The sequence below is a fragment of the Phoenix dactylifera genome, unplaced genomic scaffold (genome assembly GCF_009389715.1).
Source record: "Phoenix dactylifera cultivar Barhee BC4 unplaced genomic scaffold, palm_55x_up_171113_PBpolish2nd_filt_p 000265F, whole genome shotgun sequence".
Lineage (NCBI taxonomy): Eukaryota > Viridiplantae > Streptophyta > Magnoliopsida > Arecales > Arecaceae > Phoenix > Phoenix dactylifera.
The window spans coordinates 144761-216849 of NW_024067754.1; the positions used below are offsets into that span (position 1 = coordinate 144761).

General features: G+C 40.6%; 3 protein-coding genes, 2 long non-coding RNA genes and 6 other non-coding genes across 12 annotated transcripts; 3 read left to right on the forward strand and 8 right to left on the reverse strand.

The window, feature by feature from the left end:
* Positions 1 to 14534: 14534 nt before the first annotated feature.
* LOC120105343 (putative disease resistance protein At1g58400) lies at positions 14535 to 18271 on the forward strand. Its single transcript, XM_039117710.1, is given in 6 exon segments — positions 14535 to 15328; positions 15330 to 15558; positions 15591 to 16683; positions 17009 to 17132; positions 17135 to 17256; positions 18233 to 18271. Coding segments are annotated over 6 exon segments (2178 nt in total). The 5' UTR covers positions 14535 to 14757.
* Positions 18105 to 20454, forward strand: LOC120105344 (zinc finger BED domain-containing protein RICESLEEPER 2-like). Its single transcript, XM_039117711.1, has 2 exons — positions 18105 to 20312; positions 20450 to 20454. Exons 1-2 carry the CDS (start codon positions 18740 to 18742, stop codon positions 20452 to 20454), a joined length of 1578 nt encoding a protein of 525 aa, XP_038973639.1. The 5' UTR covers positions 18105 to 18739.
* Positions 20455 to 20571: 117 nt separating this feature from the next.
* On the forward strand, positions 20572 to 22094 carry LOC120105352. The gene is made up of 3 exons (XR_005507731.1): positions 20572 to 20678; positions 20768 to 21322; positions 21685 to 22094. It is a non-coding gene; the product is annotated as an uncharacterized LOC120105352 (long non-coding RNA).
* Positions 22095 to 23353: 1259 nt separating this feature from the next.
* LOC103696876 lies at positions 23354 to 26952 on the reverse strand. Of its 2 annotated transcripts, none has more exons than XR_003383405.2 (2): positions 26798 to 26952; positions 23354 to 26702 (listed from the first exon to the last, which is right to left on the reverse strand). It is a non-coding gene; the product is annotated as an uncharacterized LOC103696876 (long non-coding RNA). The 2 variants fall into 2 exon arrangements; XR_602472.4 differs by having other exon boundaries at positions 23354 to 26668; positions 26798 to 26946.
* On the reverse strand, positions 23611 to 23705 carry LOC113461258. The gene has a single exon (XR_003383409.1). It is a non-coding gene; the product is annotated as a small nucleolar RNA snoR109 (small nucleolar RNA).
* On the reverse strand, positions 24700 to 24804 carry LOC113461259. The gene has a single exon (XR_003383410.1). It is a non-coding gene; the product is annotated as a small nucleolar RNA snoR97 (small nucleolar RNA).
* On the reverse strand, positions 25177 to 25291 carry LOC113461256. The gene has a single exon (XR_003383407.1). It is a non-coding gene; the product is annotated as a small nucleolar RNA Z278 (small nucleolar RNA).
* Positions 25580 to 25694, reverse strand: LOC113461266. The gene has a single exon (XR_003383417.1). It is a non-coding gene; the product is annotated as a small nucleolar RNA Z278 (small nucleolar RNA).
* Positions 26004 to 26088, reverse strand: LOC113461260. Its single transcript, XR_003383411.1, has one exon. It is a non-coding gene; the product is annotated as a small nucleolar RNA U36a (small nucleolar RNA).
* LOC113461262 lies at positions 26520 to 26663 on the reverse strand. The gene has a single exon (XR_003383413.1). It is a non-coding gene; the product is annotated as a small nucleolar RNA snoR134 (small nucleolar RNA).
* A 30507-nt stretch (positions 26953 to 57459) lies between the features above and the next one.
* Positions 57460 to 63347, reverse strand: LOC103698553 (protein ENDOSPERM DEFECTIVE 1). The gene is made up of 6 exons (XM_008780587.4): positions 61794 to 63347; positions 60973 to 61092; positions 58829 to 58945; positions 58640 to 58729; positions 58131 to 58238; positions 57460 to 57889 (listed from the first exon to the last, which is right to left on the reverse strand). The coding sequence occupies exons 1-6, from the start codon at positions 63018 to 63020 to the stop codon at positions 57830 to 57832; spliced, it is 1722 nt and encodes a 573-aa protein (XP_008778809.4). The 5' UTR covers positions 63021 to 63347; the 3' UTR covers positions 57460 to 57829.
* Positions 63348 to 72089: the final 8742 nt, after the last annotated feature.

Genomic DNA, 72089 nt, shown 5'->3' on the forward strand with positions numbered 1-72089 from the left:
CGATCCTTCCCATTATAGCAGTATTGTCGGCGCCCTTCAATACTTGACTCTCACCAGGCCAGACTTACATTTCAGTGTCAACTTCGTATCTCAATTTATGCACACTCCTATTGAAGCCCACTACCAAATGGTTAAGCGTACTCTTTGTTATGTGCAAGGCACAACCACCATGGGCATTCGTCTTCACTCCAACTCCTCTCTCGAGTTATATGCCTTTGCTGATGCTAATTGGGCAGGGTGTCCGGTGATATGTCATTCTACCACTAGTTTTTGCATCTTTTTTGGTAATAACTGCATCTCTTGGTGTGCAAAAAAACAAAACACTATCTCTCGCTCCAGCATAGAAGCCGAGTACTGCTCCATAGCACACACTGCCGTAGAATTAACATGGTTGGCGTCTCTCCTTCGCAACCTTGGTGTTCTATTGCCCACAACTTCCACACTATTCTGTGACAACTTTAGTGCTCTCTATCTAACTTGTAACCTCGTGCTCCATACCCGAAGTAAGCACATTGAGATCGACTACCACTATATTAGAGAACGAGTTGCTCTTGGTCTACTTCACACTTAGCATGTGTTCTCTTCCTCTCAAGTAGCTGATATTTTCACTAAGCCCCTCTCCCACTTTGACCTTTATCGTCGAAGCACCAAACTGAAGAACCTCACAGATCGGCTCAGTTTGCAGGAGAGTATTAGCGATGAATCATCCTGCCACACCAATGACTTCAACGGCTAGTTTTCCAAACCAGCAAATGCCAATGCAGACTTTCTAGGATGAGCAGCCACGCCTCCTACAACCTCTCCAACAGCTAAAATCTTAGCAATGAATCCTCCTCCCACACCAGTGACTCCAACGGCTAACTTTTCAAACCAACAAATGCCAATACAAACTTTCTAAGATAAGCAGCCACGCCTCCTACAATCTCTCCAACAGCTATGATGACCCAAAGATTGATTTAAAGATTGATTTTGATGATCACAAAACCTTGAAGTATAAATACTAATGTTTGTGTTGCAAGGAGAAAGATATTTATTTTGCAAGGAACATAGCAAGTTGGAAAAACACAAGAAGGCCTCCAAAGCTCTCAAGAAAAGTTGGAAGAAAGCTACAATTTATTGGCCCAAGTCTCAAGTTCAAAGGATTCAAATTGGAGGAGCAAATTCAAAGAAAAATTCAAAAGAATAGTCTTCGAGTCGACTCCTGAGGAATTCGAGTCGACTCCGATGCTTGTCGAGTCAGCTCCAGAGTAGAACGAGTCGACTCCAGGGAGTAACAGACAGAAAGACAGAAAAGATATTTTGGACCCTGAGAGGCGAGTCGACTCCTAAAGAACTCGAGTCGACTCCAATAGCTGGCAAGTCAACTCCTAAGGAAAACAAGGCAAAAGTCAGAGAGCGATTTTCGACCCTGAGATTCGAGTCGACTCCTGTGGAATACGAGTCGACTCCAATGGTTGGCAGGTCGACTCCAAAGAAAGCGAGAGTCGACTCTCAGTGGAACACAAGGAAAAAGTCAGAGAGCAGTTTTCGGACTCTCAGATCCAAGTCGACTCCCAGACAACTCGAGTCGACTCCAAGGCAGCGCTACACCAAAATGGCAGAAGGCTGTGTTTCGGAAACTGAGAGCCGAGTCGACTCCGGAACAGTTTGAGTCGACTCCAAGACCAGACAAGCCAAAAATGCAGAGGATCAGTTTTCGGGCTCTGAGAGCCGAGTCGACTCCAAGAGAATCCGAGTCGACTCGAGGAAGAAAATCAGAAAGTATGTCCTCTGAATTTATGGGATGAGCCGACTCCGAAGATGCCAAGTCAGCTCCAGATGTTGGCGAGTCGACTCCGGGTTAAGACGAGTCGACTCCTGCAACAGACGAGTCGACTCCTGATCGCGCGAGTCGACTCCGATCCCAACGGTAATATTGTCAGGAAGTGCAGACTGTGTCCAACGGCTCTATTTTTGTCTCTAACGGCTATATTCTTGTTTCCACGCCATCTAAAGCTATAAAAACAAGAGGAGAGCTAGGGAAGACAAAAAAAATGGAAGTGGAAGAGAACATTTAGGAAAGAGATTTCAAAGTGATTACAAGGGAAATCTCCCATAAGCACAAAAGGGCCATTCAAAGTGAAATAGAGAGAAGAAGAGCATCCAAGTGAATCCCAAAGCTTCCTCTCCATCCGTGTGTCGCCTCGGTGATCCTCTACTTCGTGCCAAATCAAAAGAGGGTCAAGTAAAGAAGAAGCCGAGCTCCTTCATCTTCAAAACTCGTTTGAGGGCTTCTCTTTACTCTATTTGTTTATATTGTTATATTTGCTTGTTTAAGAAGCTTTGATTTGTTTTAAACTTTGTTTTTAATATCTTGTAACTTGATTCAATCAAGGGATTGAATCAAGGGGTTAAGGTTTGTTGGTGAGCCAAAGGGAAAACCAACGGTGAGAGGTTTGTTGGTGAGCCTAGGTCGAAACCAACGGTGTAAGGGTTTGATTGTGATCCCGGAAAAACAATCGGGGTGGTTCTAGTCGGTGAGCCTGGAAAAACCGACCGAGTTCGTTGTGCGCTCGTAAAACAACAAGTTGGGTTGTGAGCTTGTAAAACAACCGGCTGTAATCTGTAGGATTATAGTGAAATTCCCAAGAGATCTTGGGGAGTGGATGTAGGTGCTGGGGTGCACCGAACCACTATATGTTTGTTGTGTTTGTAATGCCTCTTGTCATTGTCTAACTAACACACTTACTTACTTAGATAAATTGCTTGCTTTACTGTTATCCGCGCATCCTTTAGTTGCAAGCATATTCAATCAAGTCACATTCTATACATCAAACTGTTGCTAAGTTTGACTTTCACTGTGCATCCATACAACTTAGCATAATTAATCAAAAACTTTCAGAAGTAGGTTAAAAGTTTTAAAAGACCCAATTCACCCCCCCTCTTGGGTTGTATCTTCTGGGCAACAAGTGGTATCAGAGCGGGTGCTCTAAGTTTAATCATTGATCTCACGATCAAGAGCCAAAGATCATGACAACTCAAATAGATAGTTTTCTAGGAGAAGGACAATCAATTGATACACCTCCACTATTTAATGGCATAAACTATACACATTGGAAAATACGCATGCGCATTTTTATTCAATCACAAAACTATTATTTATGGAAAATCATAATAAATGACCTTCACACACTCTCTCAAACTATTAATGAAAAGGACTTAGCACAATTGAATGCTAATGCTATGAACATATTATATTGTGCTATTCAAGAAACGAAGTTTAATGAAATTTCTGCATGCTTATCTGCTAAGGAGATCTGGGATACTTTAGAAAATATTTATGATAAATCTCAGATTAGCTCATATGTGCTTCAATTACCTACTAACAATGAGACTGCAGAAAAAGGTGTTGAATCTCCCACCTCAGTCGAGTCGACTCCAAGTATTTCAGAGTCGACCCTCAAGTTAACCGAGTCGACTCCAATAAGGTCCGAGTCGACTCCGAGGCAAATCAGCTTCCTAAAGACAAAGAAGAAGAGGAAGCAAGAAGAAAGGAAGAAAGAGGTAAAACGCAAGAAAGCCTTGACCAAGAGAAAGTCAGACAAGGAATTGAAAGTTAGGAGCAACAATGAACTACAAGAGGTAACTAATTTATGTCTTATGGTACAAGAAGATAAAGTAGAATCTGAATCTAATCTTACACCAAATGACTTTCATGAAGAATATTCTTATGATGAACTTTTAAATGCTTTTCATGATTTGTATGGTGAATGTAGAAAATTAGCTATGAAAAATAAAAATCTTAAAAAGCTAAATTTGGAAATTTCAAAAGAAAGAAATTCTATTGCTGAAATACAAGACAAACTAAATTCTGAAAATAAAAGCTTAAGGTCATTTTCAGAAGAATTGATTCAGAAAAATCATAGTTTAATTAAAAAAAATCAAAACTTAAGTAAAGAAATTAATCAATTAAAATCTTTTATTAACAAATTCACCGTAAGTTCAGAACGACTAAAAATGATGTTTGAAAGCCAATATGTTGCTTATGATAAATCAAAACTTGGATTGACTCCTTTACTTAACAATAAATCTCTAGAGAAAAAGGTTATCAATTCACCAAGCAAACCATTAAATAAGATAACTTATTTCAAACATGAAAAGAATGGGCATAACAACTTTTCCCATCGTTCTAACACAATTAAATCAAATGGTAAAGTTATTACTATTAAACAGATTTGGGTTCCAAAAGAAACCATATGTCCTAACTCTCAAGGACCCAAGCAAGCTTGGATACCCAAAATGAAAATATGAGGATGTAGACATAAGTGTGCCAAGATACCCTTGGAACAAAAGAAACTTAAAATATACTTATGAAAAGTAATTAACAAAAATAATAATAATGAAATCAGTAATCCTTGCATCTCATCATTATTTTTGCTTTAGTATTTGATATGAATTGCAAGTATTAAACAATTTTGTGATATAGAAAATACTTTTGGAAATATAATCAAATCATTTCATTTTATAGTATACTTTACTCACTATTGGATAAGTTGCTAAATGATTAATCAATTTATTAAGAATAACTCTATGAATTCTCTATATGCTTGATTGAGAGTTTTTATCCATGGCATTATTGTTTATTGATCATAGATATGATAATGTGTACTTGGTGTGCTTTTGAATATATGCACTATGAATACCAAGATTAAAGAAACCATCTTTGGCATATAAAATCAACTCATGCTAGTATGTACTTAATCTCAAAAGACCTTGTCATTGGCTTACTTAGATTATCTTCTGAAAGGTCAAAATTTGCTATGCATGCTAACTAAGGAAACAAACAAGAATCAATTTCTAAATCTAAAGATGTTATTTCCATCACTAAGTTTTCAAAAGCTTACATTGGATTTGTTCTTGGCAAATAAAATTGAAGTATCTTTTGTATTTGCTAAATCTTGTAAAAGTGTTTCAAATGAAAAAGGTTTTCAAACTGTGAAGATAAAGAATTCAAGGCACAGTGTTGAAAACCAAAATCCTGATAAAGTTTATACAGAAAATATTAAATCCAATGATTTCAGCACCAAGGACACCATAAGTAAAATAGTGTTAATGGAACTCTTGAAGAAATGAAAAAGACAATGGTGTATGATAGTCTACTTAAATGATTTTTGTTAAAAGCTATCATCACTGCTTGTCATAATATGATTTCTATTATACCTATTTTTGATGAAAACTCCTTTTGATCTTCTGAAAAATAGAAAATAAACTATTGCATATCTTTCATATTTTTCAGTCGTACATGTTATGCTTGATATGTTCTTATGAAAATAATGCCAAATCTGATAGAGATATGTCTATCCTTGGATATCATTCATCAAGCAATGCATATAGAATATTCAATGAAAAGATTTTAGTTGCAGAAATATCAAGTCATTTTATTCTTTATGAGACTAATGATTTATTATCAAGATACTAAGATCAAATTATATATGTATATGGTTAATCTTTTACATATAACAATCTGAAAACATGTTAATAATTAGAACCAAACTGAGTTTTTCAGAAATGCACTTAATGAAGAAAAATTGATGACTACTAAAAGACTAAATCAAGAAAAGATGAAATAGATCTTGACAAAATTCTTGCATGATTAGAAGTAAAGATCACCATTATCATTTGCTTGCTTTATGAGCTTTATATTCTATCAAATGAATGTGTAGAATGGACTCCTATGTGCTTATTTTATTAAAGAAGATATATGTTAAATAACCACCATATTTGAAAACACTCATTACAAATATGATAAAGCAATATATGATTTGGAACAAGCATCAAAAGCATGATATAAAAGCTTAAGTAACCTTTTTGATAGAAAGTAATAGTGATAAATCTATGCTTCAAAAAGAAGAATTTGTGATATCTTATTTGCTCAAAGTATACATTGATGACATCATTTTTGGTTCTACTAGTGGAGATTTATATGAAGATTTTACTAAGCTCATGCAAGGTGAGTTTGAAATATGTATGATGAATGAATTAACATTTTCTCTCAAACTCCAAATTAAGCCAAACAAGAAAGGGGATCTTCATTGACCAAAGTTAGTCCACAAGAAAACTCTTATAGAAGATTGGCATGAAGAAGGTATGTCTATGACCCCATCTTGTAGAATTTGAAAAGGATGAGCAAAGTAGATCTATTGTTTTAAAGCTGTATTGAAGCATGATAGAATAATTATTTTATCATACAGCTAGTAGACCAGATTGTATGCTCATTGTGTGCCCTTGTGCAAGACTTCAATCTAACTTTAATGAATCATATTTTATTGATAACAAATAAATTATAATCTGAATTTTGATAGAAACAACTGTTTAAGATAAATTTATTAAAACTTAGCTAACATGTCTTATTGATAATTACCTTAAGCAAATAGAATCTAAACTAAATTGATTTTGGAAATAAGAAATTGATTTGATCTTGATGAATCTTTCTGCTGCCTCATATGCTTGTCCTTAATGAAACTATCTCTATTTCAAGTGATGTGTGCTTGCTTATATTTAGGCAATCTCTTGAGTAAAGTGACTCAACATGCAACTACTGTCATATCTTATATTGAGTCATCTAGTTAAAAAAAAATATGTTGGATGAATGTTTTGTATCTTGAAGAAACTAATGACTTTCTTTCAAGAAAGAAAAGGAGTTTGTTAATAATGCAGGATCCTTGAGCAAGAAAATGAGAGATTTCAACTTGAAGGATATCTCCATGTAAGATACAATAAACATTCACATGCAAACAAGAGGGAGGACCTTCTTCAGCCAAAAGTTCGTACATAAGAAATCTAGTAGGTATTTGCTGAAGAATGCAGAATGAATTGGTAATTCTAGTTACCTCTCTCATAAATTAATTGAGCAAAGTCAATAACTTAAATCTTATTATGGCATGATTATTAATTTTTGATATCATGTCTATATATATATATTGATTGACTTATACTTTTAGAAATTATTTCATGGTTTGCCCAAGCTAAAATATATCTTTGCCTATGTCATAACCATGAAATACACAAGTTTATGCTTAAAATTTTGATTTAAAATAACTTGTGAGAAATTATGAATCCTTGAGCACAATGAAAAAGTTGTTTGCATGATATACATCTATATGATACATAAGATTATTTCTTTATTCTGCTCTTTCATGTAAATTACTTGAGAATAACAAAAAGAGAGAGAGATAAAGGAAAGAAAATGGATATTATTCAAAAGATGTAAAATCTAAGCAAAGGCAAATACTCCAATCTTAAGGAAAAGCAAAACAAGCATAATATATTCAGCACATTTGGAAGGGGTAAAATCCGTAATTAATTACACTTAAACAGGAAGAGTTTGAAGTGAAATTTTTAAATTTTCTATATTGCTCATAATAGGGATGGTGCCAATGGGGAGGCTAGTGGTAGTACCCAGCACTATTTGACCCAACTATTCGGTGTAGGGCATATTAGGGACGGCACAAGAGGGAGGCTAGTGGTAGTACCTCGTGCCCCTTCCCAACTCCACCGGATAGGGAGCAAATAGAGTATAGAGCATAAGAAAGTAAAAATGAAAGACAAAGTTAATGAAAGTATATAAGAAGAATCAAGTCAAATTTTTAATCATTTGAAAACACACTTTAAGGATGAAATCATTGCAAGATAATATTTAAATAGGAGGAGTTTATTTGAAAAAGAATTGATTTTGATCCTTGACATGCTTGTTCTTAATATTTTAATGCATGACTTAGCACACAGTATACTTTGCATATGGCATGATGGTTTAAATTATGGGTTCTCAATGCTTCATGCTTGGATAATTTGATTGAATGTTTGGAATACTACATAAAATTTTTTTTGGTATTATTAAAAAGAAATTTCAGATTTGTCGTTCACAATCATCGTTAAAATCTGAAAGGTGAATAAAATTTGTAAAAAGGAGAAGAGAAGGATATCTCTATTTAGGCAAAATGAATTGAGTTTGTTTTATCCTTCAACTTGCTTAAATTTGGTATATAATGTTCTAATTCGTACCAAAACTCAACATAAATACAAATATTCTAAATATGCTCTTATATGTTTGAAATATGTGTTTTCAATCGTAATAATTTAAGATGAGCTATAATGTGGAAGATACATATCTCAAATTATGATTTTGAAAGCCTCTATTGAAAATCCTATGTAATTCAGAATCTGATTTTGTATAAAAGCTTAAACTCCATATGATTTCTAAATAAAATCTTAATGTAAGAAAAACAGAATTAATTTTGGTATTGCTCCGATACGCATCCGAAACATATCATTTCTTATCTTTAAAGTGTACTAATATTGGTCCAAATGATGAGTTTTTCAATGATCTTGATTGCAAGTAAATATTTTTAAATATATGATTTTATTTTGATATTAAAAAAAAAACTATTGGGCTTCATGTATACATTGCTGAAAAACTATGATTAAGAAATTGAGTTCTATAAATATATATATTTCAATGATCATCTATATGTTTTTCTCTCCTACATTATTAAAGACAAAATAGAGTGAATGATCTTAAAGCTAGAAATATTTCAGCTCACTCAAATGATTCTAAAAGAAAGAAAATGTAAATGCTTTTGAAAGAAACTGAGCTTCAAATGAATCATTTTCTGATTAATAATTCTATACATTTTCTCTAAGATTAGGAGAAAGCATAACTTGTTCTTAAAGGATTAGGAAGAGTGACTACTATAAATTTTGAATAATTCTAGATCACTCTACACTCTCGATATCAAAAGAAAAGAATGATTAAAGAGGAATGCATCTTTTGGGGGGGAGCTTTAGATATTTTAAAGATACTTTAATTTGGTATCAGATGATGCATACCTTGAATTTTGTGGATTGATTTTGATGAACCTCCTTATATTGCAAAACATGCTTTAATTACCTTGAGATGAGTTCTATAAAGGTTGTCTTATCTCAAACCTTGAGTCTTATGAAAATAAGCTGAAACTTATAGAAAATATATTTTTGAGATTGACAATTTTATTGAACATTATCTTCAAATTCTAAACTCTTAAATGGAATGATCAATTGAGGGGGAGAAAGAAAATTTCAGAAGGCGAGGTCTTATGGAACTTAATCGCATAAATCTATAACTAAAGGAGAGAGGAAGAATACTAAATGAAAAGTGATCTTAATGCTCTCCAATATTTATCATCTGAAATTTAAATCTGAAAATTTTTACGATACACCTTGAGGCTTGTTATTTGGTTAGTATATCCTATGCATCAATCATGAACCAAATTACAATTCAAATAGTTGATCTTAAGAGCCTCTAATTTAATGAAAAAGGGGGAGAATAACGTGTTGAATTTTCTTGAATATCTCTCAGAAAATCTATTTTGGAATTCACTAATGAGATCTAATTGGCTTGCTCTTTAGAACTTCAATTTTGTGCCAATTCATATTTTTTTTTATGTATCAAATTGTGCTTATTTTCTAAAAGAACAAAAGAAAGTCTTTAAAAGAGCTCTGAGATGAATCATAAATTGCATGAATTCATATTTTGGTATTTGTGCCCCAATGCTCTTATTATCATAAAAGAACCTTGAAGTCAGTAAGAATTAATGATCCAACATGATGATATGTCTTTCAAATATATAAGTTTTGATCTTTTACTCTGAAAATCAATTAAATTGCTCTCATGTTGATAAAATACTTAATCGATTGGGCAAAAGGTCTTAAATGAACAAGCTTTCATACTTATTAAAGAGAGGTTAGATTTTCACTCATGTGTTTCCTTGAATATCATTTGTGGTACTTCTTGTATTAACCTAAGGAAGATTCCACCTATACTTGATTAGAAAACTATCTGTGGTATCAAATTAGAAAACTTCTTGAAATCACATTCGATGTGTTCTGCTCTGAAATTATCTTAATTGGCTCTGATCTATGCTCATTAATCTGATTCTAACATTCAAATCAGAGTACAATAAGGGAAAGAAATATTTGAGTATTCTTATCTTTGTGCTTAATGTTTCACTATCTTTTTGATGTTGTCAAAAAGGGGGAGAAATATCTAAGTATATGCTCATAATGCTTTGTGTTTTGCATTGAACACCAACTCAGCTTAAATTGAAATATGTTGATTGTGTTAAGCTGATTAAATCTAAAGCATTATCATGAAGTATGTTTTTAAATATATATGTTTTCTACTTCATGCAACTTAGCTATGTATTACTTCTAGAACACAATATATTTTATATTGCATATACTCCAAGTTTTGTCATCATCAAAAAGGGGGAGACTGATGACCCAAAGATTGATTTAAAGATTGATTTTGATGATCACAAAACCTTGAAGTATAAATACTAATGTTTGTGTTGCAAGGAGAAAGATATTTATTTTGCAAGGAACATAGCAAGTTGGAAAAACACAAGAAGGCCTCCAAAGCTCTCAAGAAAAGTTGGAAGAAAGCTACAATTTATTGGCCCAAGTCTCAAGTTCAAAGGATTCAAATTGGAGGAGCAAATTCGAAGGAAAATTCAAAAGAATAGTCTTCGAGTCGACTCCTGAGGAATTCGAGTCGACTCCGATGCTTGTCGAGTCAGCTCCAGAGTAGAACGAGTCGACTCCAGGGAGTAACAGACAGAAAGACAGAAAAGATATTTTGGACCCTGAGAGGCGAGTCGACTCCTAAAGAACTCGAGTCGACTCCAATAGCTGGCAAGTCAACTCCTAAGGAAAACAAGGCAAAAGTCAGAGAGCGATTTTCGACCCTGAGATTCGAATCGACTCCTGTGGAACGCGAGTCGACTCCAATGGTTGGCAGGTCGACTCCAAAGAAAGCGAGAGTCGACTCTCAGTGGAACACAAGGAAAAAGTCAGAGAGCAGTTTTCGGACTCTCAGATCCAAGTCGACTCCCAGACAACTCGAGTCGACTCCAAGGCAGCGCTACACCAAAATGGCAGAAGGCTGTGTTTCGGAAACTGAGAGCCGAGTCGACTCCGGAACAGTTTGAGTCGACTCCAAGACCAGACAAGCCAAAAATGCAGAGGATCAGTTTTCGGGCTCTGAGAGCCGAGTCGACTCCAAGAGAATCCGAGTCGACTCGAGGAAGAAAATCAGAAAGTATGTCCTCTGAATTCATGGGATGAGCCGACTCCGAAGATGCCAAGTCAGCTCCAGATGTTGGCGAGTCGACTCCGGGTTAAGACGAGTCGACTCCTGCAACAAACGAGTCAACTCCTGATCGCGCGAGTCGACTCCGATCCCAACGGTAATATTGTCAGGAAGTGCAGACTGTGTCCAACGGCTCTATTTTTGTCTCTAACGGCTATATTCTTGTTTCCACGCCATCTAAAGCTATAAAAACAAGAGGAGAGCTAGGGAAGACAAAAAAAATGGAAGTGGGAGAGAACATTTAGGAAAGAGATTTCAAAGTGATTACAAGGGAAATCTCCCATAAGCACAAAAGGGCCATTCAAAGTGAAATAGAGAGAAGAAGAGCATCCAAGTGAATCCCAAAGCTTCCTCTCCATCCGTGTGTCGCCTCGGTGATCCTCTACTTCGTGCCAAATCAGAAGAGGGTCAAGTAAAGAAGAAGCCGAGCTCCTTCATCTTCAAAACTCGTTTGAGGGCTTCTCTTTACTCTATTTGTTTATATTGTTATATTTGCTTGTTTAAGAAGCTTTGATTGTTTTCTTCTCAAGCCAAGGGTCGGGTCAAGCTACAACCAGTAGACCCTCCCCTTGCCTCTCCTAAAATCTCTCAATGACTAGTCCTAAAATCTCTCAACGCTAGTCTTCCAATTTTTTCTTTCTAAAATCTCTCAACCATCAATCTTGTAATTATCTCTTTTCTTTCTTATCTCAAGATCTTGTAAATTGCTACGGTGCTTATAAATAAAAGTCCAACCACGACTTTAGTATGATTGAGAGAGTTCAACTTCTAACACAATCTTTGTTTTCTTTCTTTATGGCCTGCGACTCCCAAACGTACTACTCATCATCATTGTGCTTTGTAGTCACAACCACCTTCTCGGCCATGGCCCATGAGGTAAGCAGAGTAGAACCCCACTCCGAACCGCCCAATCATATTGACATCAGCCTCGGCCACAAGCGCCTCCATGAGCTCCTTGGTGCTGGACTTGGCAATGGTATCAAGATTGTTGACCAGACCGGATTTGGTCATTACGATTCCTTCCTTTATCTTGCCAAATCATCTTTTACCAGCGGGATAGTCTAATTACCTTCTTGTGCAAATAGATTGGACCAGGTCATGAGTGACCCGACCCAATCAAGTTCCTTATTTAGATTCTAATATTGGACCCAGACCAAACCTAATAGAAAATTAGATCAGGTCAAATCTACGGCTATAATTTTTGACCAAATAGGTCATTTGGATCAAGTCAGATCTATGTAAAACTCGGTCCCAACCTAAAAAATTTGGATCGGGATGGAGCGGTTCAGGTCTAATCCCAATTAGCTCTCTGTTTGGCAAAGTTGCGATTTCTTATTTCACCAATATTCACTTTCTCAAATGAAATCATGCAAATAAATGACATGCTTGTCTTAAATGTTGGTAGCTCTCCTATCTTGTTCATAATTTATTCAGTCATGACTCAATTTTCAAACTGATACTTCATAAGCAACATTTGGACCTGATTCATAGATTTTATGCTTGGACGATATCACGCGTATCCAAGTATTGGTAAATGGTAATTGATCCTTTCCACAAAAGTTGATTGTCTATAAATAGTGCTCAACAATACCTGATAGTCTGATATAACTCAAAGTCAAAAAATATATGGACAGTAAAATAAATTGGACTAGTACATATTTCAAAACCAAATGCATAGGTGTCTTCAATATGGATTTAAACCCTTTTCTGAAAACAAAAAAACATGGATCTAACATAACTGTTGAAGATGTAATTGAGGTCTGAAGGTGACCATAAAACTACCGAAACAAAACTACATGAGTTTTCCTACTCCTTTCACCTACTAGATTGGCTGACCTCCTCTTTACTAGGAGCAAAGCAGCAGTTTGAATTCAAAATTTCGTAAACTAGAAAGCAACAGGATAGTGATACCTGATCTCCATTAAAATTGCATCAAACAAAACACTAAACCAGTTCAACAAACATGTGATGCTTTTGTAAAACCTTATTTCTGGATACCCACGAACAACTACTGGAACATGTGATGCACCCTTGCAGCCTGCAAACCTAAATAGTTTATCGAATCGGGTCGGATTATAGGGTTGGAAATCCAAAATTATCTAAATTTTAAATAAATTAAATTGGGTCGGATCAAAATTTAGAAAATTTAGATCCAACCCGAAAATGGAACGAGTCGAATTTTAGAACTTGACCAAGCTCCTTAGATCCTTTAAATAGATCGGATTGGGTCTAAACGAGTCGGATTAGGTCGGATCACGGGTCAATTTGACCCATTTGCAGCCTTGATCTTTCTTATCTAAAACATAACTTTATTCATGGAGAAAGATAGCATAGATATATTCCCTTCTACCTCGTTAGCTGATTACCATGTTATTACTTCATTTTTTTTATTTTTTTAAGTGTACCAAAAAGTTATTATCTCTGTGATAAATAATAAATCATCGTGAAATTCGAAGTGCATTAAATAGCTTCTATTCCTTTCCTGTAACCTCTCCCATTTATTCCTGTGATCAAATAAAAGACACTTATCCTAGGAAACGAATCCATTCCTTCTACAGTACTTGAATAGCTTTTTTTTTTGTTTGTTTTTTTGCGGTATCCAAATGCTGCCTAAGCGAAGGTTCTTCCAGCACGGATTCCAAATGAACATGTTGATGGAAGAGTAAGCATGGAAATCTTTAAAAATAACAATATTTTTTCCAGTTAAATTAACGAAATTAATATCAAGCAATGTTTTAAAACCTATGGTGGGCCACAGCCCACCCACTGAACCCCACTAATATTTTTAGGTAGGGTCACATCAAAATTAATAACTATATTTCATACCAACTATTTTTAATCAATTTTTATTGTAACAGAAAGGTAATAAAAACCTTAATCCAATTTTTACATACCTAGAACAGCTTTAATATTTTAATAACTAAAACTTTTATATGTTTGGTATAAAAAATAAATTGATTATCAATACAATTACATACCTTTGTAACTTATAATTTTATAATCAAATGTTTCTAACAATTGGTGCTACACTTATGCATTGCAAAACTTTGTTAAACAATTTTTTGATCAAGATTATATAATTAACTGAAATAAATTAGATAAATTCAGATTAACTTTTATAATTATATAATTGTGATACAAATTGTTATCAAATAAACGTGCCAAGTTTTAAAAAAAATGAAGTAAGCACTTTTTATTATATATTGACATTGAAATTAATTATAGGGTCTGTTTTTATATTTGTTAATTTCATTTCTATTACTTTTAGATGTTTATGTACTTTATTAACGATGTTACAAGTCAATGGGTCAACCGCGGACCTAGCCACCAAATGGGTCAGTTCCGCAGCGGACTCACATCCACAGAAGATCACATGTCGCCTTGACAAATGGGTTGCAGGGGAGAGGTCAAAAAGATGGGGAAATCTTCGACTTTTGTGAACAACTTGACAAATGGATTGCAGGAGAGATGCATCTAATGCTATAGAAGTAATGATGGCTGGATGCCCTTCGAGCAAGCAGATCTTGCAAATCTAGATGTGCTTCTGAAGCTATGATCTCACTTCCACCTGGGAAGGAGAACTGAGATCAGAAATGGCTGAGGCTGTTGTTTCTGTTGTGGTGCGAAAACTCGGAGACTTCCTACTCCAAGAAGCCGAATTACTGTATCGAGTCCGTGATCAAGTTGAGCGGATAGAAGATGAATTGCGGGGAATTCAATGCTTCTTGAAGGACGCTGACAACAAACGGAAGGGGAACGATGAGAGTGTGAAGAATTGGGCGAGAGATGTCACAGATGTAGCTTACGACGCTGAGGATATCGTTGAAACATTTGTGCTCAAGATCGAGAGACGGCGGAGGCGGAGAGGCTTCGTGGGCCTTGTCATTACGTATGCCCTTATCTTCGGTGAATTAATAGCTTGCCATAGAATTGGCTTGGATATTTCAGAGATCAAGTCAAGGATCCTTGACATCTCCCATCGTAGAGATCGATATGGCATCGCCAATATAGGTGAAAGTGGGGGAGCAGGGGGGAGCCATGCAGATGAGAGTGTGCAATCCCAGCGGCGGATATTACCACATGTTGATGACTCAGATACTGCAGGTTTCGAGGATGATAGGAAAGCAATCGTAAAACAATTAAGATCCGAGAAATACACGGCGTTGCGTGATCTCGATAGTTGGAATTGGTGGTCAGGGCAAGACTACACTTGCTAAAAAGGTTTACAATACCGGCGAAATCAAGAGAAGCTTTGAGAAATATGCCTGGATATCAGTTTCTCAGGTCTATAGTGTGACAAAGATTTTGGAGAACATCATGAGGAAAATTATGGGAATTTCAGAGGAAGAACTGGATAGCATGGAAGAAGATGACTTGAAAGAGAAGCGGCATAAGTTCTTGAAAGACGAGATATCTGATCGTGATGGGTGATGGATGATATATGGAGTACAGAAGTATGGAAAAAAATTGTGCCAGATGCGAAGAACGGAAGCAGAATCATTTTCACTTCCCGTTCGATAGATGTTGCAAAATCTGCTGATCCAGATTCCCCACCCTATGAGTTAAGGGTTTTAGATGGACAGGAGAGCTGGGAACTCTTTCTTAGGAATGTTTTTCCAAATCAAGATGTTAAAACGAGCTGCCCTGAGAACTTGGAGATGTTGGGTCGAGAACTTGTGAAAAGATGTGGTGGTTTGCCTCTTGCTCTTGTTGTGCTTGGAGGCATGCTATCGAAAAAAGATAAAAATCCTATCGTATGGTCAAAAGTGAAGAAGAGTTTGAAATGGGAGGCAGACAAAGATGGCAACCAATGCTTAGATGTACTGGCTTTGAGCTATGAAGACCTACCTTACGACCTAAAATCATGCTGTCTCTATCTGGGTTATTTCCCTGAGGACTCAGAGATCAGAGCTTCTAAACTGATTAGGTTATGGACTGCAGAAGGCTTCATTCCGGCAAGAGAGAGGGAAACTTCAGAAGAAACAGCGGCAGATTACTTGGAAGAGTTAGTCCAGAGGTGCATGGTTCAAGTTGTGGAAAGGAAGTCTGATGGAGGTGTCAAGACCTTCCGAGTTCACGATCTCCTGCGTGAATTGTGCATATCGGAAGCAAAAGAGGCTCGATTTGCCGACGTTTATAGCACCGAAGATCAGACAACCTCAAGTGCTTCACGCCGTGTGGCTTTATTCCACTACAGTGCTGATCATGTACTGGCGTCTCTTAATTCTTCTTCTCAATTCCTGCGCACTCTCGTAGGCTTCAATTGGCCTGCAAGCACTGGCCCTGTAGACCTGAGGCTACACAGTCTGAAGTTACTGAGAGTGATTGATCTGGAAGGGGCGTCACTTCAGGAGATGCCCAAGGAAATCAAAAGCATAATCCATTTGCGATATTTGGGGCTGAGAAGGACCTGGGTGTCAGAGATTCCACCATCCATCGGAGATCTTTGCTATCTACAAACTCTTGATGTAACATGGACTTCCGTCAAGTCTTTGCCTGATGCATTTGGAAGATTCCTTCACTAAGGCATGTATCCTTTTACTGGGCTAATCCGATCCCGATCCCATTATAAAAGATCTGTAAAGATCTGTGCTGCAAAGAATCTGCTGACCTTGAAGGGAGCACGTGGTGGATTATGGATTGAGAAGCAACTGCCACAACTGACCAACTTTCGGAACCTCGAGATACTCAAAGTTTCAGATTTAGATGAAACGATGCTGTCCAATTCACTTAGGAACCTGAGTTCTCTAGTTTTATTCGCACTCGAAGGGAATCCGATCCCCACCGACATCATTCCAGCATTATCAGGACAAGAGCACCTTCATGTTTTGCGTCTAAATGGACGTATGTCAGAGGCCACAATTACCCAACAGCGATGAATTCCCTCATAACCTCACCAAGCTCACATTGCAGCGATCTCGTATAGAAGTGGACCCAATGGCAACGCTGGAGAAGCTGCAAAACCTTGAGTTCTTAGATTGGGGTTTCGAGCATACGCAGGGAAAGAGATGGTTTGCTCTGCAGGTGGATTCTTGCAGCTGAAACGGTTGCATCTCCACGGTCTGAGGGCACTGGAAAATTGGAGGGTGCAGGTAGGGCTGGAAGTGGGCTCGGGCCGGCCCGAAGCCCATCGGGTCGGGCCGCTCGCGGGCCGGGCTATGGGCTAGGGCCAATGCATTTCGGGCCGGGCTCGGGCTGAATAATTAAGCCCATTTCTATTTCGGGCCGGGCTCGGGTATCTCATTGGCCCGGCCCGGGCCCGACCCAAGCCCGGGCCCGAACGCGGCCCGTCCAAGCCCGAGCCCGTATCACTGATACGGTATCAGCAATTTGCCCTAAGCCCCTAAAGGAAAACCTAAAGGCTTGAAAGTTGAATCGCGACTCGCTCCGTCGGCCGTCGCTCGTCACCATTTTCGACCCGAGGGATTTGCAGAGGCGGCGCGGACGAGCGGTGGAGGCGACGAGGCGCGGCGCGTGGAGCGGTGCAGGCGACGAGGCGTGGTCCGCTCGTCCACTCTTCCATTTCTCCGGTCGTCATCGTCGTCGTCGTCGTCGTCGACCGTCCCGGCCACCCTATCGTCGGCGAAGCTAGATTTTGAGGTACGTTTTCTTCGTTTTGGCTGGGATCTTCTTCGTTTTGGTTGGGATCTTCTTCGTTTTGGTTGGGATTTGCCGAGGCGCAGAGTGGATGAGCGGCGGAGGCGTGGAGCTAGGGACCTAGGGTTTCTCCGCTTCCGGCTTCTCCTTGTCGGCTTCTCCTTCCGGTTTCTCCGCTTCCGGCTTCTCCTAATCTCCTTACACTACTGTTTGATGATTTCTCTTTATGCTTTATAATTATGCTCGGTAGCAGCCTAGCAGGGTTTTAGTTGTGACTTGTGAGCATCAAAGGAGTATGGTTTTTAACAAATTTTAAGGGACCTCAACCTGCCTCTTTCTTACAGATAAAAGTGGCCGCTGATCCCACTTGATTTTAAGTTAAATCAAGTTAAACGGCTTTTGGAGGCTTTGATTGGATAAATTTAATTTTGCTTTTTGGCAACTGGCTGAACTAATAATCTGTCTTTCCAGAGCAGCAGGGTTCTTGTTTTGGCACAGATCACAGTTTGAATTAGTTCTGGGCACTTTCCCATGCAAGACATTAATAGCATCAGTGCCAAAAATCTAGAGCATCATAAATTGATAATCTGATATATCTGTTGAGATGGTATGAACATATTGCGCGAGATATTCTGCTATGTCACCAAAAATATCAACTGAGATTGAACCGAAATATTGATGCCTATACTTTTTCATATTGGCAGATAATTTTTTAAAAAATAGTTCCTCAATTATTTTTTTAACATAAGTGCATGACAAGATAGTGATTTGTTATTATTTATTTGTTTATTTATTTATGGGTTCAATTTTCAAATGAGTTAGTAAATTTTTAGTTGAACTGGCAAGTTGATCATCTTTGTTATGTTATAGCAACTGGAAGTTTTCATGCTTTTAATTATGATGCCTGCTGAGGAGAATTGTTACAATAGTTGCAATTTGTGATATTTATTTTGTTATTTGGGCAGATTATTTTTACTAATGTCTCATTCTAAAGTGGGTGAAAATGAGACTGTTGAAGATTTAAGGAATGAGGATGATAGAAATGAAGATACTGCTGAAAATATTTGTGACAATTCTTCTAGAAAAAGATCTTGGGTATGGAATCACTTTATCGAGGAAAAAAATTCTGAAGGGTCAATAGCTAAGTGCAAATATTGTAAAAAAGTTTTAAGTGGGAGCACTAAAGGAGGAACGAGTCATCTAAAACGCCATCTTGAAAATGTTTGCAAGAAGTATCAAAAGAATTCGACTAATCAGCTGCTCTTACTACCAAGTTCAAAAGATCCGATAAAGTGTTTCAAATTTAATCAAGAAGAGAGTAGAAAAATTCTTGCAAAATTTATCATATGTGCTGAGCTTCCATTTCGTATTGTTGAGCACACTGTTTTTCTGGATTTTATGAGATCTCTTCAGCCATTATTCAAAATTATGGGTCGTAAGACTGTAAAACATGATTGTATGGCTTTGTATCAAGAAGAGAGGAAAAAATTGCATGATGTATTCAAGAACCTAAGTTCTCGAGTTAGTTTCACTACTGATATTTGGACATCAAATCAGAAAATCGGTTACATATCTGTCACAGCACATTATATTGATTCTGACTTTACTCTGCATAAGAAGATTATTAGTTTCAAGAAACTTCCATACCCTCACACCAGCTTTGCAATTGAAGATGCTGTAAAAAAATGTCTTGTTGAATGGGAATTGGATTATAAAATATGTGCTATTACTTTGGATAATTGCAGCACAAATGATGCTGTAATGAGAAGGCTCCGAGATCACTTTTGTTATTCAATGTTGTTTAGTGGGGAGTACAGTCATATTAGATGTTGTGCACATATATTAAATATTATGGTTCAGGATGGAATGAAAATCATTCATGAAGCTATTGAATGTATAAGAGAAATTGTTAGATATGTCTCTGCATCCCCATCTCGAATGCAAGCATTTAATGAAATTCTACAGCATATGAGACTTCCTGCTAGAAAAGGACTCACTTTGGATGTTCCTACAAGATGGAATTCTACTTATGAAATGTTGCATGATGCACTTGGTTATAAAGATGCTTTTATTAGATATGCAACTGAGCATTCATGTGTATGCCCCACCAATGATGAATGGAAAAAGGCTTCTATAATTCTTAAATTTTTAGAAGCCTTTCTTGATGCCACTAAAGTATTTTCTGGTTGTAAGTATCCCACATCCAATTTATACCTAAAAGAAGTTTGGGGAATTAGGGCTTTATTGATGGATGAAAGTATCGATACTGATGAAACAGTGAAGCAATTAACAAATGAGATGCTAAAGAAGTTTAACAAATATTGGTCTCAGTGCAATAATTTGTTGGTAATTGCTTCTATTTTGGATCCCAGATCAAAATTGATATTTGTAGAATTTTGTTATCAAAAGGCATTTGAGTTGGAGGAGTGCAAGAAAAAGATTGATGATATTCGTGCTTGTCTTTTTCAATTGTATCATGAGTATGTAGATGCAACAAGAATGCATCCCTCGATGAGTTCAAGTGAGCGAACATCTAATTTTGGTGGACAAGGTGATATAAGTTCAGTTTCTTCCAAAAAAAAATTTGGTATGGATTTTGCTCAATTTAGAAGTCAGAGTTCTTCAAAACGCCCTAAGAGATCCGAGTTGGATAGTTATTTGGATGATGATGTACTTCCTGATTTGGAGAATAAAGAGTTTGACATCTTGGCTTGGTGGAAGAGCAATGCAGCAGTCTATCCTATACTATCAAGAATGGCTCGAGATGTTCTAGCTATTCCAGTCTCCACTGTTTCATCTGAGTCAGCATTCAGCACTAGTGGTAGAGTTGTGGATCAGTATCGAAGCTCTTTGAGCCCTTCTACCGTAGAAGCCTTAGTGTGTACCCAAGATTGGCTTCGTGAACAATATGATGAAGGTTTATAAATCTTTTAAATTTATCTAATATTTTTATTTGCTTATTGTACTTATAATTTAAACATTTATGATTGATTTGTGTGTTAACAGTTGCAAATTGCTCGAGTTCTGTAACGTTGAATGTAGATGACGACACCCTGGACTCCTGGAGTGGGCAATTTGGGAGAACTGAATGACGATACCCTCATCAGATCTAGTTCATACCTAAAGTATCAAGTATGAAGTATGTTTGTTGATGGAGTATTTTTATGTGGATCATGGTTATTTGTTGCAAAATTTTATGAGAGTTGTATGTTTTTGAACTGCAGGCCTGAAGCTGACTTCAGGGGATTTCTCTATTACATGGATATGATGAATATATTATTGTGCAGGGAACAACGACTTCAGGCCGATGATTTTTTTTATCCTCCTGTTTTTGATGGAATCCTTTTGTTTGGTTTCAGTTGTATCGTTGCACTTGGTTGCATGGAATGAATTTTTTTGCAAGTTTTCTTCAAACCATCAGATGCTATTTTGTTAATGATCTGTCTGATTGCCTACTTGGTCCATCTTATATTTGATTTAAGTTGAATAGGTTGTTTGCTTGTCGACATTTTTGCTTGTATGTTTACAAGAGCAGCATATGCAATATTTTTGTTGAATAAGGTTCATCTTCTATGCTTTATTGTGCTTCTGTCTCTCTGTTTAAGGTGAAAGTCAATGTATACCAGAAAATCCTTGTTCATGTTCTGAGATTGTCCGGTTAGATTCAGAAACTCATACCTGTGCACATGAACTTTGTTGAGGAAATATCTCTTGGCAGAAAACATTAATGCAGAATAATGTATACAAAATAATGGCAAGGATGTTGCTGACGCTTTCCAGTCCCTAAAACTTCATTGCAAATCCTGCATGTAATTTTATGCAAAATATGCAGTGAGAGCTTGTACGGACTACCTAAGCATAAAGCATCTGATATTTTATATGCATTTGTATTTTGCCAATCACATTTTGTTTTCGTTTGGTAGGATTTAGAGCAGCTTTTAAACTACATTGGAGCTGAAAGTTTGGGACCAAGGCGTGTATTAGCTAACTTGAAGGAGCTTGTGAGGATCATCCAGTCTCAGGAATACATTGACATGTAATTAACTCCACTTGTATCAACGTGTTGAAGCAGCAGATAGATTTTGCCAAACCTTGGTGCAAATTTTAGTGAAGCACCTTTGACACAAACCAATTGAATACAATTTTCCAAAGATCTGTATACATATTACATTTTTTCGATGTAACATATTGTTGTTTCTACAACAATGAAAGCAATATTTCTAATGTCAAATTGCTACCAATAGGTTTGTCTAAATCTAACAAGTATTGGAAGTCAGATGGTTCACTTTGACTGACAGATGTTACTTCTTATCATTGCCTACATATTTGCTTATCTGGACTCTCTGGGATATCTGCTTTTAATTAAAGTATAATAATCACAAAGCCAATCAGTTGCTCACTTTTCTAATGAAACAAGAGAGGATATTTTAAGTTCTCTTTGTTCAAGAATAGCATGAACTTGTTTGCATGTCGTGCATGATTGCTGCTTCAAACAAAAAATGCTGTTAGTAATATAAGGAAGCAGGTGAGAATGAAACATCAGAAAAAGCCAGAAAACACAAAGGAGGATATGCTATGACCCAAACGGGCTGGCCGGGCTGGGGATCGGGCCGGGCTCGGAATCGGGCTGGCCCAAACGAGCTGGCCCAAACGGGCCGGCCCAGGTTAGGGCCCAACTGGGCCGGCCCAAATGGGTTCGGGCCGGGCCCGGGCCGGGCTCGGGCCGGGCTCGGGCCTTGTTCCTTAAAAATTTTTCGGGCCCCGGCCCGGCCCGACGCCCGAAAAAAAAATTCGGACCGGGCTTGGGTAGGGGTTTGGCCCGACTCGGCCCGGCCCACTTCCAGCCCTAGGTGCAGGAGGGGGCGATGCCTGGTATCAGTCACCTGTTTATTGCTGGCTGTAATGCACTGAAGATGATTCCACATGGACTAAGATATGTCACTACCCTTAAGAAGCTGGAGCTGCTGCATATGCCTGCTGCATTTAGTGACAGAGTTTGGGAAAATGATGGCGAGGATTGGGTTGCGATAAGCCATGTTCCCTCCATCATCATAAAATCATATCTGACTGCAATTGGTGGTTCCAGCCTCTTGAATTCTAGTTTTTGATTTCTTGATTTGTCATGAGATAGTATTCATGTGATTTTCTTGATAGCAGTAGATGCAATCTCATAGCAAATAAAATTGTTCCCTTTCCACTCGAAGCTTTGCGATGAAACAGTTGTCCTTTATATGCTATGAGATTGTCCTTTATGTTCAACGAGACAGTTGTCCTTTATATGCTATGAGATTGCTATGAGAAGCTTTCTGTTCAACGAACCACAAACTACCGTATGCAATGAGACAGTTGTCCTCCATGCGTGATGAAACAACCTATTAAAAAATCAAGATTTCTTCGGCGTGAAGTACATAGGGGACCAAAAAGTTTCATAGCAATACACAACCAAAAAAGTAATTAGAGAGATTAAACGATACAAACTAATAAATCAATATAAAAGTACAAATATTTCCTCAAAAAACAAATAGAGTAAAAATAAGAGCAAAAATATAATTGCCGATTATAGAGAACAGCATGGAATAATAGAGCGATAGATTAAAAGAAAATAAGACTCAGATGTAGGCATCGATGACACAATCTGCAGCAATTAAAAAGCAGCTTGCCTGGATAATGGCCGAGCTATCATCACTTTAAAAAATTGATAAAAACATTAAAAAATCAAAGAAAATGGATAGCTCTTGATGTGTGAGAAGGTCCTCTAAAAATGGCTAACACATGCACCATCTCCCTCTTCTACCCTCCTCACAAAAAATAAAAAAGAATAAAATAGGAAGCTACGTTTTACAACAGATTAATGTGGGAAGCTTGGTAAGCGGGTTGCCAACAATAAGGAGGACAAGCCGACCAGTTTTCTTCCCTCTTCCCTTGATTCATATAGCTACAGCCAGATCCGGCAACTTCAAGACCAGGGCAACCCAAAACCCCAACCTTGGTACATGTAGCGGAAATCCTAACCACCATTATAAAATCAACCACATAATATCAGGAGAATACGAAGAAAAACCCAAAAATCAAGAGGGAAAATAAGGGATAAACTCTATACTGTGAGAGAGAGAGAGAGAGAGAGAGAGAGATCATAGAGAACGAGACCAATAAAGCATACAACAAAACAATAAGGTTCACATATTCCATCAATGAGCTCCACCAAAAAAATGTAGAGAAACAAAAAAGCTGAAGTGTTGACATGTTAGTCCAATGATAACCTCAGAATGAAAAGATTTACTTAGACATGGGAACAATATAGAACCTCCAATATCAGCTATAGCCAAATAGAAGAAACATGTCCTATGATTAGTTAAACGCAAAATACAAGAAAGAATAATTGCTATATTTTTGTAACTCAAGAAGCAAAAAGATTAATTATCAAATATTATTGTTTCAAAACCTTATCAATCTTGGTAGCACCACAAATTATTGTAAATAAATTTTACATAGGAAGCAGCAAAATCCCAATTATTTGAAGATATTGAGTTTAAAATAATCTAAAAAGTTCCATATCAGTAAAAGACAGAATGCTGTGGAACATGTAGCCTAAGCTTTTACTTGGGTTCAATCATGATAAGATGCACATACACAATCCTCATATGTCTTGCAACTGTAGCTAGCTGATTGGGAAGGGATTGCACCTGTAATTTTCAACAATACTTGCATGGTTATTTCCATTGCATCTCAACCAAAATACTTAGATTGTAACATTGTAAAGAGCTGAATTATGATGCCCCATAGAGCCAATAATTGATGTCAGCATGTTACTTGCAGAACATTCTAACTTCTCAAGCCTCTTAAAGAATGGAAAAGTGTAATTCAACATACCACAGAATAAAGAAGAAGGATGACTATACAGCGGCTTATAACATGCAAGAACATATAAAAATATAAAATGTTCTGCTGCTGTTATTCAGCCCTAATCTCATATGATAAGAAAGGAAGCTGATGACCACACTCCATTTCTGAGTTCATCAGTTCCTACATGCCAATTGTGCAGTGTAGCAAGAGGATAGTTAAACTCAGATACATACACATGTAGGTACAAATAAATCAGGTAACATAATGTTGTAAAAAGGCTTAGGCCACAAAAGAGAATAGGGAAGGGAGACAACATAATTTAATTGCCATAATATTTTTTTCATTGTTTACCTAGTTGCTGTTTGAAATTACATTCATTACATGCAGACCAAGCTAAAACTTGAGTTGGGGATTTAGTTCTGGGTAAGTTGGGGATTCATTACATGTAGTGTGTTTGTATAAATAGTGTACATAAGAATTACAGACATAGCTAGCGAGTAGCATCACCAATAATTTCTTAACAGTGAAAGAAAAATCAAGAAAATTCAAAGGCTGAACATATAAATCTCTATGCCTCAGAAGTATCTGTTGATGTCATGTTAACTGCTGCCTCCCCAAGTAGGTTCTCCCTGCAAGCAGGGACTTGGTTCCACAACACATCCATTTTGCAGACAAATAATCATTGGCGGTGGCAAAAAGCTAAATGTTTTGTGTTTCACAAAAAAGGCTTACCATTCAACAACCAAATACTTATGTACAAGATATACACTTCAAAGTGAGTGTTTAAAAAGCAAAAAAGGCTAATGCTTCTACCATCACGTCCAGCTGAAATCACTCCTCAATATTTTTCATTAAAAAAAAACCGTACATTAAATACATAAAAGAAATAAGAGTTTAGAAACAGCCCGAACGTACTTTGTTAATCACTATAATTCATACATATCAAGATAACATCATGATCAAAAAAGAAACAATGCCTCAGAAAAGTCCACTGATGTCATTGAATGTAGGAGTTCCAAGTAGGTTCTCCCTGTAAAACAGGGACTTGAAGCTATTTACATCTCATAAACTTGGAGATATCATCATAGGCAGCTGGGAGAAAAACAACTATCAGAGACCGCTAAAGTTAGTTCAAATAAATGGATGTGAGAAAAACAAAAAAACAACCATCCTAGGTGAAAAACTAGAAAAAACAATGATAATCCAAAATGTACCGAAGCACAGAACAGCTTCCTCCATCGTTCTGAAGCAGAACTGGCGTTTTTGAAGCTGTCTAGATTTTCATCACAGACAATGCATCACGATGAGTCTAAAACAAATAGAAGAATAGAATACCGCATTATCCTAGCATTTAATTTTTTTCTAGAAAATTATAAGCAAATCCTGAAAAGATATGCATCAGCTCATGTCAAGGAAATCAACCATTCTTTTCATATGCTTCATGCACAATTATCAGAAGCGCTGGTAGGTTATATCCATTGCCAAGAGTAGAGCATTTTAAGTGAAAAATATAGTACCCCTCCAAAAAAAAGGAAGACTCAATCCAATTTTTTCCCTCGTATCCTGATAGCAAAAATACCATCCCCAGCCAACTTAGACACTAGAGAAAATTATAGAGGCGACAAACAATATCCACTTGAAGGGAAAAAATAAAAAAGGGTTTCGGAACTCTCTTAGCTCATCGCGTGATATTGGCGAACAAATACAAATTTCCAAGCTTTTGATCGGCATCTAGTTGTGGCGAGAGATTTTAGAGGCAAAACCATGGAAAAAAGAGTAAGCCTCCACGTTCACCCCGCCGTTCTCGCTGTATGCCTCCATGACTAGGCTCATTGGGGAACGAAACCTCAAAAAGCTAAAGGTGTGGAGAGGCAAACGATAACAAACAGATGGAAAGAAACATCATAAAAAACTAAAGTTTAGCCGTTACATTGACACAGATCGGTCGTAGGAATTCGTGAACAGAACTGCAACACGGAACGGCGAATCCATCTGGCACGAGCATTGGGGCTTCCGTCGTCACGGAGTTCTTCAGCAAAGCCCGGGGTGCTTCGTGCAAGACTTCTACAAAGAATCAAGATCTAAAATCTCTCAAGTCCTAACATTAAGAATTACTTCCATTCTTAAATCCAATGCCTCGAGCACGAAAAAAAAAAAGAAAAGAAAAAGAAAGATTAAAGATGAAAACTTTACTCAAATCAGAAGCCCCGAATCGAGAAAATGGGTTGTTTAGAAGGAGAAAACGGCGGCCCGGCGGAACCCTAAGCCGGGGCAAAACCCTAGAACAAGAAGGGGAGGAGGTATAGGAGGCGAAGAAAAGGGGTGCGCTTTCCCCTATTTATAGGAGTATGAACAAACCCTGCACCAGGGTTTAAGGTTTAGGGTATACCTTATCAAGCTTATTGCATCGAACTAAGCATGATTTTTAGCGCCATATATATTTCAGCCACCATATCAAGGAAATATGCTAGTACACCAGAGACAATTTAGGCTCTATTTGGGAAGCTTTTGGAGGGCTAAAAAGCACTTTCTGGTCCTTCAAAAGTACTTTTGAATGAAAAAAGATGTTTGGTGAAAATTTCGAAAAACTATTTTAGTTTTTTCAGAAAATTGAAAACAGTTTTTTGAGAGAAGCTCCATTTTGGAGCTTTCCAAAAAATCTGTTTTCAGCCTTGTCAAGAAGCTATTTTTTTTGATCAAAATACTCTCATTTAAAAGTTTTTTTTCCTCCCAAAATACTCCATCCCCCCGCCTCATCCTCTCCCACCCATCCCCCTCCCTCCCCCTCCTCAATGCCAAAGTAATCCATCCTCTCCCTCTCCCCCGACGCCACCCCCGATGCCCTCCGCCTCTTCTCCCTCCTTCTCTGCCGCTCCCTCGGCTGCTTGAAGTCGAAGAGGCTATGGGAGTTGAGGGAAAGGACCGGCTCGCCCGATCCCTTCCAGGATCTTGAAGGGGTCGTGGATAAGGACACGCTTCGAAGCTGTCGGCCAGGTAGAAGGAGGAGGAGGATCCGGTTGCGAGAGAGGAGAGGTGAGGGAGCCAAAGGCAGCAGTTGGCGAGGTCGGAGAAGAGAACGTCGAGGATCTGGAATCGATGGCAGGGGCAGAAGGGTCCTCGTCGATCTGTAGGCAGAGGACACCGCCCAGGTAGACGGATAGACGGAGGAGGATGAGGCAGGAGGGATCGCGGTCGGACTTAGGGTCGTCGCCAGCGGTGGCCTGGCGGAGGGGCTGGGATGGGAGGAGGCAGGCGGAGGAGCTGGGATAGGAGGAGGGGAGTGGCCACAGGCTAGGCTGCGGGCGTCCCACGACCAGTGATGGGCATCGGGCCGTGCCGGGCCGGCCCGGCCTAGTACCACCGGGCCACGGATTAAATGGGTCGGCACGGCCCGCTCAGCGAAAAACTCAAGCCCGGCCCGGCCCGGCCCCAGGCCCGTGGATTGGCGGGCCGGGCCCGGCACGGCACGAGACTGGCCGTGCCCGGCACGGCCCGTCTCGGGCGCAAACGGGCCGTGCCAGGAAGGGGGAGAAAATAGCCGTTTCCAACGGCTATTTTTAATTTTTTCCCCAAAATACCCCTCCCAATAGTCCAAAAACGGCTAATTTGGGGGGTATTTTGGGAAAAAAAAATTTGGAGCCTTATAAATACCCCTTTCCTCCCTCATTCTCACCACACCAAACCAACTATTCTCTCCTTCTCTACTACTGCTATTTCTCTCTTCTAAAATGCTCTTCTAGCAATTTAATTTTTAGTTTGCATTTAGCAAGTGTTCAAGTGCTACACAAGAGGAGGTTCCTGTTGAGAAGAGAAGGTCACTCCTATTGAGAGCACGGGAGGAAGCTCAGAATCTCGGCTCTACCTCTGCCCTCTAACCCTCTACTCAATTCTTCCTTGTGGTTAGTTTTTCTTTTTTGCATTCATCAATTTAGATATGTCATCTTTTGAGGAAAGTCATTTTGGCATTCCTCCTGTTTCTGAGAGAGAAGAAACTAATCCCCAACCCCATGTTCCTAGTTCCTCTAGAACTAGTGAACCGAGTGAAGATCAAACCTCTTCTCGTAAGAGGAGTAGTGCTGTATGGAATGAATTTGATAGAATTATGGTTGATGGAGTCTGGAAAGCAAAATGTAAAAAATGTGCCAAACTTTATAGTTGTAGTAGTAGTGGAGGAACAGGCCATTTAAAAAGACATCAAGAGAGTCATAGGATGCATGATTCTCATGCTCAAAGTACCCTTAATATACAAGGGGGATTACTTGTAGGTAATTTTGCATATAATCATGAAAATCAAAGAAAAGCACTTGTAAAATGGATAGTTAAGGATGAATTACCTTTTAGTTTATGTGAATCTTTTAATTTTGAAGAATATGTTCAATTAAACCTACAACCTGCTTACAAAAGAACTAGTAGGCGTATATTTAGAAGAGTAGCTATGACTAACTTTTTAGCAATGAGACAAAGTTTAATTGAAACACTCTCTACTTTATATGTAAAAATTTCATTAACTTCTGATATTTAGTCAGCATCTGTAGGTAGTAATTGTTTTATTGCCATTACTGCTCATTATATTGATAATGATTGGCAATTAAATAAACGTATTCTTGCTTTTCGTGCTTTTGATTTTCCACATTTTGGGCAACAAATTTCAAATGTCATTTATCAAACTGCATGTTCATATAATATTAATGATAAAATTATGTCTATTATTTTTGATAATGCATCTAATAATAATTCTGCTGTTACATTATTAAAGGACTCATTGCATCCCATGTTAAATGGAAATTTATTGCATATTAGATGTGCATGTCATATCTTAAATCTTTCTGTTCAAGCTGGCATGGGCATGATTCAAGATGTGATTTCAAAAATTAGAAATGCAGTTTCTTTTATTCATGCTTCAAGATCAAGACTTCAAGAATTTAAGGAACTTTATATAAATCATGGTAAACGTTTTAAAAAATTTAAACTTGATGTAATTACTCGTTGGAACTCAATATATAGCATGATACATAATGCATACCCATATAAAAACTTATTAAGTGCATATATTAATGATCGTGGATTAGGCTTTACATTGACTGAAACTGATTGGAATAAAGAAAAAATTTTGGAAGATTTTTTGCTTAGTTTTTATAATGCTACCAATGTTCTTTCTGGTATTTATTATCCAACTTCATGTTCATTTTTACAACAAGCATATATAATTAGTCAAAACTTTGCAGAACATAGATATGATGATGTTTTAATGCCTATTATTGAACAAATGGAATCTAAATGGAATGAGTATTGGGACAAGATATGTCCTATGCATAACTTAGCTGCTGTATTTGATCCAAGAGTTAAATTGAATGACGTGCTAATTTTACTTGATGCATACTGTGAAAATATGATTCAAGATCCTGAACCTGCTAAAATTGAGGTAAAACAACTTCTTTATGATATTTATGCTATATATGATGAAAAAATTCGTGGATCTAGATTCTCCGTACAAGGCTCTATTTCTTCTTCTAGTAGTTCTCGTTCGTCATCTATTTTTTCATTCATTGCACAGAGAAAACACACACATGCTTCAAGTTTATCTTCATCTTCTTCATCTTTAAGTAGTGAACTAGAATTTTATTTACGAAATGATCTTCAGTCTGCATATGATGAAAATCAAATAGAGAGTCTAGATGTATTATCTTGGTGGAAGAGTGTTACAAATCAATATCCTGTTATGTCTGCAATTGCACGCGATATTTTAGCTGTGCCGATGTCCACGGTAGTATCGGAATCCGCTTTTAGTGCAGGTCGGCGTGTTCTTGACGAAAAGAGAAGTAGGATGACTGGCAAAACGGTTGAGATGCTTCTCTGCTTCAAAGATTGGTTGGATGCTGAGGCAAGACTTCAAGATAAAGGTGGACATAATACAACATCCTCTGATGATGATGATACAAACACTACTGAATAGTGAATACTGATTCACTGAATCACTGATGATTAGTAAGATTTCTTAATTTTTTATAATTGTACATTTTTATTTTTTTAATTGTTAAAGTGAGTCATCTCTATTTTTTCTCCTTTCTTATTGTATTCTGGAGGTCAGACCAAGGTCCAAACCTCCCTTCATGTACCATTTTGATTTAAATTAATAAACTGGTAGGGGTCTATGCCAAACCCCCCACCATTAAGGTGGCTTTATATTAATAAATCCTTAGTTTTTAATATTTATTAATTTATTAAAAAAAATTATTTTCATTTATTTTAAGGGAGACGGTGTGGAGTGATTGATCATAACCCTATTTGATTTTGATGAGCTCAAAGCATCTGAGTATATCTCTTGTTTACTAATGAATTCAATTGAGTGTTTTAGTGAAAATCTTGTCTAAAGTGTTTCTAGACTTGGTTCATAATATTTTGGATAAGTTAAGAAGTCAGTTTGAACCAAAGTCTGAGACTCGAGTCGACTCCGGAGTATTACGAGTCGACTCCAAGCGCATCAGAATCACTGGCACGGGCTCGAGTCGACTCCGACTGAGAACAGACAGACGAGCAGAAAGCATCAACTCAAAACCTGTCAGCGAGTCGACTCCTGAAGTGCGCGAGTCGACTCCGATGTTTACCGAGTCGACTCCGGAGTAGTATGAGTCGACTCCAAGGAGTTACAGACAGAAAAGTCAGAGAGCGAATTTCGACCCTGAGATTCGAGTCGACTCCTGTGGAACGCGAGTCGACTCCGATGGTTGGTAGGTCGACTCCAAAGAAAGCGAGAGTCGACTCTCAGTGGTTCACAAGGCAAAAGTCAGAGAGCAGTTTTCGGACTCTGAGATTCGAGTCGACTCCCGCAATGCGCGAGTCGACTCCGAGACAGCGCGACCCCAAAAAGACAGAAGACCGAATTATTGTCTCTGAGAGCCGAGTCAACTCCCAGACAGCTCGAGTCGACCCCAAGGCAGCGCTACACCAAAAAGGCAGAAGGCCATGTTTCGGAAACTGAGAGCCGAGTCGACTCCAGAACAGTCCGAGTCGACTCCAAGACTGGACGAGCCAAAAGACAGAAGATCGGGAGTTCGGGCTCTGAGCGCCGAGTCGACTCCCAGGATTGTCGAGTCGACTCGAGTGGGCCAGGTTGAAAATTGGCTTCGTGGACTTTATGGGATGAGCCGACTCCGAAAATGCCAAGTCAGCTCCAGAAGTTGGCGAGTCGACTCCAGGTCAAGTCGAGTCGACTCCCAGTCGAAGAGGCCACTTTAATTCAAATCCGGAACAGTTGCCGAGTCGACTCCAGAAAAGCATGAGTCGACTCCCGCTACAGCCGAGTCGACTCCTGATCGTGCGAGTCGACTCCGACCCCCAACGGACATATTGTCAGGTTGTGCAGAGTGTGCAGAACGGGCAGAAAAAGGTGTCTAACGGCTAGTTTCTGTGGGGGATGGCTTAAATAGCCACAGAGGACTGTAGCAAGGTAAGAAAAGCACCATTCCATTCAGAGAAATCAAGCATTCATTCTCTGCATACTTGTCTTCAACGAAAAGAAGGAAGAGCGCCATTAACTCCATCCAACTTCCTCTTCCCAGCATTTTAAAGAAGCCTCCTCCTGCATTCAAGTCGACCAGACATTCCAGAGGAGACTCAAAGTTCAAGAAGCCCTACTCTACTCCAACTCAAAAGTGTTTGAGGGCTCTTAACTTCTCTCTAGTTTATATTGTAGCAAATCTGCTTTTTAAGAAGCTCAGTTTTTCTGTTTGTTTCTTATTCTTTCCATATTGTCTTTGCTTGGTTCAATCGGGGGATTGAATCAAGGGTGTAGAGGTTGGTTGGTGAGCCGAGTGTAAAACCAACGTGTAAGGGTTCGATTGTGATCCCGGGAAAACAATCGGGGTGGTTCTAGTCGGTGAGCCAGGAAAAACCGACCGAGTTCGTTGTGAGCTCGTAAAACAACAAGTTTGGTTGTGAGCTTGTAAAACAACCGGCTGTAATTCGAGGGGTTATAGTGAATTCCCAAGTGAGACTTGGGGAGTGGACGTAGGAGCAAGGGTTAGCTCCGAACCACTATAAAAGCCTTATGTTTGTGATTGTGTGTCTCTTTCTTTTACTCTCATTTCATTCACAGCACATAGCAATTAATTAATCATCTTGGTAAAGCATTAATTAGTCATCCACAACGTTTTAATTGCAAAATTATTTTAAAACCCAATTCACCCCCCCCCCCTCTTGGGTTGTCTATCTGGGCAACAAGTGGTATCAGAGCCTAAACTCTTCTACCCTAAGAGTAAAAGATCAAAATGACAACCCCATTTGGATCTTCCCACATTGAGGGTCAGTCCACCCAAAGACCCCCATTCTTTAATGGATCCGACTACTCATATTGGAAGGCTAGGATGAGAATATTCATCCAAGCCCAAGACTATGAGATGTGGACCATTGTAGTAAATGGACCATACATCCCATCCATCTATGTAGAGGGTGTCACTGTATCTAAACTAGAAAAGGATTGGGATGAACATGACATGAGAAAGGCACAACTCAATTCTAAAGCAATGAATGTGCTTTACTGTGCATTAGATAGGAATGAATTCAATAGAGTCTCTACTTGCAATTCTGCAAAAGAGATTTGGGACAGACTTGAAGTGACCCATGAGGGCACGAATCAAGTCAAAGAATCCAAAATAAATATATTAGTTCATAAGTATGAACTATTTAAGATGGATTCTAATGAGACAATCACTAGCATGTTCACTAGGTTTATTGACATTGTCAATGGCCTAAAAAGCCTTGGCAAAAACTATACTAACAGTGATCTTGTCAGGAAAATTCTTCGCTGTCTACCAAGGTCATGGGAAGCCAAGGTGACGGCAATCCAAGAAGCTAAGGACTTGAACAAGCTTCCACTTGAAGAGCTCCTTGGATCCCTAATGACTCACGAGCTAACAATGAAGCAGCACAGCGAAGAAGAGTCCTCCCATAAGAAAAAGATAATAGCTCTCAAATCTACATCATCTAACAAAGATTTGTCTTGCAGTAGCAGCAGCGAAGAAGAAGATCATGAGGGAGATGATGATGAGGCTCTTCTTGTGCGCAAGTTCAGAAAATTCATCAACCACAAGAAGTCCTATCATCAAAGGAGAGGCCCCTCAAATTCCTATCGCAAGGATAAAGGTAAGGAAAGAAAAAATGAGGGGATTGGGTGTTATGAGTGCAAGAAGCCGGGGCACATCAGAGCTGAGTGTCCCTTACTAAAGAAGGGCAGCAAGTACAAGAAGAAGAAAGTCCTTGTCACCACCTTATCGGACTCCGACGCATCATCTTCATCATCGGATGAGGAACAAGAAGAAAAGGCCAATTTCTGTTTCATGGCCAATGAAAATGAGGTAACATCCAACCCGTATCTCGATTTTACCTTTGATGAATTGTATGATGCATTTAATGAATTAATGATTGAATATAAGGCATAAATCTTAAGAATAAAGAACTAAAAATAGCTAATCAATCTTACCTACATAAATACGATAAGTTAGTTAAGGATAAGGATTGTATCACCAAAGAAAATGCAGAACTTAAAACAAGCAACCAAATCTTGATACAAAAGAATAATACCTTAACTAAAGAAAATGAAAGGCTGAACAAAGAAACATTAGAACCCAAAAACAATAAACATATAAATGAGAGTATCACAAAAGAACTGAATGATTTAAAAGCAGAAAAACAAACACTAACTAAAGAACTTAAAAAATACAAACCCTTGGTTGAAAAATTTACATATAGTTCAGAAAAACTGAATATGATACTTAATAGTCAACGAGCAGTATTCAATAGAGCAGGTTTAGGATATAAACCTAAAAATAAGCAAAAACTTCTGAGTAACTTCTTTGTTAAAGCTGGAGAAAGCAAAACTAAGAAAGTAACCTGCTTTTGTTGTGGAACTGTAGGACATAAAGCAAATGTATGTGACTATCGGAAAGGGAAAACTAAAAAAAAAATTAAAAGGGTATGGGTTCCAAAAGGAACCAATATGACTAACCATGAAGGACCCAAGAAAACTTGGGTACCTAAGATTATATGATCTGCTTGTGTAGGAGTGTCTTGCAGCCAAGGTCAACAAAAATTGCTGGTACTTGGATAGTGGCTGTTCAAGACACATGACGGGTGACAAGGATCAATTCTTCATCCTTGAAGCTAAGAAGGGAGGTGCTGTGACTTTTGGAGACAACAACCAAGGTCACATCATTGGTATAGGTAAAGTACAAATTACCCCTTCTACTTTTATTGATAATGTTAGATATGTTGACGGTCTTAAGCATAATTTATTAAGCATTAGTCAATTATGTGATAAAGGTTATGATGTTATGTTTAAACCATCACTATGCATCGTAACAAACCCAAATGACAATAGTTTAGTTTTTAAAGGAATAAGACGTGGAAATGTGTATGTTGTAGACCTTGAGGATCTTGCCAAACACAACCCATGCTTAGTTGTTAATGAAACTAAGGACAATGATGCTAGTTGGTTATGGCACCGTAAGTTAGGTCATGCAAGCATGGACACAATATCTAAACTAGTTAAAAGAGATTCGGTGATAGGTTTGCCAAAATTAAAGTTTGAAAAGAATAAAATATGTGAAGCATGTCAATTTGGCAAACAATCAAAGAACTCCTTTAAATCTATAAATTGTGTCTCAACCTCTAGACCTCTAGAACTACTACACATGGACCTATTCGGACCAACTAGAACCACAAGCCTAGGTGGAAATAAATATGGTCTAATTATTGTAGATGATTATTCTAGATACACTTGGGTCATGTTCTTAGCTCATAAGGATCAAGCTTTTTCAGTTTTCAAGAAATTTCATAAAGAAGTAACCAATGCTAGAGATACTTCAGTAATAGCTATTAGAAGTGACCATGGTACCGAATTCGAAAATCATTTATTTGATGAGTTTTGTAGTAAAAAGGGGATAACACACAATTTTTCTGCACCTAGGACACCACAACAAAATGGAGTTGTGGAGAGGAAAAACAGAACTCTAGAAGAAATGGCTAGAACTATGTTATGTGAAAGTAACCTCCCTAAGTGCTTTTGGGGAGAAGCCATTAATACTTCTTGTCATATATTAAATAGAGTTTTATTGAGACCTATTATAAAGAAAACACCTTATGAACTTTGGAAAAATAGAAAACCAAAGGTAAACTATTTTCATATCTTTGGATGTAGGTGTTTTGTTCATAATAATGGAAAAGATAATTTAGGAAAATTTGATTCTAAATCTGATGAGGGCATATTCTTGGGGTACTCTACAACTAGTAAAGCATATAGAGTCTTTAATAAAAGAACCCTAGTTATAGAAGAATCCATACATGTTGTCTTCGATGATTCTAGTGATATCTCTTCTAGTAAGAGAGTTAATTTTGATGATGATACGGAAATTCTTGAAGAAAAGATTGACGAGATGACATTACAAGATAATAATCAAAAATTAATTGGAGATGCATCATCAAGCCAAGAGATTATAGTAGATCATGGGCTAACTAAGGCGTGGAGGTTTGCTCACGGGCATCCTAAGGAATTAATTCTAGATGATCCATCTCAACCTGTTAGGACAAGAGCATCCCTTAGGAACTTAAACACTCATCTAGCTTTCGTTTCACATTTTGAGCCCAAACACATAGAAGAAGCTGAAAAAGATGTAAATTGGATAAATGCAATGCAAGAAAAATTAAACCAATTTACTAGAAACAAGGTATGGAATCTAGTCGAAAGACCTTCAGAATATCCAATTATAGGTACCAAATGGATTTATAAAAATAAACTTGATGAAAATGGAATTGTCATAAGGAATAAGGCTAGACTAGTAGCAAAGGGCTATAATCAAGAAGAAGGTATAGATTTTGATGAAACCTTTGCTCCTGTAACTAGACTTGAGGCTATTAGATTATTATTAGCATATGCATGCTCTAAGGACTTCAAACTATTTCAAATGGATGTAAAAAGTGCATTTTTAAATGGGTATATTAATGAGGAGGTATATGTAGAACAACCTCCTGGTTTTGAAAATCATCAATACCCTAATCATGTATATAAATTGAACAAAGCACTTTATGGTTTGAAACAAGCACCTAGAGCATGGTATGAGAGGCTTAGCAAATTCCTATTAGAACATGAGTTCTCTAGGGGTAATGTAGATACAACACTATTTCTGAAAAAGCAAAACAAAGATATGTTATTAGTGCAGATTTACGTTGATGATATTATTTTCGGTGCTACTAACAATCGCCTCTGCGAAGAATTTGCTGATTTGATGCAGAGTGAATTTGAGATGAGCATGATGGAAGAGCTGAACTACTTCCTCGGGCTTCAAATCAAACAGTCTGAAGGAGGCATCTTCATCAATCAAGCCAAATATATCAAGGAGATGCTTAAAAAGTTTGATATGGAGGGGAACAAGTCAATCAGCACCCCCATGAGCTCATCATGCAAATTAGACCAAGATGAATCAGGTAAATCTGTAGATCAGAAACTATATAGAGGTATGATAGGATCTTTATTGTATCTTACTGCAAGTAGACCTGATATCATGTTTAGTGTTTGCATGTGTGCTAGATATCAGTCTAATCCTAAGGAATCACATCTAATTGCAGTTAAGAGAATCTTTAAATACCTAATAGGAACTAAGAATATAGGTTTATGGTATTCTAAAGAATCTAGCCTAAAATTAATAGGATACACAGATTCAGACTTTGCTGGATGTAAACTTGATAGAAAAAGTACCAGCGGGTCTTGTCAATTTCTAGAAGAAAACTTAATCTAATGGTTTAGCAAGAAACAAAACTCGGTTGCATTATCTACTGCTGAAGCTGAATATGTTGCAGCCGGGAATTGTTGTGCTCAAATCTTATGGATCAAACAACAATTAGAAGATTATGGCATTAAACAAGATAAAATACCCATTAATTGTGATAATACAAGTGCCATTAATCTAACTAAGAATCCAATTCAGCATTCAAGAACTAAACATATTGAGATAAGACATCACTTCATAAGAGATCATGTACTGAATGGTGATGTGACACTACATTTTGTTTGTACTGATGATCAATTAGCTGACATTTTTACAAAACCCCTAAGTGAAGAGAGATTTAGTGTGCTTAGGAGGGGATTAGGAGTGATTGATCCATGCTAGTGGTGTTTTCCACTAGTTCATTGATTTTGATGATTAGATCGTGGTTAATTTAGAGTCTCTTTACAATGATCATCAAATCAGATCATAACTTAGTGATTTTTCCCTCATTCGGCATGAACATAGTATGATTTTTAGGTGCGTGCCAGAGTTCGAGACGACTCGAGTAAGTTTCAGAGTCGGCTCGTAAGGGGGAGTCGACTCGCACATTTACGGGAGTCGACTCGAAAACAATGGCAGCAGAGGGGGGGTCGACTCGCATACAGTAAGGAGTCGACTCGAGGTCAACAGGCGCCTAAGGAGAGTCGACTCGCGCATATTTTGGAGTCGACTCGAGGTCGAGTCGACTCGCGACTCAGTGGAGTCGACTCGCAGTCGGGATCCGACTTTTTAACCCTAACTCCATCGTTTAGAAAACACTTATTTTCACCGCCGCCACTGTTCAAAACCCTAGAGCCGACTCCTAGAACGTCTCCGGCCGCCCCTAGGTCCTTTTCCCGTTGATCCTTCATCGTCCATTAGGATTTCATACCATTCTAGGTCAACCATGCCTCGCAAAGCCACTGTCCCAAGCCGGAAGAGGCCCCATTCCGCGACCGGTGCCGAGCGGCGTTCCAAGGCTCGGAACGACCCCGTGAGGCCACAACCTCCGGCTCGTTCCTCGCCGAGGGCCGTTCCCTCGAGGCCGTGTGCCGGGAAGGCGGTCTCCACCGGGAGATACGTCGATTTCGACTATCTCTCCCGGGAGGGCTTCATTATAGGAGATAGACTTAGGGCCCAGGGTTTAGAGTACTTTTGTTCCCTAGACCTCCCCACATACCCTGGCCTAATTAGAGAGTTCTATGGTACTGTCCATAGGGGGAATGGGGGAATAGAGGGAACCGTAGCCGGTGTCCCATTGTTTATTTCCGAGGATTTCATAGCCCAAATCCTCCACCTTCCACAGTTAGGGGTGGCTCCCACACACCCCGAAGATAGGACTGAGGCCCTTACGGCCATTCTAGGGCATCCACCCCAGTCTCCTTTAGATGAGGTGTCCGCCAGCTCACTTTCAGTTGAGATGCGGCTCCTCTTGAGCATCATTTCTCGGTCTTTGTTCCCAAAGACCGGACGGTTTGATTTTGTGTCTGAGAGGGACCTAGCCCTCATGTACTACATTCTTCAGGATACCCCCATAAACTTTCCCAAGATGATATATAGATACCTATGTGAGCCACTAGATAGACCTAGGCTCACCCTCCCCTATGGCATGATGTTCACCCTTATCTTTAGGGAGGCCGAGATCCCTATTCCTGAGGGAGAACCCTCTCGCGCATTGCGATGGACAGATCGCATGCGTCCGGGGACCCTACACAGGATGGGGTTTCGGAAGGTAGAGGGGACCTGGGTTAGGAAGTCTTCCACCTCCACACATACCACCAGACATTCCCCTAGTCCTGAGCCAGACTCAGATTATCCTGACTTTCCCTCCACTTCTGCTCCTACCACCTCAGCCGGACCCTCCTCCTCAGCTCCTCAGCCCATGGAGGTCCGGATCGCTCCTGAGCAGCTCCGGGAGTTGCGCCAGGAGATAGTTAGAGACCTGCGGGATGATCTACTTCGGGAGCTCCGGGGTTCAGTGCCTGCTCCCTCTCCTGCACCATCTTCAGCGTTGGTCCCTTCCTTGACAGCCGTAACTGAGATGACGGCCCATGTGCAGGAAGAGATCGACAATGTACGGTTCCTGGTCCAAGCCCAGTTCCATAGCATGAGCGAAGTCTCGAGCACCACTTGGAAGATGCGCGATAACGTCCGACAGGATATGGGCACCACTACCCAGGGGGCCGAGCACTTGGCGAATGTGCTCATCGACAAGCTGGACACACTTCAGAAGTCGGTGACCGAGCTCGATACGACACATAGCAGGGCCACCTCGGCCATTATCCGACAGCTCGAGCACGTCACCAATGTAGTCACACTACTTGCAGAGCGCATGCCCCGGGGACCCGCATCCTCCTCGAGGAAGCCTTAGATCATTTTGTGTTATTTTGACATGTACTTTTTTGCTTTACTTATTGTATTCTAAAATGCATTTACATACACATCAATACAATGAGTAGACATATTCTCTTCAATTGTGTGCAATTTGATCTCTAAGTGATTGTTTGTTCTGCTTACCTCCTTTTTGATATGATGACAAAAAGGGGGAGAAATATTTAGTAGATATATAAATGGAATCAACATAAAAGAACTCAAAATGAGAATCAAAAATTAAAACATAATTTGTTCTTAGTGGATTTGGTACCTCGAGGCTCATTATCTCTCTGTTGGGGCTCCTAATGGAGTAATCTCCAGAATCTATTCAAGGGATATTCGGAGATTAGCTGAATCTTACTCAAGAACAAATTGACAGATTTTTCCTCTAAAAACCAAAAATTTTAGTTCAAAAACTTCAATGCATTAAAAGGAAATTCAGAGAATCAAAACAAAGTTGAATGCATATGTTGAGGGGGAGAATCTAAATTTTTAAGAAAGCTAAATCATTAAATATATATAAGCCAAATAATTGATTGCATGATATGAAGGCTTATATAATTCCAAATGAAAGGGGGAGCTTTAATTCCAAAATTTATTGTTTCACACCTTTCAAGCTTGGATAAATTAAATAACCAGACACTTGAATTCATTTATGGATTTTATTTTCTTGTTTATTGAGCAATTCACTTTACATATACTCAATGTTTTGTCATCATCAAAAAGGGAAAAGATTGTGGAGTGATTGATCATAACCCTATTTGATTTTGATGAGCTCAAAGCATCTGAGTATATCTCTTGTTTACTAATGAATTCAATTGAGTGTTTTAGTGAAAATCTTGTCTAAAGTGTTTCTAGACTTGGTTCATAATATTTTGGATAAGTTAAGAAGTCAGTTTGAACCAAAGTCTGAGACTCGAGTCGACTCCGGAGTATTACGAGTCGACTCCAAGCGTATCAGAATCACTGGCACGGGCTCGAGTCGACTCTGGATCATTACGAGTCGACTCCGACTGAGAACAGACAGACGAGCAGAAAGCATCAACTCAAAACCTGTCAGCGAGTCGACTCCTGAAGTGCGCGAGTCGACTCCGATGTTTACCGAGTCGACTCCGGAGTAGTATGAGTCGACTCCAAGGAGTTACAGACAGAAAAGTCAGAGAGCGAATTTCGACCCTGAGATTCGAGTCGACTCCTGTGGAACGCGAGTCAACTCCGATGGTTGGTAGGTTGACTCCAAAGAAAGCGAGAGTCGACTCTCAGTGGTTCACAAGGCAAAAGTCAGAGAGCAGTTTTCGGACTCTGAGATTCGAGTCGACTCCCGCAATGCGCGAGTCGACTCCGAGACAGCGCGACCCCAAAAAGACAGAAGACCGAATTATTGTCTCTGAGAGCCGAGTCGACTCCCAGACAGCTCGAGTCGACCCCAAGGCAGCGCTACACCAAAAAGGCAGAAGGCCATGTTTCGGAAACTAAGAGCCGAGTCGACTCCAGAACAGTCCGAGTCGACTCCAAGACTGGACGAGCCAAAAGACAGAAGATCGGGAGTTCGGGCTCTGAGCGCCGAGTCGACTCCCAGGATTGTCGAGTCGACTCGAGTGGGCCAGGTTGAAAATTGGCTTCGTGGACTTCATGGGATGAGCCGACTCCGAAAATGCCAAGTCAGCTCCAGAAGTTAGCGAGTCGACTCCGGGTCAAGTCGAGTCGACTCCCAGTCGAAGAGGCCACTTTAATTCAAATCCGGAACAGTTGCCGAGTCGACTCCAGAAAAGCATGAGTCGACTCCCGCTACAGCCGAGTCGACTCCTGATCGTGCGAGTCGACTCCGACCCCCAACGGACATATTGTCAGGTTGTGCAGAGTGTGCAGAATGGGCAGAAAAAGGTGTCTAACGGCTAGTTTCTGTGGGGGATGGCTTAAATAGCCACAGAGGACTGTAGCAAGGTAAGAAAAGCACCATTCCATTCAGAGAAATCAAGCATTCATTCTCTGCATACTTGTCTTCAACGAAAAGAAGGAAGAGCGCCATTAACTCCATCCAACTTCCTCTTCCCAGCATTTTAAAGAAGCCTCCTCCTGCATTCAAGTCGACCAGACATTCCAGAGGAGACTCAAAGTTCAAGAAGCCCTACTCTACTCCAACTCAAAAGTGTTTGAGGGCTCTTAACTTCTCTCTAGTTTATATTGTAGCAAATCTGCTTTTTAAGAAGTTCAGTTTTTCTGTTTGTTTCTTATTCTTTCCATATTGTCTTTGCTTGGTTCAATCGGGGGATTGAATCAAGGGTGTAGAGGTTGGTTGGTGAGCCGAGTGTAAAACCAACGTGTAAGGGTTCGATTGTGATTCCGGGAAAAACAATCGGGGTGGTTCTAGTCGGTGAGCCAGGGAAAACCGACCGAGTTCGTTGTGAGCTCGTAAAACAACAAGTTTGGTTGTGAGCTTGTAAAACAACCGGCTGTAATCCGAGGGGTTATAGTGAATTCCCAAGTGAGACTTGGGGAGTGGACGTAGGAGCAAGGGTTAGCTCCGAACCACTATAAAAGCCTTGTGTTTGTGATTGTGTGTCTCTTTCTTTTACTCTCATTTCATTCACAGCACATAGCAATTAATTAATCATCTTGGTAAAGCATTAATTAGTCATCCACAACGTTTTAATTGCAAAATTATTTTAAAACCCAATTCACCCCCCCCCCCTCTTGGGTTGTCTATCTGGGCAACAGACGGGCCGTGCCTGGCCCGACCCAGGCCCGGTTCAGGCCCTTATGGGCCATTCCGGGCTGGCTCGCGGGCCGTGCCGGGCTGGCCCGCGGGCCGTGCCGGGCTGGCCCGCGGGCCGTGCCGTGCTTGGCCCGCGGGCCGTTCCGTGCTTGGCCCGCGGGCCGTGCCGGCCCAGGCCCTTATGGGCCGTGCCGGGCTCAGCCCGCGAGCCAGAAAATGATAACCCAGCCCGGCCCCCTTTAATGGGCCGTGCTAGGCACGACCTGTTACTGTAGCAACGGCCCGCTTCGTGCCGGGCCATGGGCGGCTCGACCCAGTGCCCATCTCTACCCGCGACGCCGCCGGCCTCGGCCGGCTTCTTCCGGCGTGTGTCTCCTCCGCGAGAAGGAGAGGGCCGACCGCCGTGTGGCCGGCCTCCGATCGCCTCCTTGCCTCGCAGGAGAAGAGGGGAAAGTGAGAAGAAGTCGGGAGAAGAGACGAAGAGGAGAAGGAAAGGAAGGTTCAAAGAGAAGAGAAGAAAAAGAAAAGAAAAGAAAAGAAAAAAATAATTTAAGAAATGGTTCAAGAAACCGGAAAGCATATTGTCTCTAAGTTTCAAGGAACATTATTTCCAACAAAGATGACTATTCCATCAGTACGCCATAACCTGCACCAGAGGAATCAAATTTAAGAATTTTCAGCTATAGTTTTCAAATATCGATAGTATTTGAACACATAAAAAATAACTGCAGTTTTCAACGCCATGCAAGTGAAATTCACACTCCAAATAACTTTGCCTTTTATGTTATATTATGAAAAATTAATTTATGCTAATAATTATAATATTTTATACATTTATTATTGTATTATACTATAAATATAATATTATGTTATATTATATCATAATACATTAATATATTATGTTAAATAATTTAATATTATGTTATATTATGAAAAATTAATTTATGCCAATAATTATAATATTTTATATCTTTATTATTGTATTATACTATAAATATAATATTATATTACATTATATCATAATACATTGATATGTTATGTTAAATAATTTAATATTATGTTATATTATGAAAAATTAATTTATGCTAATAATTATAATATTTTATATCTTTATTATTGTATTATATTATAAATATAATATTATATTACATTACATTGATATGTTATGTTAAATAATTTAATATTATATTAGATTATTATCCTATAGTATACAATGTTATAGTACTATATTATAATAATATTATACTATATCATATATTTATGTATTAATACATATTATATTTTATTATGCTCTCTTGTATAATACTATGTAATGTCCTTTATGGTCGTTTTGTCATACAAAAGTACTTTCTTAATTTGTTTACTAAACATATATTAAAGTGCCACGATACTTTAGAAATATAGTTACCAAATAGCAAACAGCTTTTTATAAAAGTTCTACTTCATAAAGCTCTACTTCCAACAGCTCAAGAAAGCTTACCAATAGAGGCTAATCATGGACAGAGCTGCTGTAATAATAATAATAATCTGATTTTTCTTGTAAAATCAATTGTGAAGGGACATTTTTTTTTGGGCAAAATTCCATTTGATGATGTGAAGAGCCGTCTCCATCCTTGAAGACTCTGCATCTCCGTCTTCTCCACTCCTATCCTACCAGTGAACTTCATGAAATAGCCAAACGCGACAACTGAAAAAAAAGGAGAAAAAGAAAGATGGCAAGGGATGAGCTACACTAACCTTATGAAAGGAAATGAACAGAACAAAATTGAAGAAACTTTAACTCCATCCACCCCTTCATCTGATTGTCCCTTAGTAAATACTCTATAATATAATAAACGCATCCTTTTTATTTTAGGTACTGGTCTCCTTAAAAATAATAATAATAAAGAAATACCAGCCAAAAGCCAGTATTGCATTAATCAAGCTAGCTAAATGAGGGTGAACGACTTGATCAGTATTTGTTATATAATTAACAGAGAACGGCAGTTTCAGACACTACAAGAGGCATCCGCAGCAATGGGATTGTAGCTGCAGATATGTCAAAAAAAGCTTAACAAAAGTCGGTCAAGATGGCGATGCACGCTCTCAATCAGCAGCCTCAAGCGTCCCATATCTAGTTAATCAATAAATACAAAGTTTGCAGTCATTCATTCTTCCTCATGTATTTCACCCTCTTTGTGCACCTGCATGGCATTGCCTTAGAGGGTTTCATCTTCAAGCCTCAGGAGATTCCAAGGCAACCTCTTTCAAATGGGGAAGGTTTGATGTTCAAACGTGGAGTCTCCTCCAAATACTTAGGCCCTATTTGGAGGAGCTATTGGCGGTAGAGCTTTTGGAAGTAGAACTTTTTGAAGTAGAGCTTTTATAAAAAAACTGTTTGCTGTCTGGTAACTACATTTCTAAAGTACTTTTGTATGACAAAATTACCATGAAGGATATTGCATAGTATTATACAATAGAGCATATTAAAATATAACCTATTTAATACATAAATATATACAGTATAATATTATTGTCATGTAATATAATATTAGTATAATATAGTAATATAACATTGTATACTATAGCATAATAATTTAATATAATATTAAATTATTTCACATAACATATCAATGTATTATGATATAATGTAATATAATATTATATTTATAGTATAATACAATAATAAAGGTATAAAATATTATAATTATTTGCGTACATTAATTTTCCATAATATAACATAATATTAAATTATTTAATATAATATATTAATGTATTATGATATAATGTAATATTATATTATATTTATAGTATAATACAATAATAAAGGTATAAAATATTATAATTATTAGTGTAAATTATTTTTCCATAATATAACATAATATTAAATTATTTAACATAACATATTAATGTATTATCATATAATGTAATATAATATTATATTTATAGTATAATATAATAATAAAGATATAAAATATTATAATTATTAGTGTAAATTAACTTTCACCCTCCTGATAACCATTTATCTCTCTAATAAATTGTCTAGCTAGGTGATAAAATTGATTAAAAAATTACTAAATTTTTAGATAAGAATGACACAAATGAAAAATTGTTTAGTATATTCTATGTACACAGTTTAATAAGGCTTGGAATACACTTTATATAGCCTGGTATACAGTTAAGTTTTTCTGGCACACAGTTAAGCTTCATACACAGTTAAATAAGGATTGAACACAGTTAATCTAACCTGGTAGACACATAATATATCTTGGCACACAGTTGATCAAGGCTTGCACACAGTTAATATCCTACCTAAACTTTACCTTGTTCATAATTTTTTACATTGTTGATGTAGTAGCAACAAAAATATAAAAAGCAACATTCATGTTTGCTCAAATACAAAATAAAACAACTAGCTCCTCAAAAATTTTATAAAAAAAAGAAGTCAACGAGCTATAAGTTGAGAAGCAATATAATCACGCAGAATATCCATCTCACAGTTACCCAATATTTGGCTTTGCTCTACACTCAGTTCTTCCTGCGGTTTATTAATCTCTAAACAATCAGAAAGGAGTAGATCCTTATTATCTTCCTAAGGCTGAAACTTCAAATCTTTGATTGCATGATCTCTAATAAAATTATGAATAGCCATGGAAGCCACCACAATTTGGACTTGTTCATAATAAGAAAAGTTAGGCATGGTACTCAACATTCTCTATCTACTTTTCTAGCATCCAAATATTCTCTCAATAGTGCATCTCAGAGAGGAATGTGCATGATTAAAGATTTCATGCATACCCCTTGGTTGACTTCCACGTCAAAAATCTAGTAAATGATACCTCTTCCCTTTGTAAGGCCCCATATATCCCAACATGTGAGGATATCCTGCATCCACCAAATAATATTTACCTGCATCTATATATATATATATACACGAGTTAGTAGTTTATACTTATGCATGAAAGTTAAAATGGTATATCAGTGATCATAATATATATAATTAATATGTATATGTCTACATTATAATATATTTAATTAACATGTATATCTTTAGGTGGGTGTGGAAATTGGAGCTCTTCTTTGTGTATAATATCTAAAAAAAATGAGTATCATGAGCAGTACCCTCCCATCCAGCACAAACAAAAATGAAACGCATGTCAAAATCACAACATGCTATAACATTTTGCGTAGGAATCGCTTTTCGGCCAAAATATGGTACTTGTTTGGGCGGAGAAATTTTCACTGGTATATGGGTGCCATTAATTGCTCCAATGCAGTCCCTAAAATAAGGCCACCAACGACTATCGTTGCGGATTTTACTTGGAATATTTTTGAACTCTTTATCAACCAGGCTAATAATATCCCTGGACATTCTTAAAACAACATTTAAAACATGGGTGAAATATCTACTAACTGTTTCTCCGGAATGTTGAAATCTTTCTTGAACCATCCTATTCCCAATCCCATGTCCTAGAATGATCAAAAACATGGACATCAACTCCTCAACAGGAATATATCTAGAAGCCTTTAAACCATATTTGACTTTCAATTCTAGATCAATAAATATATGTTTTTCTATTCGAAATTATTGTTGGCATCTATCTGGATTGCCATGTAAAATTTCTGATACAAACCTGTATCCAGTTTGATAGGAGGTCTTACAAGGCTTCTTTTCAATATATTTTGTGTAATATTTAGTAACCGTACCAACAGTTGTAGTTAGTAGAACATAAAAATTATCATTATCAACTATCTCATCTTCACTGAAATAATTCTCCTCAGAACTATTGTCAATGCTACCCGTACCTGTAGAAAAAATATTATGCAAAAAGACAACATCCGTAACAAATAAAACAAATGATATATAAACATATAATACAAATAACACAAACAATATAAGAAAACACCAACATATAACATCTATAATATCCATAAAATCAATAGCATCCACGATACATTATCCAAGAGATACCACAAATACATATAGTCCATCATCATTTTGCAATAGAAGTTCATAATTAAAACTACAAAACATATTGCCATAATAGTACATAAACAACTACTTCTGTAGGTTTGACATTCGCTTGAGCCATTCAATCTGAAGATAGGTATCTTAGAGAGCCACAAATATCTCTCGATGTTCTTTTTTAAGGAGCATCTCAACAGCAATCAAAAGCAGTTCAGATTGTGCTACCATCTCAGGCATCACACGCACAACGCCTATCACCTCATTAATACTACATCCAGGTTTATCAATCATCTTGGATGACACTGTACTCCTCTTCTCCACTGCATCAATAAGATGACTCACTTGTTGAGATAATTGTGCAGCACCCCCTATCTTCTTGCATTTCTTATTATGCAAAGTAGGGGTAACTCTCTTCTTTCCTCTCTCCTGGATAGTATTAGATGTAAGGGTAGGGTTAACATTAAAATTATCAGGGGGAACATCATCAATTTTATATGCAATCATATGAGGGTCCTCATTTGAGTCACCTAAGTCCTCAAACATATCATTATTAACCCCATCCAACCTCTCATACACTCCAATTGTGTCCTCAACATCCTCCGGCACCCAGGGGCAGCCCAATACATTTAGAGGCCTAAGGCGGGTTCAGTGAATGAGGCTTTTTTTTTAATAATAAAAATTTTAATAAGTATAAAATACTTAGAAAAAAGATATGAAAATAGATAGCCATCAAGTACATTTCAATAAAAATGCATGTATGCAACAAAGACAAATAAAAAGTCTTTTTAGTTTAATATAATTTTTGAATTGAAGCATGAAAAAGTAATTATGCTTAAGGAAGGGCCCATAAAATTGATTAAATAACCGAGATAATGCTTGGAGTACTGTTTACCATGTCAAGCAAGAGCAGAGTAGGAAAAGGTTATCCCATGGCACTTTATGGTCAAGGTAAAGGAAAGAATTTGTCCAGAAAGGAACCTCCCTATGAGAGAAAGTAGGGGCATTATGGAAAATTCACTCCATCTAATTAATAAAAGTCCCATCCCACCATCTCCCCTGCAAGTGAGTACCCAAGCAGCCACTGCAACATCACAGCACAGCAGCCATTCAACCCCCCCTCCCTCCATTTCTTTCTCTACCCTCCAAGAAGTCCATCTCCAATCCCTCAATCTTTCTTCCTGATGGCCCAGCCGGATCAGGAGTAATGTGAGGGAAGAAAACCAAGACCAAAACCAAAAAAGAGAAGGGATGAAGGATAAGACTGGCTTCAGATGCGTGTATCAAGCCAACCAAATCCCTCCTCTCTCTTTCTCTCCACCGAAGACAAAACTACTGTCCCCAACTTCCTATATTGCCCCTCTGCAGGCCAGAAAACTCTCCACCTTCCTTCCATCAAGGGGGAAGACTCGTAGCCAGATCATGTTCCCGTTTTATATGGGGCCTTCGCTTCCTTTGGTCAGCCTCCTGTAGGCCTTCCATTGGCCCGAGGCCTTAGGCGACCGCCTCGGTCGCCTACGGCTCGGGCTGGCCCTACCGGCACTGGTAAAGTTGGTGCCTAGATCCTCTCCCCAGTGGTACTAGTATCTCTAAATAACTTATCCAATTTTATGGCATGTTGTAGACCACGTTCTCAACACTTAGCTACATTAGGAATCTCCTGCAAGTTAATATATAGTTGTCTATAGTAGTTTATAAGTTAATATAAAAAATCTTACAAATATTAAACTAGTGGCACATGTACCTGCAATTTTTTTCCCACCATGCATCTGGTGCATCTATTGTATTTCTAATAGGATCCCATCCAAGCCCTATTTCCTTTTCCACCAATTTCATCCAAATGCTTCAATTTGCTTTCAGGATATCCCACTTATTTTTAAATTTTTTGTAGTCATATTGATTTCCAATCTTCTTATTGACTTTTTTAATTATATTGGCCCACCCTATCCTATTAAAATGTATTCCTGGGCGATTACCAGCTACAACTTTACCAATACATATATCGATAAACTCCTTCATCAATTTGTCATTCCAAAAGGCCTTCCTCTTCTTCTTATCTTGGATTGATGGACCAGCAAGTATATGTTGGCTTTTCTTAGACATTTGTTCTTCTTACAATGCAACAACAAAGATATTCAACATTTTTTCAATCATAAGTCATAATTTCATCCATAATCATAAAGCACCTTGTAAAGCATATCTAAATATGCACAATTTACATACAAATAGATGACGTACATATATCACTTAGTTTGTCAATTTCATTTTAACTCTTTTTTAACATATGGATCCCTAGAATCCTATATATTCATATATTAGTCCTATTGCTTGATGGGATTTGCTAGTTTGTATTCAGCCAACAATCAATAGCAAGTAAAGTAATCAGTACAATGTGTTAGCAATATTATTTAATTTACAAAACACATGTTACGTGTCAATAGCTGTATGATTGCGATCAATAACTAAGCTCCAATTTTTTCTTAATCAAGTACAGCAATGCAATCCACGCAGAAACGGAAACAAATAATATCTTGATTTGACATGCATATTGATTGTCTCTATGTTACAGAGTGTAATAGAGAGAGAGAATATTGGGGAAAATAGAAGCAACATTTTGCCCCATCAAACATGATAGCCAAAAGATACTAAAACACAACCAGTTTGGTATCATGGATATATTATTACAGGAGCCTGATAAGATGGGTAAAGACATCTATGATAGACTGAAGTCAGATGGATGACTAGATGATTCTAAAGTGATATGCGATACAAATATGCTTAAGCAACATCAACATTGTACGTTTCAAAACACCCGGCCAAAAGAAATTACAAGCATCCAAAAGTATGTATAAAATGCTAAGTTGATGGTGGTAAAACTAGGAACGACAAGGTGTTGCAATAGTAGGAGCCTGGAAGTCACTATAGATGATTAAATATAATGAAGAATCAAATGAAGAGGAATGGTTATGTGCAGCTAAAATTTGGGGAAATCCCAACAAAAAAAGGAGCTCAGATTACACAAAGGGTTGGGAAGAGGAAGAAAAAGATTAAAACATGGACGCTAGTTGTAAACAATATTCGGAAAAGCTTGTGATTATAATGGATGTGATCCTGAATATAAATGATTTGCATATATGGATTTGTAAAGCAAATCTCAATTACACCCAAATAATTAGGTTTATTATTATATTCGATATGGATTGCACAAGCAGAAAATGAAGCAACATAAGTTCCATGCAACACAATTACATGAAAAATACTTGGACATTTAATTAGAGTAAATAAAAATATTAACTACAATAATGAGATGATGCAAATAAAGACTACTGGTGCTGGAATCACTAGCAGTGAATTTTGTTGAAGAATGATAGTAATTCGGATCTTGAAGTCAAAAGTATAAGCATAAAATACTTTGGCTAATTAAGGATAAAAGGAGTATTCTTACTTCTTAAAGCTTTAAAGTGCAACGAAGATTGCAAATTTCTGAGCCGGTGACAGTACCTGGCAAAGGATGATCCAATCTTAAGTTAGAAGGCAATAATAACATTACCAAACCCCAAAGCACCGCTCACCATCAAAATTCTAAATACAAAACTATTGACAGCTGGCGCAATAGTGTTTACATAAGTAACATGGAGCAGTAATAGTTACATAGCTCCAGCTCTGCATCTCGGCAAACACAGCAGTTCCATCACAACTAAACCCTAATTTAACTCTTGCGAACCATCAAAAGACCACCACCAATTAGAGTTTTCCAGGGCTTATATCATGAAACCATAAATCTAAACCCGAGACAGTCCAAAAGCCTCTCCAAACTCGACCCAATGAATATAGAGTAAAATTAATAAAAAAACAACCATTGATGGCTACCCTGTGGCATTCATTCAAAGGTCCACCAAAATGGTATAGAAATCTGAATTTTGCAAGAAATTGCAAAAAATCCAGGAAAAATAACAGCGTGGAATAGAAGTGGATTCATATGATCACTCTCTGTCAAGCAAGAAGCAACCACGATCCATAGCATTAGGGATTCCACGGACGATCTAGGGTTTAATATACCAGCAATTAGAGAAAGAAGCTTGAAATAACGGTCGTGGCTGGATAGATCTAGAAAGAACTCTCTCTCTCTCTCTATAACAGAGAGATAACTCTCTCTCTCTCTATAACAGAGAGATCCTCGCGGTCCACCGTGGACCGTGAGATAGGGGAGGATTGGTGGGCCGTGGTGTCGCGGTCCATGATGTTGCGGTTTGAGCTTGGAGGAGGACCGCTGAGGTCGATGAAAAAAAAGGGGATGGATTTCAGAATGTATGGAGAGAAATTAAAAAAAAAAATTCTTCTAAAACGTGATTCAAAAGATGCATACAAAAGTAGAAAACAAAAATATCTTTTCTTGCATGGAAGAAGTTTGATCCACGGCTAGGGTTCTTTGATAGGGCTCTAGCAGATTTTTAGGTTTATAAAGGAACAAAATGTATAATTGTTATATTTTATTATGGATGTTTTAGTCAAAAAAATAGCTTTCCAATAAAGCTCAAAACAGCCGAAAGTAGCTTTCCGAAAAAGCTGTTTTGAGCTTTGTCGGAAAACTATTTTTTTGACTAAAATACTCATAATAAAATATAACAAATATATACTTTGTCCCTTTATAAACCTAAAAATCTGCTGGAGCCATGACAAAAACTCCTAGCCGTGGATCAGACTCCCTTCCGTGCAAGAAAAGATATTCTTGTTTCCTATTACTGTATTATACTATCAATATAATATTATATTACATTATATCATGATACATTAATATGTTTTATTAAATAATTTAATATTATGCTATATTATGAAAAATTAATGTACGCTAATAATTATAATATTTATACCTTTATTATTGTATTATACTATAAATATATTATAATATTATATTATATCATAATATATTGATATGTTATGTTAAATAGTTTAATATTATATTAAATTATTATGCTATAATATACAATGTTATATTACTATATTATAATAATATTATATTATATTATAGTAATATTATACTATATCATATATTTATGTTTTAATATATGTTATATTTTATTATGCTCTGTTGTATAATACTATGCAATGTCCTTTATGATAATTTTGTCATATAAAAGTAATTTCTCAGTTTGTTTACCAAACACATATTAAAATGCCACAACACTTTAGAAATGTAGTTACCAAACAGCAAACAACTTTTTATAAAAGTTCTACTTTAGAAAGCCATACTTCCAACAGCTCTACTTCTAAAAGTTCTACTACCAACAGCTCGCTCAAACAGGGCCTTAGTACTAGCAGTGCCGGCTCGAGCCTTAGGCGACCAAGGCGGTCGCCTAAGGCCCCCGGCCCAGGGAAGGCCCCCACGGGCCACCACCCACTTGTTTTTTTTTTTTTATTCCAGCTCAGGGCTATCGCGGAGGGGACTGGCTATGCTTATGGCTATGGGCTATCAGCTATGGAGGGAGTGGCCGAGTGGCCGAGTGGGCAGCGGGTTTGGGCGGCGGCGACGCGACGTAAAACGGTGAAAGGCTGAGGCCGACTGCGGCGACTGGCGACGGGCGACGGGCGATGGCGTGGTCGGTGGTCGAGCGGTCGAGTCGTCGACACTCGACAAGCAACGGGCAAGTGGGCAACGGCTTTTTCCTCCCCGGCTCGCCCCTTCTCTCCGACAGTCCGACTCTCCCCTTCTCTGCCTTTTTAATGCCGGAACCTTCTCCGGTTCTCGGCACTCGGCAGGGCAGATCGGCTATTCGGCTTGCAAAACCCTCTCTAGCTCTCTGCTCTCCTCGCCGACGTCCAGTCCACTGTGCGTCCGTGCAGAGTCCCGTGACTTCCGTCCTCTCCTCGGCGTCCAGCGTCCTCGCCGACTCCGAGTCGCCGTCCTCGGCTCCTCCGACATCCGACTCCGCGGCGACCGAGGGCCGAGGCGGTGAGGCCTCAGTCCCATCCTCTTCTCGCCGACGTCGCCGACTCGCCGTCCTCGGCCTCCCGTGAGGCTGTGACCGGCGCCGGCGGTGGCCCCGTCCTCTCCTCAGACCTCAGCTCCTCCGCCGCTCCGGCCGGCGGCCTCCTCGTCCTCGGGGTTCCCGGTTCCCAAATCCCAAGTCCCGACGGCCGACGGACCCGACACCCGACCTCCTCCCAGCTCCCACTCCCAGGCTCCCAGTCCCACGGTCCCACCGGGCCACCTCCCGAGGTTCGGCTGTTCCCAAATCCCAGTTCCCACTGTGGCACTGTGCCACTGTCTACAGTCCACTGATCCCGATTCCCCAATCCCACTGAGGTGAGTAAGTAACTGTAGTATGTGGTTACTTAGTTTATTAATTATTTTTTGGTTTAATTAAATTATATGTAGTTAAGTAATTAATTTAAAATTTGTTATTTTTTGGTTCAATTGTAGATTGGTTGTGACTTCACTACTTCAGCGGTTCGGCACTATTCGGCCTCTTCTCGCTGTCGAGTTCGGAACTATTCCACCTCTTCTCGACACAATTAAGTTCGACACTACTTGTCGGGACCCGAGTTTATTTTTCTTGACACAATTAAGTTTTATCATTTTTAACTTTTTATATTTTGATTTGTTTGTGGTGGTTTTTTAATTGCTTAGTTTGATAATATTATTTATAGATTAAAATGTCTAATAGAAAATATGACTGTGGGTATGAAAAACTCAAAAAAAAAAGAAAAATCGATAAACTCATTCAATCTCAAAAAGGAGCTCTAGATAGATTTGTTGTTACAAACAAACATAACACTACATCAAATTCAACTCAAGAATTAGCAATAGAACAGGCACCCGAAATAGAGTTAAAAAATGAGATTGCCAGTGAAACAATATCTAGTGAAGAACACAATGGAGAATCAGATGGAGATAGGATAAACAAGGAAAAAGATTGTGAAACTAGTTCTATTCCTACAAATTTATATGATCCTGGTCAATGGAAAATAATTGATACAAAATTTAGAGATCTAATAGTGGAAAGAGGTCCAATTAGGGATTATGATTTTCATTTTCCTAAGGATGAAAACAATAGACACTTTTCTACGATATATTATATTCGTAAGTTACCTAATGGTGAAAAACATGATAGAAAATGGTTAGTGTATTCGAAAGATTTGGATAGAGTATATTGTTTTTGCTGTAAATTATTTGATTCAAAGTCTAGCACGAGTCAATTAGTCAATGAAGGAAGTAGGGATTGGAAAAATCTAGGTATCAAGCTTAAAAGTCATGAAACAACTAATGAACATATCATTAGCATGAATAGGTGGATTGAGTTAGAAGTGAGATTGCTAAAAAATAATACAATTGATAAAAATCTCCAAGAACAAATAAACCAAGAGAAGGATCATTGGAAAAAAGTTCTATTTAGAATTATTGCTGTCGTAAAAAATCTTGCAAAAAATAATTTAGCATTTCGAGGAAAGAATGAAAAGATCTATCAAAGCAATAACGGAAATTTTCTAAGTTTTATTGAAACGATTGCAGAATTTGATCCAATAATGCAAGAACATATTCGACGCATTCAACATGGTGAAATTTACAATCATTATTTAGGTCATAATATTCAAAATGAATTGATTCAAATGTTAGCATCTGAAATTAAAGCTATAATACTTAAAAAGATTAAAGAAGCAAAATATTTTTCTGTAATACTTGATTGCACTCCTGATGCAAGCCATCAGGAACAAATGACCCTAGTTTTAAGATGTGTAGATACTTCAACAAGTTCAGTAAAAGTAGAAGAATATTTTTTAGAATTTTTAGAAATAGATGATACCTCTGGAAAGGGCCTTTTTAATGAACTTATAAATATAATAGAAAAACATAAACTTGAGGTTAATGATATAAGAGGATAAGGGTATGATAATGGATCTAATATGAAAGAAAAACATCAAGGTGTACAAAGAAGATTATTAGATATAAATCCTAGAGCATTTTACACACCATGTGGATGTCATAACTTGAATTTAGTATTATGTGATACTGCTAACTCGTGTCCTAAAGCTATATCTTTTTTTGGAGTGATACAACGAATTTATACCTTATTTTTTTCTTCTACAAAACGATGGAAAATTTTACAAGATAATATATCCACATTAACTCTTAAACCCTTGTCACAAACACGTTGGGAAAGTCGTATTGAAAGTGTCAAAGCAATTAAAAACCAAGCTCCTAAAATAAGAGATGCTTTAGTTCAATTAGCGGAAACTAGTGAAGATCCTAAAATAAAGTGTGAAGCCACATGTTTAGCTACATATGAGATTGAAAATTTTGAATTTTTATTAGGCATGAATATTTGGTATGATATATTGTTTGCTGTTAACTCAGTTAGTAAGATTTTACAATCTGAAGACATGCATATTGATGTTGCTATAGATCAATTAAAAGGTCTTCTTTCTTATTTGAAAAGTTATAGGAAAAATGGATTCATGAATGCTTTGAATTCATCTAAAGAAATTGCAAATGAAATGGAAATAGAACCTATATTTCGTGAAAAACGTGTGATCCGTAGAAAAAAATATTTTGATGAAAATAATGATGATGAGATAACAAGATCAGCTGAAGAATCTTTTAGATTGATTACTTTTTATATATAGTAGATCAGGCTATTTTTTCAATTCAAAATAAGTTTGAACAATTTACCGTATATGAAAATATTTTTGGTTTTTTGTTTAATTTTAGAAAGTTAAAATCTTTGAATGAAGATGATTTGAAAAAGTGTTGTCTTAATCTTGAAAACTTTTTAAAGCATGGTGAATATTCTGATATTGATGGTATTGATCTGTTTTCAGAGTTAAAAATTTTAAAAGAATTTTTACAAACAGAAACTAGTACCCCTATTGATATTTTAAGTTTTATAAAAAAACAGATTCTTTTCCAAATGCATGCATTGCATATAGGATATTATTAACAATACCTGTAACAGTTGCTTCTGCTGAAAGAAGTTTTTCAAAATTAAAGTTGATAAAATCTTATTTGCGATCAACTATGTCACAAGAAAGATTAAATGGATTAGCTATATTATCGATTGAAAATAGTATTTTAATGGATCTTGAGTCTAAAAGTTTAATTAGTAATTTTGCTTCTCAAAAAGCTAGGCGAATTATTTTTAAATAAAAATTTTAAAATATTTTTATACTTATTAAAAAAATTATTATTTAAATAATAATAAAAAAGGCCCCTTCTAATGAGTTCGCCTAAGGCCCTCAAATATATTGGGCCGCCCCTGAGTACTAGTAACCCTTACATCATTTCTCTGAGATGACTGATAGCACCTCCAATGCTGTTCTCAGAAACTCCAGTAACAAAAGGGAAAACTATTTTACATTGATGATCGCACAAGCTGATCATAAACAGATTTTAAGGCTGAGGATCTGAAGAGAAATATGGTTTTAACAGTTAACTGGCAAGCAATAATGTAACTCTGAAAATAAGATGGTAGAAACTTGATTAGCTACAGGAATGCAAATCAGGTTGGGAAGCCTGCTTTCTGTTTCAAGGACTAGCTGATGCTCTGTTATCAAATCACCAGAGCAGACAGTCAAACCAGCTTATGCCCTGCTAGCTTGGTTCATGAGTCGTGACAGTCGCAGCAAGGAAGCAACTTGTTTGGGTTTCACATAAGTTTCAGAAATACAAGCGAGGAACAGCACCATAAGCCTGCCACAATCTGACTCCACTGGATTTGCAAATTGCAGCATAACATCCAATTCATCCTTCAACAAAGAAACTCCAAGCCCGCCAATTATCCTTTGGAGATACATTTTCACATTAGCACGAACAAAAGCATAAAACTTAGTAGCCAAAACTTTCAAACAATCAAAAGGAGTATTTCCTTTCATTGTTTTTGTAGCCTCTTCTCCACTAGTCGGAGAAATCTTAAGTTGCACATTACCTTTGCATTCAAGCAACAGTACAAGTATAATAAAGAACTGAAAACCAAACTGCTATTCTGATAAGCATCAGAGAAGCCTTGAGAAGAAGAATGTTTACAAATGAAATTTTAGCTCACCAACTTTCCATTTGTAGACTCATCAGTACTTGTTGAAAAGATCTCACCATGCATTGTGACAATGGAAAATATCTTTTGCCAGATAATAGAAGGAATACTGTTCAGACAAGAACCTGTTTTGCTGAAATCTAATCGATAATTGAACCCATCAGGCCCTCTAAAATTGAAAGAATGGATCAACTCTATACAAGAAAGCTCCTGCTTTTGGCTTCACTTATTTTGATGAGATGTATAATTGATACAAAAATTTGTCTTCTCACAATGGGTATGCCGTGCATAATGTAGAGACCTGGAAAAAATGTGATTATGTACAAGCAGTTTACTATAATACTATCAAGTATCAACACCTTTCTTGCTTCACTTTACACAGTTCTGCTTTTGTTGAATTAGTTGGCTTCTTAAGCTGCACTCCTTCACCTGAATAACAACAAACAGGAATTTGTTGATCCTGCTAATTTCCTTAATTTTGTTACTAATGCACTAGCAACAAAAATCAGTCCATGAATTAGAGGGAAGAAACAATCATAAACCTATACATATAGGTATGTGGGACAAGAACTGACTCTTGCCTTAGTGCATTAAGAAACAGAGAGAGAAAACTGTATGGATGCTTCACTAGTGAGCACTAGCTTATAAGAAAGATATTATGGAGGCACACCTGCAACTCATATGCCATGAATATAAGATCTCTGCACTCCTCAAATAATGCTCTTTCACTGCTCACTATGCTTGCAAGGTCTGAGATTACATTGTCCACCTCTTCCACCTATCCCAAGAACATTACTACATTAAAGAGTCTATACACACACGAAATGTATAAATGCACACAGAAAACAAGGACGACAGACTTATAAGGGCATGATTCTTTCCAATCAAATCAAAAGCTTGAAAAACATTATTTGCCTTAGCCCCGAAACTTGAAGTTAAAATGATAAAAAGCTACTCAGAGTTTCTAATCTAATTTTCATGTCCCTGACTGGCATGATTTATACATGCCAAATCTGTAACATTTTCATATGCATAGCCTACAAAATTCTTCCCAAGGATCCATGACCAACTCACTCCTTGGAGATTGTGTCTTAACTTATCAATAACATCCAAGTTGCACTCTATGTGACTATTAATTTGTAATAAATTTGGTTTTGAATAAAATTTTCTCATGCACACCTGTAGTAGAAACCTTCCGACGCAAGAAGAAGATTCCTCTAGCATATCCAGTGCAGATTTCAGAACTTCATCAAGCTCACTGATATCTACCTGCACATTGACAATACATAGTTTACAATGAGCGTCAAGTAAAAACAGAAGACAATGACAAGGAGTAGAAAAATGGAGACAAAGCCCATGGACAATCACCTTCACATCCCCAATGACTGGAAGTCGAAGTGAAGCACCCTGCAAAGCCTTTACTGCACCTGAAAAAGAACTTGAATGATCTCCTTCAACAGCAGTCCATTGATCCAAATATGGCATCTAAACAGTAAAAGAAAAATAAATGAGCTTATAGGAGTTTAAGGTGGAGCCGTGGAGGAGCCACCAACTTGTTTTTTTTGCCTTTTCTTAAACTAAACCTTGTTTTACATCAACTGGTTAAAAATATGTAAGACTGAAGAATTACATTTCATTCACTTGAAAAATACAAAGTATTCAACAAAGAAAATGGTTTATGTGGACCTTGCTATTCCACCAGCTCTTGTGGCTCCATAGCTTTAGGTAGCTAATCTACTCGCTAACCGGAAATCTCACCCAATTTTCAGGAAATAGCAACTGAAGTGTCCCCTGAAACTATTTCTATGTTGGGTATTAAGGACCAATCAATACAGCAATATATGATTGCCCGAGAAGATGGAAAAAAGGGAACATGAAATCATTACTGAAAATGGTATGGAGCATGAAATCATATCAAATGCATATTCACTGGATTGTTCATGAAATCATAAAACAACGTTAGGTTTAAACCATGTGGCTTGCAAAGGCCCAACAACTTTGCCTTTTCGGATTCTCAACAACAACCAACAATTTTGAGGCCTCTTAAATTTGTGATATTTTGGTTGGTTAAACAAGCATCAAAAGTGTCCAAAAAGCAAGGATGGAGTGATGTTTACTGTGCAGTCTCTACTTAACCTAGAAATGGTTTTTACCACCAAAAGGATAAATTTTAATAGCTAGTGATTTAAATAGATAGTGAATTGATGCAAACTTGCACTCCCATGATTCTCATCGTTGTATTTGTTATGCTTCATATCATACAAAAAATAATTTTAACCTCTTTTTGTAAATAGTAAATTGATTTTATCTTGTAATAATGTTTTCATTTATATATTTCTATAGATGTTACTCCAACCACATCCAAACCTTTTCTTTTGAAAAAAAAAATACCACCATGGTGGAACAGATGTTAATGGTAAAAAACTAACAAGCTTAAATTTAGTTTCTCATTATCTTCCAAGATAGTTCCTCTTCTTTTTCACTTTCTTAAACAGTTCTCACAGTTCCAAGACTACCAGTTAAAAAGATCAAGTAAAACTTATTGTAGTCATAAAGGAAAGCACTTCCTTGGCAATGGAATGGTGATTAGAGGACGTATAAAATTGCTATTAATCCCCTATTGGGAGAGGACAGCAGAAGCAAACAGGACATCTAAATTTGAATCAAAAGCATCATCCTAGACTGAACAAACCTGTCTGATCAAACGAGCTGAACAATATCGCAATTTTTTTTTTTTTTTTTTTTTTTGTGGTTACTCCATCAAAAAACTAAGCCCCACAGATTTTGGGGATGTTGCTAAAACAAATATGCATAAAGATGTCTTCTTTTTCATCCAGACTTTAGGCAGAAAGTCAAAACAAAGAGGACACAAAACTGATAACCTCGGGATGCAAGAATTACCATCTCTGACAGGTTAGAGCTGTTGACACTTAACAGGTGGTGTCGTCTCAAAGGTGCTAAAGAAGAACATCTCATGTAATTTTAGAATCAATTCTAGATATGTCCTTTATAAGGACAAGAACAATGCCTCCAAGGTACCGTTAAATAGACATTCCTAGATGTTGATCTCTACTAACTGAAGGCTCTGATCATTTGATTACTGTTATCTTTAGGCTGGTCAAGTGGAGATATCAAGCCTGAGCACAAAGAAGAGACATTAATTTACAACTCACATGATGATTTGAGTTATTAAATAAAAGAGGGGGGGGGGGGGGGGGGGGGTTGCGTGTGGCGGGGGGTAACTTCACCTACCAACTAATTATCTGATGAGATATTTGATCTGATATAGTAAACTCTATTTGATAATTTGGACTACACAAAAATAGCTTGATGGTCATCCTCTATGGCATTCAACATGATGAACACAATGATGATAAAAAAGAAACACTGCATTTTTTATTATCTCACCTAAGTGTCAAATACTATGTCATCAAGAATTCCTAGAAATCATGTAGAGCAACATTAAAATGCAAGGTATATCAAAAGCTAATCAATAAATTATTTGCCCTTACTTGATCTTCAACAATGGCTTGCAACTTCCTTGCTCCTTTAACCTGTTCAAGTTCAATCCTCTTCACCGCAACAGAATCTCGCAGTTCTGATAACTTAATTTCATGGCTATAAAGTGATTTCTGCAGAAAATAAGTTGGTTAACTCAATCCATAATACACACATAAAGAGAGCAAGCAATAAATCATGGGAGGAAAACCGTAAATAAGGAATTATCAAATAAAGTTTTCTTTCTGAACTTGCCAGTCAGGAAAATTTCTAGACAACTAAAAACAAGGGTTCGGGTTGTATCTTTCGTGTGAAAGAATGATTCACCCCCTTTCGTGATGTCAACCGTTGGATCCTGCAATGGCCGCTTCAACATATGTTCAAGTGGATGAAAGAAAAGTTCGGAGTGCTTGAAGATCTGTGCGAGTTGTGATCCAGTGGTTGACGTCGTGAAAGAAGATCAATCATTCTTTCACACGAAAGATACAACATGAACCCTAAAAACAAATACAAAAAACCGATCCTGGAAACACAGTTTTTCTTTGGTAAACTACAATACTGAATTCTAATATGACAGTTAAACTATATACAGTACGATGACATTTTTAGCACCATCATGAACCTATATTACTGCTTTCTTGTAAAATAAATTTAAAATTAGAGCACTAATCAAACATGGAATCTAGTGGTATTACAACTGTAAAAGTCGTACCAATATGTTCCTTCACCAATGTTCTCATGAAGCTATATCTACAGATCTCATAGCTACTACTGCACAAGCTTCAAGAAGTTTATTGCAAACAAATTACCTTAGGATTGGTAGAAATTAACTAACCTCTGCTGCAATGGTCCGAGCATGAACTGCTGCCTGGGCTTTTGCATTGATGAATCTCCACTGAAGATAACAGTTATTGAGTAGGCGCAGGGCATGAATGTCTTCTTGACGGTTCGATGCCTTTTTTCCCTTCTTCAAGTCCATCCACAGCTTTGTGCATGGCGGTTGGGGAGGCAGACCAAGTGCGACTGATCTTGCCGTGCTAACTTGAGATTTCAAAGAAGCAACAAGAGGTCTACGGACAGACCTGGTTGGATTGAAGGAAGGCTGTTCACAATTTGACAGAGCCGAATTCAGCGAGCGGTGGCAGAAAGAGGATGACATCCTTCGACAAGAATCCCCGATGGTGTCGCGCCTGCCCGAGCCCCCACTCTCTGGCAACTGCCTCACCGACTTGTTCAGCAGGTGATCCGACCCGGCCCGTATTACTGAATTCTTCTGACCCAGAAGTGGAGGGTTCTTGCAGAACTCATGCTGGCCGCTCGCACAACGCAATTCGGCTTCAGAGGGATCAGTGGAAGAATTCTCCGACGATGTTTTGACCGACCTACCGCTGCTATCTTCCTCCAAAGGGAAAGGACTCACTCGAGCCGGGGTGACAAGACCGGGCAATTTGCTCCCCTGAGATACAATTCTCTTCAAAGATGACGGCTTTGGAGTACAATTATTACTCAAACTCACCCGATCACCTGCATTTATCATTGGAGTGACAGGCCTCGGCTTTCTGGACTGTGGCTGCTGCTCGTTGACGCCATTTTCACCGAACAGCCTTGCAACCCGTTTCCTCTCCGTTCCGACAGCCTTGCTCTGGATCACCAATGGCAGAGGAGTCGCCAAGATTTGTTTCGCCACCGCCACCGGCCAGTTCTCGTCGGCGAAGCATGAAGAGGGTTCCGTTTCAAGATCACCGGCATCGGAAGTGTTCGACGGAGGGACTTCCAAGTCCGGTGGAAGCTTCTCTTGCCGATGATGTTTCTTGAGGTGAGGGAAAAGGGGGTCTCCAGAAGAGAAAAAGAGGGAAGCAGAGGAAGGGATGGGAGTGGACGATCGTGAATTAATCGGCATTGGTGATAAATATCTGGAGCGGACCTCCCTCGTCCGCCGCAGGGCTCGCTTCTCCGTCGCCGCCGGTTTGGGCACTGAGGGGAGGCGGTCTTCTTGGATGGGAGGAGGGGGGACGGAGGGAAGTTCTTGAGAGGGTTTGGAGATGGGCTCCATGAGGGTCATCTAGTTCAAGAAATATTGGGTCAAGAAGGGATGGAGCGAGAGACTGAAATAGACGGTTCGGTGAGGGTGGATAAGGGAAAGAAATCACTTAATGCTTTTAATTTTTTGGAAGGAAGGGGTAGGGAGGAAGATCTAGGAACAGGTTCAGGTTCTGTGAATCTACGAGGGAGGCAACGGTCGACAGACGGCGGAGAACTTGAATCAGCGTCCAGGGATAGTGGATACGGTAAACCGTCCGAAATATCACGTATTGGATTTGAATTTTCTCCGCTAAACGAACCCAAATCTGCGGGTGACGGGAAGAGATTAGGACGAGTAATGGGATTGATGCAACGCATGGAAATTTCTGCTTTATATGGCCAATATTCCGATGTGGCCTTACATTTTGTTTTAAAATACCATGTTAGGCCAGAGTATATTTTAGTTGAAACTTTAAAGCTTTCCTAAATTGAGATGAATAAACTGTTCGATATATATATATATATATATATATATATATATATATATATATATGTATGTATATATATATATATATATATATATATATATATATATATATATGTATGTATGTATATATATATATATATATATATATATATATGTATGTATATATATATATATATAGTATATATATATATATATGTATGTATGTATATATATATACATATATATATATATATATATATATATATATATATATGTATGTATATATATATGTATGTATATATATATATGTATGTATATATATATATATATGTATGTATATGTATGTGTTACGGGGGAACTAAGCCGCCATGCTCCACGTGACCGGCACGCGCGCCCATGAAGACTACGGCTGTCCTTTGATCCAGCAATCCGACCCCGAGTCGGACATCTTCGGCTCCACAGCCCGACCTCGAGTCGGCTGCCCTTCGATCCAGCAGTCCGGCCCCGAGTCGGACATCTTCGGCTTCGCGGCCCGACCCCGAGTCGGCTGCCCCTTAATCTAGCAATCCGACCCCAAGTCGGATATCCTCAGCACCGCAGCCCGACCCCGGGTCGGCTGCCCCCTGATCCAGCACTCCGACCCCGAGTCGGAGATCTCTTGATAACGACAGGCTGCTTCCCAGAGGCACGCCGAGGCCTCCTGCTCCACTACTCCCTGCAACGGCTGTATCCGATGCTGTTCCACGATCTCCTGTATCAGCCGTACAAAGCGGAACTCCACTACGCCCTGTCATGGCCGTACCCAGCGCTGCTCCACGACGCCCTGTAACGGCCATGTCAGTGGCCACTCCGCCGCGCCCACGATGACAAACCCCCCTCAGAGACCCCCCAGCCAGGTATATATGCGGCTGGGGGGAGAAGGGGAGGGGGTAAGCAATATCTTCCAGAGCACTCTCTTGCTTGCGATTATTATCTCTCCTTCTCCTCCAATCTCCTCTGACTTGATCGTCGGAGGGCCCCCACTACCCCAGTGGTGGTGCGAGGCTTGCTCGCAGGTTTCCCGGTGGAAGGTGGAGCGTAACCAACACCAACCAAGACAACTCAGACGGAACCCCGTTCACACCGCTGTGTCAATCGTTCTCAGTTTGGACCACCAGCAACAGTTGGCGCTAGAGGAAGGGCCTGATCTCAGAGCGATCGTAATGGCACGGCGAGGTGGTCGTGGAGCTTCCAATGCCTCCGGTCGCGGGGCCTCTCGCGCCTCCGGCCGGGAGGCCGCTGCGTCTCCAACACATTCTCAGCAACACTCCACCATTCCACCCCCCATTCAGATGGTCGAAGCCGCTCAGTTCGACCAGTTAGCCCAGCAGGTTCGCACCCTCGCGGAGGTAGTGCAGAACCTGCAGGGTGTGATGTCTCGAGCGCCACAGCGGGCCCAGGAGCCGCTGCCCCCGAGCGCTCACCTGTCTTCCTCAACCCGCACTCCTTCCTCTCCCATGGGGAGGAGCGCCGGCGCGAGGAAGGTTCTCGAGCACGGTCCATTCTGCCAGGACCTTCTCATCGAAGCTGCGCGGGGTACGAGAGGCGGACCCGGGCGCGTTCTCCGACCCCCCAGTCCTCGAGGGGCCCGCACTCCAGTCGGTCCCCCTCGCGCCGCTCCTTGTCTCCCACCCACCGGTCGCGCTCCCTGGACCGGCGGGTGGACGATCTCCACAGACAACTCCAGGTCCTGAAGGGCCACTCCAAAGATCTCTTCGCCGACTTGGAGATCTCCTCCCAACCGGCGCTTGCCTCGAGGATCCTGCGGACCCCAAATCCGCCGGGATTCAAAATGCCGGCGATCGAGCCTATGACGGGGCGGCGGACCCGCGGGATCACGTGGAGAGTTTCAGGACTCTTATGCTCCTCCATGGAGCATCAGATCCCCTCCTCTGCAAGGCCTTCCCGGCGACCCTCCGTGGCCCAGCCAGGGCGTGGTTCGCCGGCCTGGAGGCTGACTCTATCCAGTCCTTTGACCAGTTCACTCGCCTCTTCATCAGCCATTTCGCCGTCAGTAGCCGGCGGCGATTGGTTTCCGACTCCCTCTTTGATGTCCGGCAAAACGAGGGAGAAAGCCTGCAGGATTACCTTACCCGCTTCAACAAGGCTACATTGGAGGTCCGGAACCTGAGCCAGGAGGTGGCTCTCTCAGCCCTGAAGCGTGGCTTCCGGAAGGGCAGACTCACCTTCTCCCTGGACAAACGCCTGCCGCGGAGCTTCCCGGAGCTGTTGTCTCGGGCGAACCAGTATGCAGACGCCGAGGAGGCAGCCGCCCACCGGAACAAGGAGGCCGCCGAGGCCCCTCTAAAGCTCGGGAAGAAAAGGCGAAAAGAGGCACCCCAGAGGAGGAGCCCGACGCCTCAACATCGGCGCAGAAGCCCGTCACCGGCGAGGAACCACGGCGCCCCACGCCCTCGTTCTCCGCACCGACGCTTCAACCGGTACACCCCACTCCTGGCCCCCCGGGCCCAGATCCTTATGGAGGTCAAGGGGCGGGAGAACCTCCCGGTCCCGAGGCAGATGAAGAAAATCCCTGGGAGGAGGCCCTCTCGAGCGTACTGTGAGTACCACCGAGACCACGGCCACGACACCGAAGACTGCTTCCAGCTTCGGGACGAGATCGAGGCTCTCATCCGCCGAGGGCGTCTCGGTCGATATGTAAACGACCGACGTCCCCCCGCGGACCCGCGCCCGGCCGACCCGGCCCCTCAGGAGCCTCGGGAGCAGAATCGACCCGTCGCGGGCGTGATCCACCACCATCACTGGGGGCTGCTCTCGGCCTGTGAGGAACGCAGGGGGCTCGGTGGAAGCATCAGGGGTGGCCGTCGCGAAGAGGCAGCGGGTCGGAAGTGTAATCACTTTTTGTGATGAGGATGTAAAGGGGGTTCAGACCCCCCATGATGATGCCATGGTGATCTCCCTCACTATGGCGAACTATGATGTAAGGCGTGTTCTTGTGGATAGTGGAAGCTCAGCTGATATTTTGTTTTACGAGGCCTTCCAAAAGATGAGCTTGTCCCGACAAGTGTTGCACAAAACATCCACCCCCCTCATAGGATTCACTGGAGACGCTATCTCGGCCGAAGGTGTCGTTGAGCTGCCTGTGACTGCGGGCGTTGCACCCGCAGAAGCCACGGTGCGGCTCGGGTTCTTGGTCGTCCGTGTTCCCTCGGCCTACAACGCTATCCTCGGACGACCCGGACTGAACGCCCTTCGCGCGGTAGTCTCTACATACCATTTGCTAATGCGGTTCCCCACGGCGGCCGGGATTGGAGAGGTCCGAGGTGACCAACCGACCGCACGGCAATGTTTCCTAGCAACTCTCAAAGGGAAGAAGCCCGTGGAGGCCCTAAGCGTCGAGTTCCCTTGACGCCAGAGACGAGGTGGCTTTGCGGCACGGGGAGCCGGCCGAGGGTGTGATCGAAGTTCCCCTTGAGGAGGGTCGCCCGGACCGTACGGTCCGGGTCGGTGCCAACCTCGACTCGGAAGCTCGGCTCAGGTTAGTGGAATTCCTCCGAGCCAATGCTGATGTATTTGCCTGGTCGGCGGCCGATGTACCCGGGATCGACCCGGAGGTCATTTCTCACGCCCTCAACGTCGACCCGACCCACCGACCAGTAAAGCAGAAGAAGAGACACTGTGCCCCGGATCGGATCCGGGTGGTCGACCAGGAGGTAGACAAACTCTTGGATGCAGGCTTCATAAGGGAGGTGAGCTACCCCGAGTGGCTGGCAAACGTCGTACTTGTCCGGAAGGCGAGCGGGAAGTGGAGGATGTGCGTCGACTACACCGACCTGAACAAGGCGTGCCCCAAGGATAGCTTTCCGCTTCCACGGATAGACCAACTGGTCGACGCGACTTCCGGCTATCAGCTGCTGTCTTTCATGGACGCCTTCTCCGGCTACAACCAAATAATGATGGCTCCACAGGACGAGGAGAAAACTGCCTTTATAACAGACCGGGGCTGTACTGTTACAAGGTAATGCCCTTTGGTCTGAAGAATGCTGGCGCCACTTACCAGCGCTCGTCAATAAAATCTTCAAGGAGCAGATTGGCCGGAACATGGAGGTGTACGTGGACGATATGCTGGTGAAGAGTCGCCATGCAGACCAGCACATTGCGGATCTGGAGGAGACTTTCGCACCTTGCGGAAGTTTCGCGTGAAGCTGAACCCAGCGAAGTGGCGCCTTTGGTGCTCTCGCCGGGAGGTTTCCTCGGTTTCATTGTCAACCAGCGGGGGATCGAGGCCAACCCAGACAAAATCAAGGCCATCCAAGATATGTCCCCTCCGACCAAGTGAAGGAGGTTCAGGAGCTCGCTGGAAGGGTCGCCGCGCTCGGACGATTTTGTGGCAAAATCGGCCGAACGCTGCCAACCGTTCTTCAAGGTGTTGAAGCGTCCGAAAGACTTCCTTTGGACGGCCGAATGTCAAGTGGCATTCGACCAACTCAAGGAGTACTTGGCGTCTCCTCCCCTGCTGTCCAAGCCGCAAGAGGGGGAGATGCTCTACCTCTATCTGGCGGTCTCCCCAACCGCAGTCAGCGCAGTACTGGTTCGGAAAGAGGCAAAGCTCCAGAAGCCTGTGTACTACATCAGCCGGGTCCTACGGGATGCCGAGACGCGGTATGCGAAGGCGGAAAAGATCGTCCTTCGCGCTGCTCACTGCGGCCAGGAGGCTTCGCCCCTATTTCCAGGCTCATCCTGTCACCCTCTTGACCGATCAACCACTGCGGCAGATCCTCAGCAATCCTGAGAATGCGGGGACGGCTGGTGAAGTGGGCAGTAGAACTTGGTGAGTTCGACATCCGCTACCAGCCCCGACCCGCCATCAAGGCCAGGTGCTCGCGGACTTCCTCGCTGAGGTGCACTGTGCAGGAGGCGGAACCTAGGCCGCCGGAAACACCCAGCCTCGACCTCCCAATCTGGGACGCTTCACATTGAGGGGTCGTCGAACCCCGAAGGTGAGGGGGCCGGGCTTGGTCGCTTACCAGTCCCGATGGACTGATAGCCGAGTATGCCTTGAGGTTTCGGATTTTCAGTGACCAACAACGAGGGCGGAATACGAGGCCCTAGTACAGGGACTCAAACTCACCAAGGAGTCGGCATCCGGCGGATTGAAGGTCTTCACCGACTCCCAGTGGTGGTCGGGCAGGTCCGAGGGGAGTTCGAGGCTCGGAGCCCCGACATGCAGAGCTATGTCTGGAAGGTGCAAGCACTCATTCCCGACCTCGGCAGTGTTGGACAGTCAGCACGGTCCCAAGAAGCAGAAGAATGCCAGGAGCCGACAGGCTAGTACCCGCTTGGTGGAGCGAGACGGCGCACAACCTCTGCGGAGGGCGATCTACCTGGGAGACCCTGGATGGCCCCGAGCATCGGCGAAGGCCGGAGCGGTGATGGCGATTAGATCCGGAAAAAAGGCCATCTTGGATGGACAATCGCTCGTCGCCTACCTTCGACCGAAGGAAAGTCCTCCCAGAGGACGAAGATCAAGCTCGGCGACTCGTCATGAAGTCCGCCCACTACGTACTCTATGAAGGGAGGCTGTATCGGACCTCGTTCACCGCCCCTCTCTTAAGGTGCCTTCCGCCCCTCGGAAGCGGCCTACGCCCTCAGCGAAGTCCACGAAGGCATCTGCGGATCGCAACCTGCGGGGCTAGGTCCTGGCGCATAAGATTCATGAGCAAGGCTATTATTGGCCTACCTTGTTGGAGGACTCAAAGATCATGTGCGGAAATGTGACGCCTGCCAGCGCCACGCCAACGTCCAGAGAGTCCCTTCTGTCCCCTTGGCACCAATCACTGCACCCTGGCCCTTCGCCCAGTGGGAATGGATATCCTCGGACCATTTCCCCGTCGCTTCAGGCTCAGCGGAATTTTTGATTGTTGCAATCGACTACTTCACCAAGTGGGTGGAGGCAGAGCCGCTGGCCACTATCACGAGGTGCAGTCCGGAAGTTCGTGAAGAAGAACAATCATTGTCCGATTGGGGTACCTCGGGTCCTCATCTCGGATAATGGGCGACAGTTCGACAACAAGCATTTCCGTGACTTCTGCGAGGAGTTCGGGATCGAGCATCGGTTCACATCTGTGTCGCATCCCCAACCAACGGCGAGGCCGAGGTCACAAATCGGACAATCCTCCAAGGAATCAAAGCGCGAATCGGTCGGACGGGGCAAGCTGGGTCGAAGAACTCGAGAATGTCCTTTGGGCGTATCGGACCACGCATCGGACCCCTACCGGGGAGACGCCTTTCAGGCCTAACCTATGGCACGGAAGCCGTTGTCCCCGTGGAGCTCGGACTCCCCTCACCTCGGGGCGCGCACCGACCGAGGCCAATTCGGAACAACTCCGAGGGAACCTGGATCTCTTGGAAGAAGCGAGGGAAATGGCGCAGGTTCGGATGGCGATGTATCAGCGGAGGTGGCCGATATTACAACTCCAAGGTCCGACCGAAGCTTTCAGAATCGGAGATCTGGTGCTAAGGCGAGCTAAAGCATCTCGACCTGCGGAAGGTGGGAAGCTAGCGCCAAATTGGAAGGCCATATAAGGTTCGCTGGGTAAACCGACCTGGCTCCTACCAGCTGGAGGCCCTAGATGGTCGAGAAATTCTAAGGAGCTGGAATTCCGCTAACCTGCGGATGTATTACCAGTAGAACGACGATGCCAGAAAGACAGTTCAAAATGTATAACGCTTTGCATTTCCAATAATTTCTGGTTACAACGGCGTGCTCAGTGTGATTACAAGGAATTCCCAGGGGGGAATTAGGGGTGTAAAGAAAGTAAAGAAGAGGTGGAGACTCTGAGGAGCTGAAGATCTGGAATCCCGAAACCTCCATCTGAAGCGGTTGCAATCCCGTCGGAAGTGGGTGCTTCCAACCGGAGGCGCCATCGGCGTCTCACGAAAGAGACGAAGAGCCGGCGCGGATGAAGAAGAAGTGGACGAAGGAGAAGTCACACTGCCTCCAACCGGAGGCGCCATCCACGCCCCACGAAGAGGATGAGGAGCCGCCGCCGACGAAGCTCCCGCTGCCTCCAGAGGAACGCCACCTCCAAGGATATTCCGGTCCTCCCCAGTGTTAGGGGAGAGAAGGAATACGAGGGGAAAGAGCATATGGAGGCGCGGTCCCGGATCAGGCGTCTGGTGCAGAGCTCAATCGGGAGGCTGAACTTCAAGGAGGGGAGATGTGATTCCCGAATGAAACGCCTAGAGCGGAGTTCCACCGGGGAGACCCCTCCTTGCTGATCCCAGATTGAAACGGCTAGTTGGTTGAAGTCTGCGACGGGGCGCGCTCCCGTTCCTTCGGCAGGAGGTCTCTCAGCCATGCGCCAGAGAGAAGGTCCACGATCCATGGCAACTTGAACAGCTCGGGCTTTGGCAGGCTCCATCGCACCGTGCACCTATATTTATAGCCCAAACTGCGGCCCCCCGGTCGTTCCGATACGGGTGGGCTCCAATAAATGCGGGCGCATTGAATCGGAAGCCGATCCGGGCTCTCAAGGCGTATCTTCCCCGCGATTTCCTAAGCGTCATCTCCTTAATCGCATTTTTTGTGCGGACACTCCCGGGGTGCCCTGTACCCCTAGGTCCACGTATCTCCGCCCGCGCCCCAGGCCGCATCCGCCTCGAAGGAACCGCGCGCATCGCGGACGCTTAACTGACACTCCTCGCAGAGCAGCAACTGGCGATCCCGATTTCCCAAGGTAACGCATCAATTAGCGTTTAATGCCCTTCTGGTGTTCCCCAGGCAACGCTTGGGAGAAGAGGAGAAACACGATCGCAGCTGGCCACGGGAAAGAAACCCCGTCGGGCTGGCAAGCGACAGGCGCATGGCCAACGCAGCGGAATTTCCCGAGCACGGCCCTCGGATGCCAGGGCTAACCCGATGATCATCCCGGGGAGCAGACTAGCCTGAAGCCCCCGACCCGGTCGCCTTGGCTTGCGCCAGCCTTGGCGCCGACCAACGAGCGGAATCTCCCCGAGGCTCGGGCCCTCGGATGCCAGGGCTAACCGATGATCATCCCGGGAGCAGACTAGCCTGAAGCCCCGACCGATCGCCTTGGCTTGCGTCAGCCTTGGCCGCACCAACGAGCGGAATCTCCCGAGGCTCGGCCCCTCGGATGCCAGGCTAACCCGATGATCATCCCGGGGAGCAGACTAGCCCTGAAGCCCCGACCCGGTCGCCTTGGCTTGCGCCCAGCCTTGGGCCCCGACAACGAGCGGAATCTCCCGAGGCTCGGCCCCTCGGATGCCCAGGCTAACCCGCATGATCATTCCGCGGAGCAGGACTAGCCCTGAAGCCCCGATCGGTCGCCTTGGCTTGCGCCAGCCCTTGGCCGACCAACGAGCGGAATCTCCCGAGGCTCGGCCCCTCGGATGCCAGGCTAACCCGATGATCATCCCCCGGGAGCAGACTAGCCTGAAGCCCCGACCGGTCGCCTTGGCTATGCGCCAGCCTTGGCCGACCAAACGAGCGGAATCTCCCGAGGCTCGGCCCTCGGACATGCCAGGCTAACCCCGATGACCATCCCGGGACCAGACTAGCCTGAAGCCCCGACCGGTCGCCTCGGCTTGCGCCAGCCTTGGCCGACCAACGAGCCGGAATTT

What these genes read in the sequence shown, in the direction of transcription:
- LOC103698553 (XM_008780587.4), bottom strand. Translation starts at nt 63,020, where the DNA reads ATGACCCTCATGGAGCCCATCTCCAAACCCTCTCAAGAACTTCCCTCC. An exon ending in AAGCCATTGTTGAAGATCAA is followed by an intron (nt 58,946 to 60,972) that starts GTAAGGGCAAAT and finishes TTTACTGTTTAG; the next exon opens with ATGCCATATTTGGATCAATG. An exon ending in CAGTCATTGGGGATGTGAAG is followed by an intron (nt 58,730 to 58,828) that starts GTGATTGTCCAT and finishes GTCAATGTGCAG; the next exon opens with GTAGATATCAGTGAGCTTGA.
- LOC120105344 (XM_039117711.1), top strand. Translation starts at nt 18,740, where the DNA reads ATGTCTCATTCTAAAGTGGGTGAAAATGAGACTGTTGAAGATTTAAGG.